The sequence below is a fragment of the Nelumbo lutea genome, chromosome 5, assembly GCF_056320005.1.
Source record: "Nelumbo lutea isolate HS-2025 chromosome 5, American lotus-T2T, whole genome shotgun sequence".
Taxonomy (NCBI): domain Eukaryota; kingdom Viridiplantae; phylum Streptophyta; class Magnoliopsida; order Proteales; family Nelumbonaceae; genus Nelumbo; species Nelumbo lutea.
Window position 1 is genome coordinate 43,241,883 of NC_142688.1, and position 72,089 is coordinate 43,313,971.

A 72,089-nucleotide genomic window follows, 5' to 3' on the forward strand; every position below is an offset into this window, starting at 1 on the left:
ATAGAAAATGGTCACAAATTGTTGAGCAGATCGACAAATCATTAACCGATTCAAAGGTTTTTGGCCAAAAATCGGATTTGAAGTAAAACGGAACTAACTGTCTAGATGATTCTCAAACCAAATGGTCTAACTGTCCGGTTCAACAACGATTCAAAAACTATAAATAAATTTAAAACTTTCTTTTATTTTTAGGTTAAAAAATGTAGAAAAAACAAGTAATGAAAACTCCAATTTTTACTTTTTATTGTACATCACTTAAACCATCTACGTTAAAACGCGGATAGAAGTTCAACTCCGTTGTAACATGTAGATGTGTAGCCCAGCCGAATTCTCTTGAGAGCGGGGTCTAGGCGTCTAAACAATGAGGCTGGCAAGGTCTTAAGGGCAAAACAGTAAAGTGACTGTATATGACAAACAATATGAACGCTGAATACATGTACGTAGGAGAGGATCGGTGGGGGCCGCAAAAGGGAATATTACCCTTTGAGGGATGATTTGGGGCATGATTGATTGTCATATCAGGTGGACCCAAATTGGGAGACATGGATTGGACCCATCACCTATCTTATGAATGGTACCGCTTCCTAATTTGGGCTGTTTTAATTTGAATATCCAACTGTTGCATGGACAACAATCAGTCAATCACCATCTAATGTCGTCGAATCATGTATCAGGAATCAGGATGGACCGGACCAGAAAAAATCATGGTTCACAGAGCATCTGGCCTGGCTCAGCAGCCCGGTTATTCTTTTCTTTCTTGAAGAAGAAAGGAGACCCATTGAGGCTTTTGAGTATGCACAGCCTAGGGCTTAATATCTCCATCAAGAATCTCGACTAGGGTGCTCTGATAAAGGTCGGAATTGGGTCACCCATGCTTAGTCTGGGTAGGACCATTAGATTTAAAATTAGGCCCAGCCTGGGCCATAATGTGAAACGTGAAGACTTCAGGAAGGCCCAACAGAGCCCAACTCCACCCTTTGTATTAATTATATAGGCCGGGTTTGGCTTGTTCAAGATCAATCAGAAACCAATAAACAAAGGTTAATCTATAATGAAAGGAGGATGAAACTTTACGTGGAAATCAGAGAAAGGGAATCTTCATGTGCATGGTTCAATGTCTCGATATGCATGCTTCTAATGTGCTATTATTTTTTTCTTTCTTTCTTTTATTATAGTGAAAATGGTGTTTCGGTGGGTTCAAAAATCAATATATATTTTACATTATGCATCGATACATTATGATATTTTGAACCTTATTTAGATGTCTTCTATGTTTTTCTTTTTTATATTTTGAATTGATTTTTAAATAATTTTGTGCAGGATATACAATATCAAAATACTTATAGTTCACCCTATTAATCAAATCATAATATTATGATCATTTTAGTTTAATTTATTCATGGAATACAATATCCAATCCGATTTGAGTCCAATCTAAATCCAATTGATATGCTTGAGTTTGAATCCAAATATTAATAGACCAAATCAACTTGGATCTAGGCATGTCCAATTCAAATCCAATATTTTTGTAGCCCTAATTTTCATCAAGTGATGATCTAACTCTTCATGTGAGAAAACATTCGATATTCCAATTTTACTTTAGATAAGGAGTCATGGGGGCTATTGTTTGAAGTTAACACTTTCCAAGGCCATACATCTCATAACAAGTTGTTTTGTTGGGTAATGAATGACACTTGTTTTGAAGAAAAAAAGAGATACATAGATTCACTAGCTCTTGTAAAAAAAGAGATTGAAGGGTCCCGTGCAATTCAGTTCAATTGGTTAGACTGAAAACATATTTGCAATTTTCTAAAAAAGAGATTCACCAGCTGATTTCAATTTCCTTTCTAATTCCTGTCTTAACCAAACAACTTATGAGAATAGACCATTCTGAATCTGATTTCGGTTCCAACTACAAACTAAATGGACCCTAAATAATGCATGTCCAACAAAGGAAAAGTTAAAAGTACTTCTGATGGGTTTGGAAGGTTTCCAAGTTTTCATGGTTCCATGGCCAATTAGTACATGGACTTATATGGAAGTGGGAGCACAAATTGATCAAGTCAATGAAAGGGCAATGTTCCATTTGATGTGTACATATGACATGGCAACATGTCACCATTCAGGGTCTAGACAGAGAAATTATTGGCCAAGTCCCACTCCATCATAGCCATGGGTCACATGAGGCATGAAATGAAACTACAAGAGTCAAGTATGGTGCAAGTTCCATGTTCTGTAGGGCCCTAGTGACAGCTACCACCTTTAAGTTTAAGGACCCATCTCCAGATTTGTGATTCTAGCATGCAGCATTCAGGATGATCCATGCACCTCATATAGTTTTGCATGCATGTGATCCATCAAATCATCAATCATTCAAACCAGCCATACCCATCTAACCAACTAATGACTGTTCCATCTTTTCTCAACCCTACTTAGCTTCAGCTACATTTAAAAGAAAAAAAAAAAATCTTGAAGTCGATCTTTTAGGCAAAGTTAGCTGTACTCTAATAGCAGTTTACCTAGGGTTGAAATGGATCCTGTCTATTTCTATCTATCAAACCTGGGCCGATTCAAAATGGGTCTGGGACTAGAATTGTTAATCTATCTAGGATAGCAACGGGGTAGGTTTAATGTCGGTTATTTTTTCTAAAACATGCAACAGGTTGAATTTTTAAAATCCATGCCCTTTTTATATATGAAAATGTAAAATCAGATTGACGGATTGGGTCTAGAATCAGCATCTAATTTTCTAATATATATAAGCAGAAAACAAGCAAAATAACATTAACAAACTTTAAAATTTTCAATTACTTGATTGAAACATGTAAAAAACACATAAATTACTAATAGTCCTTCACATAAGATTTAAAGCGTTATTAAATTCAATACATAATACATGAATTTATATGCCTTACAACAATGTTAAATATAAACACTAGGGGTATTTTAGTGCATTTCAATATACAGGTTAGGGAGGGTTTAGTTTAACCTAATACCATACCCTACTCGTATATATCTAAAATCCTAAAACCCGCTTTCAGCTCAAAACCCATTCTTAAATAATAAAAAAATACCTACCCCATCGGGGAGGGGCAGATATCCACTGATAGAGTAGAAATTGCCATCCCTAAATATAACCGGTTGGATGAGGTTAATTAGACCTATTGTGTAGATGAGCTTTCCACACAATCCGATGGCTTTTCAAAAGTGTCTTTGTTGGAGAGGTTGCCACTTTAGGAATTAGGAGTGTTTGGTTGTTTTAAAAGATACAAAATATTTAGTCCGTGGAAATGAACTCTAGAGGGAAAGTTGCAAACATCTCACTCTGCCCTTTGTTGGCTGCTTGACATTTGGAGAGATGCTGAGAAGAACCCCTTTGAATGGGTTCCATCTTTAGGGTCCACATTCTCAATTGAGTGCTGCAAGGTAAGGAAGCATCGTTACAATGTAATGCCAAAATCAGAATAGCTTTGACCACTGGAAACAATGACTTGATTTGATTTTAGGTTTAACCAATTTGCAATATTTGTATCACAGTCCTTCTATACATTAATATTATTCGAACCACAGCCTTACCCTTTGTGAGAAGGCCCTTTTAGAAGAACCACAGTCCTTCTAAGAAAGCCTCAAGGTTCAAAGCATTGGAAATGCCAAATGTATCGGAAAGGTAATTTTAAGAGACATATCAGATGCACAGTGCGTATCGGAGAAAAACTAAGATACACATAAATATGATTCGAAACACTATAAATACTTTAATAAATCATAAAAATGCATCAACAACACTAAGCATAGGACCTCAATGAGGTGTATATATATTAAATTAATATATTTTAATGGTTTGGTGAAGAAACATATTGTAGTTAATTGTAATTTCATTAAAAAATCCTATGCTTAACTATAATTTATAAATTATAATTCTTAAGTTTTAATGTTTTATGGGATGGGAAAAACACAACTCTCCTATCCAACCATAAAACATGCATTGTCACAACTCCTATGTGAAAGTATAATTAATAATTATTATTTATTATTTATTTTCAAAAATTATAAAAAAATAAATAAAAATTATATAATATATTAAAAATTAATTTTTAAAAAAGAAATTTCATATGATTTGTGGATATGATAAATCGTCCATAGAATTATAATATTTTCAATCATTGTGATCAAATGATAAATATAATTAATTAATTAATTAATTTTTAATTCTAAAATATATAAAAATAAAAAATAATTATTAAAGAAGAAATTTCAATCGGTCTATGGATATGATAGATCATCAATAGAATTATAATATAATCAATTGTTGTGATCAAATGATAAAATATAATTAATTATTATTTATTTTTTAATTCTAGAAATATAAAAAATAAAAAGTAAAGAAGAAATTTCAATTGCTCTATGGATATGATAGATAAATTCATAGATCTAAAACATATTTAATCTTTATAGGAAGATAAAAAATTATATTTTCAATTTTTTTGTTAATTTGTATTTTCCCCAAATATCTTATTGAAATTTCCATAAATCTACTGATAACACAAAAAATTATCATTTTGAATGTAAGAAATGTAGATCAACATATATTTTAACATTCAAGAAAAAAGAAACCACAAGATATTATAAAAAATTAAAAAAAAAAAGTTACTTATTTTTGCCATATTTTTTCAAAATTTGAAAAATCTTTAAAAAAAATTTACGATTCACACTTGTTTCTTGCAAACTTTTGAAAATCTAGCACTCTATGAATGAAATTTGGAGTTTTAGAGTTATTTGGGGGTGAAAGAACGCTTATTTCGGGGAAAATAAGCTTGCTTTTCCCCTTTAATTTTTTAATTTTTAAGTTTTTAGCCATATCTTTTTCGTTGAAACGCCCCGATACACCCCTGATATACCCCCAATACACATGAAAAAAGATGAAATGCTTGATTTCCATGCGTATCCCATATCTTTTTTTCAAAGGTACATATGATACACCCTATATTGTATCGGGTGTATCGTATCAAAAATTTAAACCTTGCCTAGATAAATCGCCTTAATCAAAATCAAGGATGTAAATAATCTAAAACAAAATGATATCTACCCTATTCTAGATTATTCATTTACGCTTTCAGCTTTACAGAGAAATGTGCAGAGACAAGTAACTTACAGAATTCCAGTTAGTAAAAGTAAGGTATTATGGAACCGTTTTTGGGATTAGTTCCTAGGTCGAACGGTTCAACCATCTAATTCAAACGGATGGTTTGTTCTGATTTAAAAATTAAAAAAATAAATAAAATAAAAAAGCCAAAAACTGTTATCTGAATCGATGGGTCAATGGTTCAAATGTTTGAGTCAGCAGATCAATGATTTTTTACCAAAAAGCACTTTTAGGGTGAAGCAGAACTGATTATCAAACTGTCTGATCCGCTCCTGTTTTCAAAACCAGTAAAAGGAATCATATCTCCTGCACATTTCTTTTCTTACATTTTTCTTGCACATAAAATCAACATGTGACAAATGTCCCATTAGACGTATGTAAATACCTATAGAAGAGTATACAGGACAGTCAAAACTGAGTGGAAGTGTAGGAGAAAAAACAAAAAAGTAAAAAAATCCAAACTCTTTACTATTTTCTCACTCACGTTTGTTTTAGGCGAAATAATGGGATGTGACGAGAATTTTCTTTTCAAAAAGTGGGATATCGGGTCTCACCAAATAAGTGCCACCCCACCGATAAACGAAAGCACTGCGACAATATTATGGAACAAATCTATCGAGGGAATCTCCAGCGAAGGTACGGTAGCGACAGAAGGTATGGAGAAACCTTCATCTCCTTCTAAGGCCTGTTAGGTATAGTAGCTTCTTCTTCTAAATACAATGGAGCTATTTGGTTGCCAGAAGAAGACACAGTAGCTTCCCCTTCGGAAGCTAACGGCGGTTGCGCTTTCTCATAACTAGAAGACAATACAATGGCTTCTTCTTCAGGGGCTGACAATGGCTGTTCCGCTTACTTATCGGAGGAAGACAAGGTGTCTTCTTTTCCTGGAGCCGATAACGATGGATTTGCTTGGTTATCGGAAGAAAGCATGCAGACTTCTTATCTGGAACGAACGGCGATTTACTCTTTCTATTTCCAAAAGAAACAGTCTCATCTTCAGCTTCTCCTGAATTAGGAATGGCAACGAGGCGCGGTGGGTACGGGACGGGGAGCCTCTCCCCATCCCCGTCTCTATGAAAATTCCCATCGCTGTCCCCGTCCCCGTGGGAATCCCCAATGCTTTTAAAATATTCAACTATACTTTTAAAATATTAATATATAAATGCATGTGTACATATTAGTAGAGATCTGATGGGACAGGGATGAAGGTCTCCGTGGGGTAAGGATTTTCCCATCCCTATACCTATAATGGGAAAATCGTCTCCATCCCTAACCTATTTGAGGCAGGTCCCCATGGAGATCAAAAAAATGGGGCAGTTTTTTTTTTTCCAAATTGAGAGACATGTTTCTCTAAAACCTCTCTAATCGACTACAACTTCTCATTTTAGATTTCTAGGTCTGTTTCTGAGTTCTCGTCTCATTGGATTATAGGGTTTGCTCTCGACTCTAAACCTCTAATTGACTGGTTACAAATTTAGGTTCCTCTCTTTTCAGCAACCAAACAGTAGAAAGCAGGTTTGATAGGATAATTGCTCTCAAGTCTCAACAATCAAACACTAGGAGGCAGGTTTGATAGGATAATTAGTCTCAACAACCAAACAAATGCAACAGAATTGAAAAAATAATTTTTTTTTTTCCTTCTCATCTCATATTTTCTTGGCAACCAAACAAACCATAAAGGACTGAACTGAAGTCTTGAAATTAATTGGGCTTGAACCGTGCCAACTTGTTCAATGGATGCAGAGTTTTAACAACGTCTATTCTTGAAAACCAAAATTAGTAGAATCCCTTTTACTTGTCTAAAAGAGGAGCTGAAGTAAGACTGCATTTCTCATTCCTTGTTTAAAGGTAATTCTTTTAGCAATTAAAATGCCTCTATAACAGAGTTAGAATCTGCGCCCCACTACCCAGCACCCCACAAATGCCCAACACGACAGGAGTGCGCCACATGTCCAGATGCACGATTTTGTGCTTCCCGCGTGTGGAGCTAATAGGACAGCTGTTAGCTCGTCCCATATCTCCAAAACGAGCCCAAACCCCATTTTCGCTATTCTTGCTCAAGCCACAGACTATATTGTTTAATGGGATGCCTTAAAGTGAGCTGGTGGTACCCTTCTTTTGGAAAGTAAATTTGTTTGTAAAACCCACTTGTCCAAAGAGGGATTGAAGTAAGTATGAGAAATAATTGGGCCTGACCTTTCCATGTCCCGGGCCCACCCAGTAGGACAAAGGCTCAAGTGCAATCCATCCCGGACAACCTGTACCTGTCCAGCCAGAGTTAATGGAATGTCTTAAATTGGGCCATTATGTTGGGCAACGAGTATGATATTCTACCTTGTGGTTTTGTACATTGTATTTGAAATAACTTATTTGTTAGTCTTATCTAAGAAAACTGGTTGGACAATAAGTTTTGAGGAATGAATTTCTAACGTTTGTTGAATACATACAAGCATATAGGGAGGGTTGCAGATTGGTAACCATGAACCCACATGATATCAGTTCGGAAAAAGTAGGGCTGAGTTGAAGTTCAGGTTAAGGTTAGGGGAACTTTGCGTTGGAATAGGGTTGAGGCTTGATTAGCCCGACTCAAACCCGACTTAAATTTATATTTGCATATGTAGATATTATATAAATATATTTATGCATGTAAATACTTATGGATGCTTATTCATTATTCATGCATATATTTATATGCAACTATGCATCCATAAATGTATATATCTATATTTTTTCATTGTAAGCATTATGTATGTATTTATGTATATACATGTATATATATTTATCTATGTATACATGTATGCATGCATATTGTATGTAAAAAATTTTAAGCTTAGAGGTAATTTCTTTTAACCCATGCTCTCTTACACATAATAATGCTAATATTGAATTAACATGGACCCAGGCTATGTTTGGTTTGAAGGAAAAGGTAGGGAAAGAAAATGAAAGGTAAAGAAACATTTACAAACCTTGTATAGGTTTCCCTATCTTTCCTTTTCTTTCCCTACCTTTTCCTTCAAACCAAACACAGTCTTAGAGTTTAGGAAATCAGTAGACCTAACCCAGCCTGATTTGCACCCCTATTCATAGTGTGGGTGATCATCACCCAGACTGGGCTTGGCCTAGTACCTATTATACGGGGCAAGCATGGAAGTGGGCCCAGCCCAGCCTGCATCTTGGGCATGAATGGAAGACAAGGCTTGGTTTTACACATGTTAGGTCTGGGCTTAGCACCAGTAATAAGCCTAGGCCCAGATTAGCCCACACTCCAGGCCCTAAATATAAGCATAGGCCTCTCCCTATATATAGGGTTGGGCTTAGCATAAACATAGGGATGACGTCATGGGTTGGGCCCAGACCGGCTCTGCCTACACCCAGAACCTGATATATATGTCCAGGCTTGGGCCGGCCCACATCCCGGACCTGATCATATATGTCCCGGTTTGGGGCTTGCCCTATCACACCATATTATATTTTTTGAGTTTTATTTGGTTGTGTTTCCTTAGCAGTTTCCATCTACCCCGGCTATAGAGGAGTCCGGATCTCCTGCCCACGAGAACTCTGCTCATGTTTACCGGAGCTACACATGGAGAACATCTCATCCTCTGCATAGTATTATGTAGGGGGAGTTGTTCCTAATTCACGGGGGTAGTGCATTGTGGGTAGGCGTAGGCAGGTGATCCTGACTCGCTATAGAGGCCTCCATCCTATTTTTTATGGAAGCATTGAAGTTGATTTATGTTTGATGGAGTTGGGGAGGCTTCCATCTAATCAGAATCAGGATGAATTACTATGTGGGATCTCCTGTCAACAAAACATGTTCCAACACCCTACCAACATGATCTGATACAGTGACACTGCATATCACACTGAAACTGGGGCCCACCATTAAAAGTGGGATCTGTCATGTATGAGATGTATGGTGTCAGATGATGTTGGTAGGATGTTGGAACATATTTTGTTGGCAGGTTATCTGGTCTCATGTTGTCCATATTTTCATCCATTAAGCTATATCTTGAGTCTCTAAGATCTACCGCTGCATTCTCAGTGAGACGGGCAGGGTTTAGTTTTGGTCTCCTTTTCCGGAAGACACATTGATTACATTGATTCCATATGTTCCATAGAATGCATACCACTTTTCACCAATCAAGCTTTTCATTATTCTTTCAAACCATGTAATCACATCCTCTTTGTTTTGGGCCCGAGTTGGTGTTCAACCAGGCGCAAGACCAATGCAGATTCTTCTTCATCCATGCCCACCATATAACTGGGGTCTATAATATATTGCACCCTCGAACCTATAGCCTTTCTTTGTGGGGAGCTTTTTCATGCTAAAGATTACATGAATATTTTTAGGTCTGGTTGGATTCTCAATTTTCTTATAAATTATTTTTTTGTAACCCTCACTATTCTTTCATCCTCTCTATTTGGGCTGCATTGGAGCCCAGTGACAGACACACAGAGTTGATTGTGAAGTTTGAGTTATTGCTAGGTCTCCACCATAGGAGGTCATTTTGGTTTGATTATTCTTTCATCCTCGATCTCCACCATAGGAGCCTGCCCAAGTTTCATCCCTACTTGAGTTTGGGGATTTGTAGGCTTCAATTGTTATCCCAAGATTCAAAATATTGGTATTATAGCAAAAAGGCAAAGTTTAAGAGATGTATTAGAACACACTTTTGAAATGCATGGATATGGTGAAAACATTTACATATGTAAATTGGCAATGTCTTTTCTACACAGGTTGGCCATGTCACCCCACAATACATATGAGAAGAACGTCATCGGGTACTCACTTTGTTGTTTCTATATAATTCGCATGATAGAATGCCTAGGATTCAACTAACAGCTGATCTCATTAGAGCATATAAATCCTTCTAGGAAGGTTTTGATTGAGAATGAAAACCAACATAATGGACCACCGGTGAAGGCATCTGCTATGTAACGGGATATTTCACCAGAGCCGTAGGAATAAAGAATACTTCTAACGTTCTTTGATACTTGCAATGTGGATCAGCCTTCTAAATTTTCCCAGTTAATAGAAGCAACAGGAAAACAAATAAAAATCATTTGGGCTGCTAACAATGCTTCCGCGCATAATATTTCCAGTTTCAGTTGGAGCTAAACCCAGTTCTTACTAGCCCCAATTCTTGTCTGTCACAAATGGTCGAAACTAGTCCATACTCAACAAGGAAAGACCTAGACTAGTTTGGATATGATCAGGTCAATTTTGAAAGCTGTAGTTCTCAGTTTGGATGACTTTGGTTAAGAAATGGAAATATCAATTAATTCCATTAGAATCCAATAAGCAAGAAACTCAAATAATTTCCGTACTCATTTTCCCTCTGTTTTCTTCTTTTCCTTTTAAGGAAAAATAAGCCTATAAAAAAGATACTGATTTACAGAAAATGAGATTTCCCTGTGAAAAAAATAATTTAGGGAAATACCATATATCCATGCACCCTCCCGCAGATATGCTATACATCTTCCTGTTCATACCCGCCCCAATTTCACTCATTTCTCACACGTTAACAGAAATGAGCCATAGACGAACTGCCTGGATTGTCTCAAAAAGAATGCACAATTGGTTGACCAGACCGCAATCCCAATTACAGACAGGGCAGTTGTGAAGGCTAACTGATTGCTGCATCAACCAGAACTAGAACGTGTATCTCAATTCAATGGCATTCCTGATCACCACCTCTGTCCTAGAATTTATGGGCTACAGCACCGATCAGCTCTGAGGTTCCAACAACCTGGTGACCAGATTTCCCCCAAAATATGCCAAGCTGCATGATAAGAATATCCCGAGGGTCCACGTCTCAGAGGTATCCTTACCCAATGTCGACAGTTTCAGGCAATGTACAATCATCGAGGTCTGAGATGAAACCTGGGTCATAGTGATACGGAACTGATGCAAGACCCTCCATCTCTGGAACTAGATCGTCATCAATGCCAAAATGCAGATAGCCACTGCTATCACTGTCTTCAGTGGCTTCAGTGGTGGGGACTGGCAGATTAACAAAATCAAAAGCAACTTTTCTGGGTGAAGGAAGTGGTGGTTTGCGGATCTGGTGATCTTCCTCGCCATGTTCTATTGTTCTTTGAATCTTGGATTTAGACGGCTTGGTGGAGTCCATGTTGGAGGCCTTGTGCTTGCCCAAGTACTGTGGTTTTGACATGGATCTAGATCTAACATCACATGTTGGGAAAGCTGACACAGCCCAAACATGAGCTTCACCTTCGATGCAAGCTCTTGAAGCCACCCTGAGTGATAAATTATACAAAACTCAGTAAATTTCATAAAATTCAATCAGATAAAATACCAAGACAGATAAGGCAACTTCAAAAGCCAAAATGCAAGTACGTCTGCACTCCATATTCATTTAAATAGGATTATGATTCCCTAGAATGGGGATCCAGGCATGGTCCTACCCAGTTCAATTAACTTTTACCATAAAAAAGGCCATTGCCTAATGTTGGTCCCAAGCTATTTAGGGTCTTGGGAGAGGTAGACTGGGTACAGTCCTAACCTTTGTTTGTTTGCTTGTTTTTTTATAGCAAAAGTGGCCGCAGGCTGCCCCCAGACTCATACCTGCATTCTCATGGGTGCCAGTCCAAATTAAACAAACTAACAAGATTGTTATTTCAGTAGTCATGAGCAGATGGCAGGCAAGTTAACAATGTATATATATCTAAAGGCCAAACCAGCTCAAAGTCCAGTATGAGCCCCAAGTACCAGCACACCAAAGTTGCATGAATACATTCATTCCTCCAACCTCCAAGAATGTGTCACAAACAAATATAAGAAATGGTTAAACAGATGAAACTATTTAACTAACTCCGTTAGTTTGACCAAGAGTGGGCAGTGTTTTGAAACCTAGTCCAGAGGTTTAACCATTTTTCCCTCAAACATTTCAAAATGAAATTATAAAAACCAAGTAACCCACTGAATGGTTCAGACAGGTCAATGGCAGAACTGCCTCGGTTGACAGGTCATTCCCAAAAGCCGTTGATTTTGGTCAGAAAACCGCTGACCCAGGCGGTTAACCATTCAAACCGTTCGAATAGTTTTGACCATTTTTTAATTTTTTTTTTTATTTTTTGTCAGAATGGGCCGACTGTTCGACCCGGGAACCGGACCCCTAACCGGTTAGTTCTCCGGGTCGGTTTTAAAGAACCTTGCATTGACTAGTCAATAGGCTTTTGTAAGCAGGTTAGAGGTTGATCTGAAGCAGGGATGTGACCAGCAGAAATGACAGGTTAAAAAATGGAGGTTGAGTAACCAGATCACATGATTATCCCCTCATGGTAGATAAACTGAACTTAAAATACTGGAGTTCAAGTTCAACTCAACAAAGCTTTATCAAATCTATTTGGTTTCCAGCTACACAAATTCTGCCTCATTAGTCCACCCTACCAAGGCTCGAATCTTCAATTAAATTATGAAATTATCTACAAATTTTAACGATTGAAAGAAATTGAAAGAGTTACAAACCCATACCTGAAACGGTCCTCTGCCATGTCATGGGAAGAACCTAGAAACACTTTTCCTACTGCCTGATCATCCGCTAAAGGTGGTGAATTTAAGCCACATATCGACAGATGAAGAAATGGTGGCAAAGGTATTGAGCAATCATCACCGTCACCCTGGAATTCCAATGTTACCTCTAGCTGCTCAGATGTTGCCATAGTTTCATCTCTTTGATCTGAAGGAAATACCAGGTCATCCTGTTGTTTGCTATTAGCATCATGGAGGGCAGCTGCTACTAACTTGCTATTCTGCCCTACAATTGCAAGGTTAATACTCCCTGGTGGTTCCCTGGTAAATCTCCCAGAGATATAGATAGGAGGATAGGACAAATAGCTTCCACCAGAATAAAGGCCAATCTGTGACACACTATGCCTGCGATCGCTGCGGGATCTCACCCTCCATACAGAAGAAAGCATGGCTGTGAAGTGCTTCTGAAGCAGTAATTCATTATCTGGAAGCTCACTGGCCACATCTAATAGTGTGCGAATGTTTTCCTGCCACACAAGAAACTCCCAGTATAAGTACTCTCCCCTTTCTTGAAAAGATTGCATGTTTGCAACAAAATAAAGATTGACCTCCACCCACATCTAACTAGAATTCCTATCACATGGAACTAGCATTCAAAATCTGATAGGCAGTATTATTGACATTAGGTGTCCACGTCTAACCAATGTAAAATTTAGTGCAGCGTTGCAGGACAGACACACAGGCATGGGAATCAGAATCTAGCAATTGGCTGGGAGTTTAACTCTGCAAGATGAAAAAGCAAGAACTTGTGGACATGTTTTTCTGAATAGTCCATGTTTTTCTGAATTATTGCATTATATACCTATAGAATCCATGTTATACTGATTAAGTGCAGTATCAAACACAAGGCTATCTAAGCCCAGCCAATGCGTCTGAAATGCGTATGTGCATATTGCATTCAAATCACAAAATTGAAATATATACATGTGCACCTTCTTTTTTATGAAGACATACATATACGAATATAGTTACGCTGTCAAATATACACATAGTTCAAAGTTTTGGTTTCAATGGGTATTCCGCCATGTACAACAGGGAAATCTTGTAAAACTCCACTTACAATTTGTATCTAGGTCCTCAATGTAATCAATTTGCAAAGTTTGGTTGTTGGCCCCTGCACAGTAACTTATTGAACAAGGCTTTGTATATTTTTGTTCAGTCTAATACAATACTTTACCTTTTCTTACAAAAAGGAAAAATTTAAGAAATAGGGAAATTTAAAGTATTAACAAGCAAATCTATGAGAAATGTTAAAACATGTACAACTGCACGTTAAAACCTAAGAAAATGACATCCAAATATGTAAAAAAAATCTATAATATTTTTCTTTGATGTATAACAATCAATAAAAGATAAAAATCTTAAATCGGCATCAATAGGAATTTGAGATTTATTATCAACCTCAAAACACCTGAAGCCATAGTTGTCAAGGCGATGCCTAGGCAACTAGGCACTTTTCAAAGAACGCCTCGCCCAAACGCCACAAAAAACTATGTTAGGCACATGCTTAGGGGGCTAAAGCAAATATATAATATATAAATATTTATTAAATAAAAAAATACAAAATATATAATATTTTATTGGTTGTTTTAGTTTTTATAATAGAACCTGTTGCATGTTATCATGTTGTGCCGCTTGTGCGGAAAGTAAAAACAAAATTAATCTTCAAGGGTTTCACTTTGACAAATGAATCAAACTGAGGAAGAGGAGAGAACAACAGCCCTCCATTGTTCCCACAGTCCTCCAAAGTCAAGGTGAGTTATCAGTTTTCTTCTTCTTCTTCTTCTTCTTCTTCTTCTTCTTCTTCTTCTTCTTAGTTTTGTTCTCTGTTTCCTGGTTTAAAACAGTGGTTACGCACTGTTTTTCTCCTCTTCCTTTTTGTATCTTTCAACGGACTAAAACAGGGGCTCCGCCCGCTTCTTTTGTTCTTAAACTTCTTGCATGTTTTCAGTTTTTTTTCCTCATTATTGGTGTCTGAAACAGGGCGGAACAGGGGCTCCACCCCTTCTATTATTCTTCATATTCTTCTTTTATTTTAGTATTTTTTTCACCAGCTTTTCTGGGTCTAGAACAGGGGCTCCGCCCCATTTTTTTGCTCTTAATTTCTTGCATTTTTCAGCTTTTTTTTGTTCTCATCATTGGTTTCTGAAACAGGGGCTCCGCCCCTTATTTTCTTCTTTATATTTCTTCTTTTATTTTAATATTTCTTCACCAGCTTTTCTGGGTCTAGAACAGGGGCTCCACCCCCTACTTTTCTTCTTCATTTTCTTATTTTATTTTAGTATTTGTTCCCTATGTATTGTTGATCTAAAAAAGGGGCTCCACCCCCTTCAGTTTTGTCTAATTCTAACTTCTAACTTGCAAGTTGCAACTCTAATATATTGTTTTGCCTACTTGAAGCAACACTTTAAGAAATACAAGCACAAAGTGCAGAATACATAAAACCAAAAAAAAAAAACTAGTTCAGAAGGGGTAGAAATCCATCGGCAAGCCTTATTTTTAAATTCCATTGCCTAGGCGCCTGGGCACCCCATGGTCACCTAGCCTCGCCTTGGCGCCTTGAAAACCATGCTGAAGCTTTATTTTTTTGGTTGAAATTTCTATACTAATGGTGTGTTTGGTTTGAAGGAAAAAGTAGGGAAAGGAAAGGAAAGATAAAGAAACCTTTACAAACCTTGTATAGGTTTTCCTCCCTTTCCCTTCCTTTCCCTATCTTTTCCTTCAAACCAAACATAACCTAAGACTTCCAATCAGATTCAATACACCTAAAATGCTGAGACTTGATTTTTTGGATCAGAAAAGAAAGAGTCCCATGATCTAAAGTCTTCTAATCCCATTCACCAGCAAAGATGATTCATTATTGTACTTGCACAACTCGATCTGACTTTATTTTTTTTCTCACAGAAGTTCATGTAAAAAACATCAAATTGATTCAAATCAATGAGGGTTATTTTTTCATTTTTTTGATTGGTCAGTCGAGTTTTCTCATTAAAACCCCTAAAATTTATGTACTACTGAAATCTCTTGTCCTTCAAAAGCTGCAGGCTGCCCATACAACTGCTGATGTCTGCAGGATTCTGGGCTAGCAAGATCGGCAGGAAAAAAGAACAATAACCCCTAATAGTTTTGATTGATGTTTTAAAACCTGAACCAGTGGCCAAATAAATTAGGTTGTGGGTTGACAGTTCAAACATCCAGGTCAAATTAAACCCATGATAACACTACAAGTCTACAACTATTAGATTGGAATCATAACAATCCTATGTTAATAAAGAGGGAGAGAAGGAAATAAGTTGAGAGAGTGGCTGTGGCAGAAGTAGCAACAGTTACTTTTTTTCTTTTTTTGTCTGTTAATATATCTTTAATATATATTTTGACTTTTGTCTTTAATTTTATTGAGAAAATAGTTAATATGTTAATATATTTCATGCCTTTAATTTTAGGCACACTTGTAAGGACAGCCGTATGGGGAGATAAAACCGTGTTAGCTCTCTCATTAATCCTTGTAATATGTACCTATTAATTTGCATTAGTAAATGCTCAGTTATTGATTAAATAATAATGATAATAATAATAATAATAATTTTACTAAAATCAAGCCAAGGTTTTAGTTAATTGGTTTGAATCATGATTGGTGAACAGTTCAGACGGTTTAGTGGCTCAACTGTCCAGGTTGATCTTTTTTTTTTTTTTACCAGGTCAGCTGTGTTTCCAACTTACTAACAATGAGTCCTTATTCCAATACCAACCTAGAAATTAGACGGGAGGTTTCTTGGTTTAGAAGAGAAAAGATGAATCTATCAACCTATTTAATTCAGTTATATACATGGCTGATACATGATGAAATTTTGATCCTTGGTGAAGTATAGAACTACCTGGGGACTCAAACACCTGTTTAGGGGTTGAAAGTTGTACTTAATTTTGTATTAATGAAGTTACCGTTTCCAATAAAAAATAAGAAAGGAAGAACCTAAAATTTTGTCTAATCACCACATTCTTCCACCTTTTCTTTTCTTCTTTTCCTATAACAAAAATAGGCCCTATATTTTATTGAATTTTCTTTTTTTCTTTTTTTCTTTTTCTTCTCATGAATATGTTGATTTTCTATACTTTAACATGAAGTTTATACCTTTTTTATGAAAATTATAGATACTTTAACCTAAAATTTTGTCTAATCACCGCATTCTTCCACCTTTTCTGTTTTTTCTTTTCCTATAACAAAAATAGGCCCTATATTTTTTTTTAACTTTCTTTTCTTTCTTTTTCTTCTCATGAATATCTTGATTTTCTATACTTTAACATGAAGTTTATACTTTTTTTATGAAAATTATGGATAATTATTAAGGAAATATGGTTATGGAACCTAGGGAGCTACCCTACGATATATATATTTTTTTACTTAAAAAGTCCACCTAGGCGACTAGGTGACAAGGCGTCCCCCTTTTGCCTAGCTTCACCTTAGCACCCTGAAAACTATGCCATTACTACAAGTGTCAATGGGAGAAAGGAATACAGTTAACTTTTTTCATATCTATCATGGGGTCCTCTTTAGTTTATTTGCTTGTAATAAGATTGTTAGTGGGTTAAATGATTTGAATAGCTAAACTCCCTTTTGCCTAGCTTCACCTTGGCACCTTGAAAACTATGCCATTACTACAAGTGTCAATGGGAGAAAGGAATACAGTCTAACATTTTTCATATCTATCATGGGGTCCTCTTTAGTTTATTTGCTTGTAATAAGATTGTTAGTGGGTTAAATGATTTGAATAGCTAAACTCCTATTTGAGTGTCCATATGGGTTAAATGTAGCTGATTGCCAGTTTCAGGGCCTAAAGTGAGGTTTATAAGGAAAGACCATAGAAAGGACCATCAAAATTGAATTTTGAGAAAACAATGTGAAATTTAAGGGGAAAATTGAAGACATGAATTGGTGTTGGAGGTTTCTTATTTCTTATCCTCACTATTTCTTGTTAATGTTTTACAAGTGAAGATTCAGAAAAAGTCCATACCCATAAAGACTTTATCATACCACCCCTTGCATCCAGAACACATTCCCCATCATAAAACAGACCTAAAATTGCAAGTTTTGAAATGATTAAGAGCCAGTGCCTAGTCAACAAAGATATTCCCAACATCTTCATGTACACACACCCCAAAGGCCTCTCATGGCTGTCAATTTTTTTATATTTCTTTATTGCCAAATTACATAGAAAATAGCAAAACGATCCATAGCTCATTATTTCCCAATGATCAAATCGGACAAGAAAAGATGACTTCCTCCATGGAGTTCAGTGGACCCAAGGCAGATAGAAGAGGAAGTAATAAAACTCCCAAATAAACGATTTTTTTTTTTAAGAAAAGTATTGCATTAGTATCAAAAGTATAAGGTCCTGTACAATGAGAAGCTGTACAAGTAAGACCAAAATTAGGACCCCCCCCAAAAAAAGTCCACCCTCAAAAAAGAACCAGAACAAAAAACATCTCTACAAACATCAGATAGAGACACCCAGCTTCTAAGCTCTTCAATATAAAGGAAATGCTTAGGTCAAAAAACAACGAGAAAGAGAAAACAAAAAAGAAAAAAGGTAGTTCACTAACGTTCTTTGTTAGATTTACACATAACACATCTATTGTGCAGGTGCATACCCTTTCTTTTTATAGTTCTGTACAAGCGAGTACCTTATTAAGAAATTCCTTCCCTCTTGCAATAATCCCTCTCTTGTTCTTGCTCTCTAATACATATTTGTTAAAATTAATTAGACTCAGAGAAGCACTTAAAAAGGTTATTCACCTACAGCCTGGTTTAGATTAGACCTGCTCACAGGCTGGGCCGGGCCAGGCTTTGTCTATGTATCAACAGAATACATTCAGGCCAGAGCCCAAGCCCAGCCAGAAATTTGAGAACAGATTTGTTTTCTTTTTTTATTCACTAAAAAAGTGTTTTATTTATATTAAAAGCCCTCAAAGCACAAAAATAATAAAAGATCTCACTATAAAAAAAAAAAAGAATGAGGAACAAAGAAAAAATACTGTATATATAATTTTTATTTAATAAAAATGTTTTTATTATTTAATATAATATTATCAAGCCGGGCTCGGGCTTGGGCTGGGCTTTTTCGACAAAGCCCAAGTCTGCAGGCCTAAAATCATGCCCAACCCAACTTAGAACGGGCTGGGCCTATGAACAGGTCTAGTTTAGATTTACCTAGACTGATTGCAAACATGTTATGGAGGTCATTGCTTATTGCCTAATTAACCAAATTAGGCTGCTATTATAAAATCTTAAAATCTCCGGCTTTTGTTGTCTGAAAAGTAAATGAGATTATACTAAAAGAGGGAGAGCTTCCGTCAAAACAAAAGATGGTTACAATCTGTATCACCATTATCAACATCATCTAAGCCTTGTCCCAACTATATGGGATCAGCTACATGAATCCTGCTTCACGGAGAGACAAATCGGGATCTTTGACCATGAGAGTTTGGCAAAAGTTTTAGTTCAGGCTGCCAACACAGCCCTCCTTTATCTATTCTTGGGACTGATAGTGTAAGTCAAGCCCACACTGGAAGAGTTGGAATTCAAATCCATGTGCTATCATTAAATCTCCTACTTAATAAATTTGAATTAAAAAATTACATAATTTCAGGAAATTATACAATACAATTACAATCTAAATCTTATTACAGTGAATCAATATTTTGAATACCTAAATCTTAGTACTCATATCAGATTTGGATTCTTTATACCCCATCTTCTCAAACCTAAAATAAAGTCATGTTAGAATTCTCATCACAAGAGTTCTGAAATTAAGAAGAATGCAATAATCTTATTGGTTAAGTTTATTTCTCTAAAATTAGAGTTAAAGGATTTTCTCCTTTTTTAGAGATGCAATTAATAGGTCCATCATTTTTTATTAGTAATAACATAATTAATAGGTCTATCTTCCTTCAAGATACCCTGAATTCATGAATTGAATCTTTTTATGCCAACAGAAAGTTTATTCAGTAACATATCCAATTAGTCCAAAATCACATGATTTGAACATGAAACAATTATGTTCAATTTGGACATGAAATCCAAAATCACATGATTTAAGATAGACATCTAGTTGTTTTAGGATTTAATAGGTAATTGTTTTAGAAATTGTAAGTCCTAAAAATTTGTATCAAAGTAGTAATTCATCAAGAAGTCAATCATTATAGTTTTTTAGGAATCCTGGTTAGATCTGAAGTTAGTCCAACCTTGAGATGAAAGGCAATTAGAAATCTTAAAATTTAGGAAATAAGTCTATATAAGGTTTATATTGTTGCTATAAAGGAGGACAAGAGTTGGAATAAAATATTGCCTTTTCCACAGTTTTCTTTTGTGTTGATGTCAATTTAGGTATTGATACTCTCGATGGTATCCCTAAGAGCTCCTTCCTAGGCTTCTAAGCAAGACTCAAAGTATTGATACTCTCGATACACAAATGTTGCATACCAAGAGTTTCAATCAATCAAAACTCCATACTATTTTTTTTATCTTTTGTTTGCACTTCTTGTCAATTGAAATGAAAGTTTATGAACCGTATTGGTGTCCCTGTCATTTCAAATCAACATGTTATCAAATCTTAGTATGAACCCTATCTTAGCTTAAAAGTAACAGATAAGTTTCAACGTTTCTCATCGAATATATTTAATGGCAACCAGATATAGCTAGCAAAGCTTGATCCCTATTATTTGGGGCCAGCTACATGAATCCTATTCCATCATTCAATCTAATTAAGGGCCATATCTGTTATTTATTTTGAATGATGAGAAGCAAGTACCTATATCTAGATCACCAACAAGGAATGAATGAGGAGAAATGAGAGTGTTTTGGAATCTAGAATTACCTCTGTTACTTTGAGGAGGGCCTTTCCAGAGCCAGTGTTGCTCATCTTTTCATTATTAGCATTGTCTGTTGAAGCTAAAACATATTTTTGAAAAAGTTCTCTATACCTCTCACAACAATGGGCAGGATGGCGAAACCTCCCCCTGTAAAACCCACCAGCAGTCATCCCATACAATGTGTCACTGACCAAACTCCAGTGTGTATTATACTCATGAACAATTGCACACAATATCGCATCTTCCTGTGAAGACCAAGGATCGGGTGATGGAACACAATCTCTTGACCAAATTCCTTTTTTCTTTAACTTTTCTGGTTTGATTACCAAAACCCGCTTTACTGGCATGGGAGTTATAGAGATTTTTCCTCCCATCTTGCTCCTATTTGCTGGCTTGATATCAAGATCAACAACCACATTCTCACCCGCTTTTGATTCTTTATTTTCATCAAGCTGTTTATCCAGGGTGCAGGAATCAACAGGACTAATTTCAGGAACAGATTTCTTGAGTTTCTTGGAACTTTTCTTTGTCATAGTCTCTTCTTCTACCTCAGGCGTTGCCCGGGCCTTCTTACGTTTTTTCTGAATAGGAGAATGTGGTGGTGAAATGTCTGATGTAACAACCTCAGGGCAGATATCATCATCAATGGACATGGGCTCCGCTGGTGGTTCCTCATGGAAATCCTCTGATTCAGATGCCAGGGCCCCCTTTTTCAGAGATTTGAATTTTGCTTTCTTGCTTTTCTTCTTTGACTTGCGTTTTTCAGCAGACGCTTCATTCCTGCCCATAGAAAAGGGATAAATAAATTCATTTTTGAATCACTAAACAGGAAAGTTATCATTCTATTCCTTTACTAGGGAGTCTCTTTCTGGCTATGGAGTTAAACTTCAAGTAGCAGAAGTACCTTAATCCAGTTTTTCCTTTTATACCAAACTGCACTTTCCTAAGCACAATGTATAAGCATTGCAGCAGGGTTGCTCTTGATATATCAATCAAAATTTTGAAATTGGAAAGTGCAAAGATGATCCTTAATTTGTATGAATAATGAGAAACTGAAGAAGTATGCAGATAACTTGAGAACCTAGTGAGGCACACATTGAAATCTAACATGATAACTGATCTAAGCTTTGTCACTAGTTCGATCTACAAAAAATGAATTGATCTATCAGAAAGTTCTAAGAAAAACAAAGAAAACACATGAACAACTCATGGTCTGACAACAAGGTGCATTAATATATTTTCCTAACAAAAACAGTAGAATTGGCAAACTCTAAAAGGATCTTTATGTTCATATTTCAAAGAAGATTTTTCTAAGATTTTCTTTCTTCTCTCTTTAAAACCTTCACTAAATAGTCCAATAAAATCCCTAGAAAACATATCTTTAAGGAATTCATATACAAATTTCTGGTTGGTGTCTTACTTCACAGACTCCAGGTTTTTATCTTCTGCCTCTTCTGCCTCTTTAGCTTCAGATTCCTGTTTTTCCATCAACTGTGAAGCAAATAACCACTTAGTCAAATACACAAATAGAGCTACAATTGTCGCAAAAGAGCATACCGTAATAATAAAACTACAAACCTGACGCAGAGCCAAGGCCTCAACCTGCTGCCGGTATGCCTCTGTTGCAAAATCGGCATCCCATCCTAAATAGTAGGACATCCATGAATTAAAACCTAGATCTCAAAGTACAAATCCTATAATGTTTGCTGACAGAGTTCTAAAATAAATGTAACACACATCCAATGGTACTTAAACCCAGAAGATGGGCATTCATTTCTCCTACAGTATAGGCAGAAAATTCACTAGGTCCACATACTGAGTTAAACACACACACACACACACACACACACACACACACACACACACACATTCTCACAGCTATTAGTCATAAATTCACATAAACAAATTTACAACATCTTAAATGTTACTTACTTTCATATAAGAATGGTTCATCGTCATCATCAATCTCAGCTTCCATATCATCCTTAAACTTCTCAATACGATCCAGCTCCCATTCTGCCTCCTCAAATGCTTCAGATTCTATCACAGATTTGTCTACTACAGGATCCCATAAATCAAGAAAACGCATTGCATATCGATCTATTGGCCGGAGATGATTCTCAAAGGATGAACTTGCTTGCCCTGCTGCCGCAGCTGCGGCTGCCATCTGCTTGACATCAGCTAGCATGTCAACATCTTCTTCCCTACTAGCCAAAGTGAGGGTTCTCTCTTCTTGTTGATCTATTCCATTCATGGTGGCCCCACCATCTTTATTTACAATACTAACCCAGCCACTCTGATCTCCAGCAATCCTCTCATCAACTTTCATGTCATCTTCATACACAAACTCATCATCTTCCAGTCTCCCAATAGCCTCTTCTGTGAACTCCTGGTTGTCCACAGCCTCTTCCTGCTCAACTTTCTTTAGCGCCATATAATCTGCTTCATCTTCTGCATATTTCAAAGCAGCTTCTACATCTGCGTTTGATAGAAAATCCTCCGTTTCACTGTTAGAATTTCTTTCTTTCTTGACAGGAACTATTCTATGACCTGAAAACAATTCCATTGGGTCAAGTTTCTTGAAGAATTCGGTGTTGTAGCTTCCACTCTGTATAACTAGATCATCAAGCGCACGCTTCTGATTTGCCTTCTTCAAAATGTTCTCCTCAATGGTGCTTTCACTGATTAGCCGATAGATATGTACTTCACGTGTCTGGCCAATCCTATGGCATCTATCTTGAGCTTGCTGGTCCATAGCAGGATTCCAGTCACTGTCATAGAAAATAACTGTATCTGCTCCAACTAAGTTGATGCCAACACCTCCACTACGGGTTGACAATATGAAAAGAAAGATTTTGGGATTTGTATTAAACCTCTGCATCAATGTTTGCCTCTCTTCTGGCTGAGTAGATCCATCTAAGCGCATGTAAGTGTAGCCATACAAGTTGATGAAAGCTTCCAATATGTCAAGCATCTTTGTCATTTGAGTGAATATTAATGCACGGTGGCCTTCTGATCTCAACCGCCTAAGCAAAACAGCAAGCTCCTGCAGCTTACCACAGTCAAATTGTATAAGACGCCTGTCAGGGAAATAAACTTTCCGCCGTACAATAGCAGGCCAAATTGGTGTCAGAAGTGGCGACAAGACTTCAGAGCAATTTTCCTTGTAAGATTGGTGCATGAACACAGGGGACCCAGTTTTGCTGCACCAGCTGGAAGGTGACAGGGCCCGTGCTGCTGGGATTGCAAACATGAAGCTTTCAACGAGATTTATCATCCTCTGGAGGCGTTCAACTGGCGACAAGATAATATCAGCCAACTTTGAAGAGAAGTTCAAGTAGCAAGAAGGATTATTCTTCTGATGATGGATATCAAAAACCGGATGCCTTATTGTGAGAAGATCTGTAAGGTTTGTCCCATACATGGGCCTTTTTCGGCACTGTAAGGAATTCCACCAAGCAATGGATGCCGCTCTTTCTTTTGCTTCTTTCAGTCTTTCCTCATGAAGAACCTTTTGAATCTCTTCAAATAGATTACTTCCCTGGGTCCTTTTCTTGTGATCATTAAGTCTGATTCTACACCCAATTTTCTCTGGGCAGGAACGCTCCTTGATTAAACTTGAGGGGGTAGCAAGAACTCTAACTTCCTCACTGTCCCAAGATGTCATGCTGAAATCCAAATGAGTAAATATAAAAGACAACCCCTTTAGATCTACACAAGAGAATGGATCAGATGAAAGAATCATGCAAACAGATGAACTCAATTGCATGTCAATGCCAGCCATGTCAAAGGAACTTATGATTGGACGACCCTCAAATAGGTCTGGATGATTACAGACTTTACGGAGTTGCATTATAACACTGATCATCCCGAAGAAGTTAGCACTGGCCAGGGTTGCTTGTGTTTCTGAGCTGGCAATAAAATCCTCGTACAAGTTCCGCTGCCTCTTTGATAGTCTGCAATATATGACATGCTCATGTTTCTTAGGAAGTTGCTTCTCCACATCCCTTTTCAAACGCCTGAGTATGAATGGGCGAAGCACATTATGCAAGCGATCAACAACTTCTTTGTTTACCTTCTCTTGTCCCTCTACCATTCCTGAAATTGGATTACAGAACCAATCTTTGAACTCCTGGTGAGACTGAAAGATGTGGGGCATCAAGAAATGCATTAGAGACCATAGTTCCATTAGATCATTCTGAAGTGGTGTCCCAGTCAACAAAATTCGCCTCTTTGAGTTGAAGTTCAGTAGGGTTTGCCATCTCTGGGACTTCCAGTTCTTTATTAGATGGGCTTCATCTAGAATTAAATATTTCCACTTCTTCCGCTTAAAAACTTTAGAATCCTGTATAACAAGTCTGTAGGTTGTGATGCACACATGGAAGGAGTTTGGCTTCAACCAACCTTGCCTCTTTGACTTGCGTTCTTTAGCGCTTCCAAAATATGTTAGAATTTTAAAAGCAGGGCTCCATCTAAGAAACTCCGTTTCCCAATTGAGCATGACACTAGTTGGGACCACAATGAGATGGGGACCCCATATTCCTTTTTCACATGCTAGGTGTGCCAGGAGAGCAATCGTCATAATTGTCTTCCCTAGGCCCATCTCATCAGCTAAAATCCCATTAAGTCTCTTCTCATACATTGTGACAAGCCAATCCAGGCCAATATGTTGGTACTCACGAAGAGGATGCTTAAGAAGAAAAGGAAATTTTGTACGTACTTTGGTTGTTGAGAAAGTATTTCCTGTTGGTTGTGCTGATCTTGCTGCAGCAGCCGCATCAGCAATCCTGTTCTCATTCTCCCTTTCTACTTCAGTTTTCAAGTCAGGCCCTGCTTCTGACTCTTTTGCAACAGGATCCACAACATCCTTCAATTTATCATCTTCATGCTGTGAAATAGCATCTTCACTCATAGGAGCAACCCTCCTTAGCTCAGTATCTTCATGTTCTGGAGAATCCAGTAGATCCTCATTTGCAGAGGCATACTCAGATTCATTAGAAGCATCTTCATCGGTATTGACATCCTGACAAATAGAAGGACATTAAACAAGGGAAGTCATGGTCAGGATGTAGACAGCAGAAGCTGCACTGCTAGGAAATATTCTTACCTACCTTTTTATACCTTGCAAGCAATTCTTCTATTGGCACTTCACTCTCTTTTTGCAGTAACTCTATCTGTAAAACAACAGCACTGGTAAGAGGAAATAAAATTATGCAAATATTAGAATAATCAATATGTGTCCGTATATGTGTGACAAAGATAAGTTGAATACTAGACTTGGCTTACTCTTTACCTCATTTAAGGGGTCACTTGCATCTGCTTTTGCCAGCTCCTCTTCCTCAGACAAGGTTGCCTCATCATCCTGGACCTTAGATTCAGGTTAAGAGCAGTCAGAGATTTTGGAAAAGGGATTATTGCATAGAAGTTATCGTTGTTCATTTTTTTTCTTGAAAAAAAATGCTCCATTAGAAGTATGTAGATATGACAAAAGTTAAGTGGATAAGGGAATAGTGAGAGATCAAGAACAAAATGCCCCACAAAACACAAAAGTAATTGAAAATCTACTTGCCAAATCATAGATTCCTTCCTTCTTAATCAATAACAGGTTTTTATTACAAAAACAAAATTGGAGAAATACAAGTTGACATGGTTAGGAATTTCTTAACAGATCTCAAACTAATAAAACATAACGGTAGAAAATACATTACAAAGTTTGAACATTGGGTCTGAGGATACAAGTATATTTTAGGAAGATTTATGGAGAGGAGATAGTCTCTAAGCCGAACATCATTATGGACTCTAAAGCATATCTTCTTTCAAGTCTTCCCCAAGGTTCGAAATTTTGATACAGTACGCCCCATATTGGGCGTATCGTATCGTATCTTTTGGGTCCCGATACGCCTGTTTACAGGTGTTTCGGGACCCCACTCCTTTTTAACTCCCCAAAAACCAAATTTAAAAAAAGAACTAAAAAAAATACCATTTCCATGTGTATCTGAGTACCGATACGCCTCTGCCGATACACAGAGGCGTATCGATTGAACCATGGTCTTCCCCCATTTCTAGACTGTTTTTTGGTAGGTTCCATTTCTACCATTTCTAGATCATTGATTCCTTGCTAGTTGCTACTATGAGCAACTCCTGAACATTAAGATCCTCTTAAAGATATTAAAGACATTGCAGTTGGAAAGCAATTATTACATCCTTGAGTTCCTTTAGCACTTCAACAAAACAGTCTTGATCTGATTTCTCACATCAGATCCTCAAAAGGTAATAACATTTACACTTCAAGTTTAAAGCATTATAATCTGATTCTTCGTTTTCATACACATTCTTTAAAAGTTTAAATGGGTGATCACTGCTTGTCCAAGCACTAAGATCTTCGTATGGTAGGTAGCATACAAATTCATTCATTGTACCCAATAAAGGACATTACCCATGTTGGTCCCAGCCATCAGTAGTAAACTGGATATGGACCTAACTTGAAACCATCGCCCAACCATTATTTTTGACAATCAACCATTGGGACTCATTGGCATTTCTGTGGCTTCCATGATTAGATGGTGCCATGGTGGTAAATAGTTTTGTGCTCATCAGTGACTGTATAGAAGTGAATCCCCATTGTAAAGTTGTTAACTATTGACCGGGAAAAAAATGTTGTGAAGCCCAACTTTAATAGCTGTTTTTTCTTATTTGTGATCAGAAATGAACCTTCAATTACCTGTCTCACTTTCCTGGTTGTTCAACCCAACAGCTGTCCACCTTAATCTTAGTTGTGGCCATCAATTAACAACATGCAAGGGGGTAATAAAATGTCTTACATGCCAAATAATCATTTAAAATAGGTTTTAAGAACTGGTTGATCAATACTGATAGAGAAAAGGACTAGCTGATCCATTGATAAGATCTAAAATTAGTCCTTCCTATTGAACTTAAAGTTAGATTAGGTTTTATGTTTGGAAGCACATAATACATGCAACTTTCTCTTCTTCTATCTGAGATTTGTTTCTATAATACATTCTTGTGCAATATCTTCTCTGTCTCTAAAATATTGTCCTTACTAATTATTCTAATTGCTGTCAAGAACTCTCAATTAAACCATTAATCAAAAGCAGTTTTATTTTATACAATGAAGATCTTAGACCTTCCATACAATCCATCAGCATGGGGTGGGCTACTTGAATCCTGTTTAGCCATTCTGTTTTGTCCAGTGACAAACTCATACTCTCCCCTGTCACTACCAAAAAAAGAAGCAAAAACCTTTCCCTCACAACTTAGCCCACTACTATTTCAATGTGCAAGCACAGAATCTTGATAATGAGGTCAATGACCTATAAATTTTGATTGGCAAGGAAGTTCATGACAGAAGCTATTATGATAAAGACAATATTGCTCAGGAAAATGGAAAGCGTTAGTTTCCTTTTCAACAAAATAGCAAAATAATATCAACATTCAACACAGAACACACTTTTCAACAGGTTGTTGCAAATATCAATTGAAAATGATTGTCAATTTATAAATTTAGTATTCTTTTTACAAGCAAATAAATCATACTCATAAGCTTCATCTAATAGTACCTTCTCTTCTCCATAAGCAAGAAAATAATCACCATCCTGAAAAAAATAAAAATAAGGCAACGACTTAAATTGAAAGCTACCATGAATATGTCAAGAAAAGGGTTACATTTGAATTCAAACACAAAGATAATAACCCAAAAAGAATTTTATTTCAAAGATGATTAAAATGAGAACACTAAAACAGAAATGCTTATTATTGGTTTTAGACTGGTCACTTTTGTGGTCACCCTGCATCAACCTCAGTTGTCAATAGCAACTAGAGTATTGGTTGTCATTTTTGTCCATATATGTAGTTGTCAGGAGCAACTACATGTATGCAGTCAATCAAATACAATGGATTTCCTATGGTTCAAATTTTAACTATTAAAACCAGAAATCATTTTCGTCCATGGAAAAAACTAAAAATTTACTGTGCAGATGCATATGAACCAAAATGAGAAGTAAATTAATAATACTAAGCAAGCATTATGCAAAAAAGAAATAAAGATGGATATTTCCTAGTGGAGACACAAGAAGTAATACAGAGTTATAAAATTGGATAATGCAAAGAGTGTAAAGAATTTATGACAGAAAGCAGCATCTCCTCACCAAATGTCTGTCCAGAATTTTACATGTCCCTACAAGTCGGAGGAGGGTAGCTGACTTACTGGCAACCAGGTTGAAGCTGAAGAGTGTCTTCATAGTAACCCCCTTCGATAACTGTAAAGTCATCCTAGATCCATTAAAGAATGATTTGGAAATATCAGCTATCAATGTTCAGGCTGAGTTCGGATCATTCACAGTCTTCAAATGGAATCCAACATCTAACTCCAAGGATTTTTTTGTCGAAGATGGTGTGGTGGTGCGTGTAATAGGCTTGCCATTCCATCTATGGAAACAATAGCAGGAGGAGGAAGAAGAAGCACTACATGGACTTGTGAGAGTGGTTAATTCAAATGGAAAGGGATGTTTCACTAAAAAGGGCCAACAAATTCTGGGAAGCCAAAAATTTATGGGGTAGTTGGAAGGTCAAACCTGGAGAAAGCAAGAAAAAATTATGACAAATGGCAGATCATTTGCGCAGGTGGTGTCAGGGGAAACAAACAAAAATTCACTAGTTTCGAAAGGGAGAGGGCTGAACAAGCAACCTCAGACATGGAAGGTTGCTGGTTCGACCATTAAATCAGGGGGGCGTGACCTTTTAAGTGGTCACATGGGACGAAATGAAGGGCCCAATCGAGTGGATCCACTTGATGAAGGGCCAGAGAAGGCATCTCAAATAAAGGCTGTAAAGGTGGGCTCCCATAGGCTTCAGCCCAAGGCCCATTACAAGATAGATGGGCCGAGGGGTACTTTAAGTAAGCACGTGACTGGGAGGAGGGACGAGCTGATAGACGAAATTAAGCGTCTATCTTCTTCTACCCCGAACCCCTCCTCTCGTTTGAACAGTTCAGGCACAAAAAAAATCTCCAGATTCGCAGTCGTGAGGCTCTCTACAGTGGGTCCCATCCACCCTGGCGAATCGTCTCTCACCAGATAGGCGTAACCCAAGATACCTCAAGCCTAGTGATGAGAACAGAACAGGGATTGAAGATTGGTCGAGTGAACAAAACAACAATGACGATTCTGATAGAACTCTGTCTCTGAAAAGCAACAATGATTTTTTTGAAACAGAAAGTTTGCATACAAAGTTGTTGTTTCTAGGGGAAGAGACTAGAGGCAGGTGGCGAGAAGGCTAGAAATGGTGAAGAAAATGGTTCTAAAGCTGTGAAAACTCCGCCTCCCTTCATCGAGGGAGCTGACCCTGAGTCTAATGAACTACAAGATGTTGGTGGAGAGGGACAAGAATCGGCTGTGAGGATGGATGCGGGTATTCCAATGTCGAAAACACAGAGAAAGGTCTTCCAAGTGGGTAGGTCGTCAGGAAGTGATTCTTTCACCATGTCTACTTCACAACCTTGTCCAAAAAGGGGGAAGGCTTTAAAACCAGTTGCCGCCTGTCAGTAAGTCATTTCCGGTGATTCTAGTCCTACCCCCGTTCTATCAAGTATGGGTGTCAATTCTGTTTTAGGTACCGACTTGTTTGCTCTGCCTGTAACAAATATCCCAGCTTCCCATCCTGGAGGTTCTGATGTAAGAAAGAGGGTGATAGTGGAAGGAGGAGAGAGGGTGTTGGAAGGAAGTAGTAAGGGGGAGGTGGACAGAATTTGGGAGTTGATCTATACAATAATGGAGGAACAAAATAAAAAGGAAGGACTTGGAGAAAGATGTTGTAGCCAAAATAAGTGTGAGCAAGGTAAAATTCTTCCTCAGACATTGGCTGGAAAGGATGGAGAAAAGAAAGAGGATGATTGTTGTATTAGGATGGGGGGGAAAAATGAACAAATAAGAAAAAAAGATCTGAAGTGGAAAGGCTAATTTCAGACGTTGAGGGGGATTTGGAATTCAGTGGTAGAGGGGATAGGAGGAAGGGCCTAAAATAAGGAGAATATGGCCTCTTATTGGGTTCTTTTGCTACTTTGTCTCGATGAAAATTATTAGCTAGAATGTAAGAGGGTTAGGGAGTGCAAGGAAGAGAAGGGTGATCAAAGACCTACTCCGAAGGGAAAAACCTGATATTGTGTTGTTACAAGAATCCAAATTGATGGAATTAGATGGGAGATGGGAGATGGGTGAGGAGTTTTTGGAGGTCTAGAGATTTAGGTTGGAGCTTGGCTCGTTCTTGGGGAGCCTCGGGGGGGATTGTAACACTGTGGAGGGAGGATGTGGTGGAAGTAGTGGAAGAATTGATAGGCAGATTCTCAGTTTCCATTAAGTGCAAGAATGTAGAGAATGGGTGTGTATGGGTTTTAACCAATGTTTATGGCCCTAATTCCTATAGAGAGAGGAATGAGAAGTGGAAGGAACTATATGCAATCAAGGGGCTATGGGATGGTCCTTGGTGCCTGGGCGGGGATTTTAACGTCATTAGATTCTCTGCTGAAACCAGTAATCCCCAACAGGTAATCTCAACAAGCATGAGGAAATTTAATGGTTTTATTGAGGATTGTGATCTGAAGGAAATACCTTTGTTGCAAGTCAGTTACACTTGGTCCAACCTTCAGGAAACCCCTTTGTGCTCGAAGTTGGATAGATTCCTATTTAACCTTGCCTGGAAGAATAGTTTAAAAAATTTGGTTGCTAGGGCGTTACCCAGGGTCACCTCCGATCACTGTCCTATCCAAATAGGTATTGAGTCTTTACCTATAGGACCCAAATCTTTTAGATTTGAAAATATGTGGCTTACCCATCTAGATTTTGTGAAAAAAATGAAGGAGTGGTGGGGTGAGGAGGAAAGGGGGGTAAGATGGAAGGGGATCAAGTTCCACAAGAAATTAAAAAGGTTGAGAGCCAAAATAAAAGAGTGGAATAGAGATCGATTTGGTAGAATTGAAGAGCAAAAAATGGGCCTAATCTCTCAAATAGAGAACTTGGATGTAAAGGAATCTCGCAATGGGCTGACCGAGGAGGACAGAGTGTTAAGAAGACAATTAAAAAAGGATTTGGAAGAGGTGTTATTGAGGGAAGAAATCAGTTGGAGACAAAAATCTAGACACAAGTGGATTAAGGAAGGCGATGGGAACACCGGATTCTTCCATGATTTAGCAAATGGGAGACGAAGAAAGAATTTTGTGACCAAGCGAGAGATAGGAGAGGAGGTGTTTACCAACCAGGATGACATAGCCAGAAAATTTGTGGACCACTTCAAATCGATTTATAGAAGGCCTTTGAGAGAGAGGACAGTCATGGAAATGGTGGATTGGCCAAGAATTGATGAAGGAGTGGCAAGGTGGCTGGAAAGGGATTTCGAGGAAGAAGAGATTAAGAAAGCCGTCTTTATAATGGATAGATCCAAGGCTCCAAGTCCATATGGCTTTACAATGGGTTTTTATCAAGACTGTTGGGAGGTGTTGAAAGAGGATCTAGCTGAAGTCTTTTAAGAAATTTGCAGACAATCACACTATAAGCCCTAGAATTAATGCCACCTTTTTGGCCTTGATACCTAAGAAGAATGATGCCAACCACCCAAAAGATTATAGGCCTATTAGTCTGATGACAAGCATCTATAAAATTCTGGCTAAAGTGCTCTCATTGAGAATCAAAACAGTCCTCCCTACCATCATTAGTGAAACCCAGGGGGCTTTCATTCAAGGGCGACAAATAACAGATCAGATCTTAATTGCGAATGAGTGTGTGGAGGAAATGAAAAGGTCTAGTAAGAAACGATTCATTTGTAAATTGGATCTTAAAAAGGCCTATGATTTGGTGGACTGGAAGTTTCTATTGGAGGTTATGCAAAACTGTGGACTTGGGGCCAAGTGGTGTAGTTGGATCTTTGGGTGTATCAGTACTTGTCACTACTCTATTCTGGTAAATGGTACGGTGAAAGACTTTTTTCCAGCTTGTAGGGGTGTCAGGCAAGGGGATCCACTTTCACCCTTTCTTTTTACCTTGGTAGCTGATGTGATTAGTAGGATCATTACTAAGGCTAACAGCGAAGATGCCATTAGGGGTTGGAGAATAGGGAGACACCAAGTCCCTGTCACCCACCTTCAGTTTGCAGATGACCTAATGATTTTTTGTGAAGGAGGTATTAGTGAAAAGGTAGCAAACCTAAAGGAGATAATAAAAGGATTTGAATGTGTCCCTAATTTGAGAATAAATCTGGAAAAGAGCTGCATAGCAGGTATAAATTTGGAGGTAGGGGAGGTTGAGGCTATTGCGGAGTGTCTTGAGTGTTCCACCTTTGCTTGGCCTATGTCATATTTAGGGCTTCCTTTAGGGGCAAATCCTAGGGAGAGTAGATTTTGGACCCCAATGATAGAAAAGTTTGAGAAGAGATTAACCTCATGGAAGAGGAACTATATCTCTTTAGGAGGGAGAATTACCCTAATAAGAGCTACCTTGGCTAACTTACCTACCTATTATTTGTCTATCTTTAGGATACCAGTTAGGGAAGCCAGGAAACTGGAGAAGTTGATGAGAGACTTCTTATGGGAGCCAGGACAAGAAAAAAAGGATCACTTGGTTAATTGGGCAATTGTGTGCAGAAGTAAAGAAGAGGGGGGCTTGGGAATTGGGAGGGTAATTAGAAAGAATCAAACTCTGTTAGAGAAATGGTTGTGGAGATGGCCTTTGGAAAGAGAGAGATTGTGGCATGAGGTGGTGGGAAGCATTCATGGGAGGTCAGAGAACGGATGGGATGTTGGTGTATCAAGGCAAGCTAACCTAGCAGCACCGTGGAAGGCTATTCACAACACCCTTCCTCAATTCCTCAATTTTATCAGGTATTAAGTTTGTTCTGGCAACTCTGTTCTTTTTTGGGAGGATATTTGGGTAGGAGACTCACCGTTAAAGGACTTGTTCCCTTCGCTTTTTTCTATTTCTTTGTACAAAAAAGAGGTGGTCTCAAAATTTTTTTCATCTTTGGGAACACCCTTAGATCCTACTTGGGATTTTGGGTTTCGTAGAGGACTTAGGGATGCTGAAATTGAGTCTCTTTCTATTTTGCTTGGTTGTCTTAATCAGGTTTGTTGGGATCCCTCCAAGCCAGATAAGAGAGTTTGGACTCCTAGACCCATTGGAACTTTCTCTTGTGCTTCTTTCTTCTAGTCCATCTCTCAACTTTCTTCTCACCAACCCTTTCCGTCTAAAGAAATTTGGTGCAGGCCAGTCCCCCCAAAAATTATGGCTTTTTGTTGGGAAGTATTCCATGGGAAAGTAAACACTTTAGACAACCTACAAAAGAGAAGACCTTTTCTCATTATTTCTCCTAATTGGTGTATCCTCTGTAGAGCTCATGGTGAGGATTGTTACCATCTACTAGTATCTTGTCCCTTTTCTGCAGACCTTTGGGCTTGGCTACTTTTGTTGTTTGGGGGTAGTTGGAATCTACCAGCAGAAGTTCACATGCTCTTCCACCATTCTACCTTTTATTGGCCTATGTGCTCGTGCTGCTTTGACTTGGACTCTTTGGGAAGAAAGGAATCTCATAATTTTTCAAGACAAGGAAATGAACAACCAAGATTTGAAAGACTGTGTGTTAAACAGAGCAATACATTAACTGAAGACCTTGGAAATCTTCCATCAATTCTCCTTTAATGACCTTTGGAGAAATTGGCCAGTAGTAGCAAGGTGCTCATCTTTAAAGGACAAATCAATTACAAGCTGGTCTCCTCCACCCGAAGGCTCAATAAAGTTGAACTTTGATGGAAGCAGCACTGGTAATCCAGGATTATCCGGAGTGGGGGGTGCTTTGAGAAATGAGAAGGGAGAGATTTTGTTGCTCTACTCAGGTCCCTTGGGAATTGGGAACTCCATCAAGGCAAAACTCTTAGCTGTTGTACAAGGGGTGCAATTTGCAAACCAGCTGAGGGTACAACACCTAATAATCAAGGAGGATTCCAAAGTGGTGGTGGGCTGGTTAAAAAATTCTGAAGAGGCTATGTGGCGATACAAGAATGAAATGAAGAAATTTAGTTGGTTGACAAGGAATATGTTGGTCACTGTACAGTGGGTGGGGAGATCAGCAAATACTTTGTCAAATGTGTTAGCTAAGCAAGGGGTAAATAGGGAAGAATTATTTTGGGCTCAGTTGTGATTATTGTTTTTCTTTCCTAGTTTACTTGTAAGACTCGAGAGGCTGCAGCTCGTGCCTCTAGTTGGGATGATGTATGAACTCACTCTAAAGTTGCTTCTGAATCAATAAACTTATTATTATTCATCAAAAAAAATGCAGCAGACTTGATGAGGAGGATATATGACTTATGTCAGCTTATTAAAGGGATGCTTATCATTTTTGTAATTATTTCATTCTTTTAATCATCTAACAAAAGTTGATGGTTACCAATCAAAAGGATTACTAATTATGGTTGTCCTGGCATAATGCTCACTAGTTACAGAAGTTTATATAACCTATACCTTTTCTTTTATTCCTCTTTTACATGGTTCAAACAATATAGGGTAATAACAGAAAACATTACAAGATAACATTTGTTCCTTTCCATCCATAAAACCTTCTGGTATACACATCCAATATCATAGAATAATGTTGCAGGCTTCTAAAAATTTCAACATTAGAACATTAAAGAATCCAACAAACATCACAACTCATCATGCCAAAGCATGAAGCAGCAGAATTCTACCCTCAAAAAAAGTTGTTTTTCATCTCGCACCTCTCTGTGGGATCTCTATTATGTAATTTTTGTTTGACTCATATTAATCATTCTTAATAAATCACTTTATTACTTGTAAAAAAATACCATAAAAAGTTAAAAAGAGGCTCATTTCTTACCTGTTCATCATTGGAATCAGATGGTGAATGCTCTTTGTCTGAATTTCTGGATTCTTTTGGATCGACACTGGCTCCATGTGTCTCAATATTTGAGATGTGATTATCCAATACAGAAATGCAACCGCTACTTTTTCCCTGTTGTGAAATGAGAACATTGAGGTGATTTAGGAAAGCATGCTGCAATCAGTTCAGTGACAAACTAAAATTCCAAGAACATACACAAAGATGACTAACCAGTGCAACTGAGCTGCATGTGTCAATCTCAGTAACAATAGATGGAAAACTCCTCCTTCCTGAAACAAGTTATTTCTGTCATCTTAAGCATTGAAACAAACAAGTCACTTGGTTCAAAGAATATGAAAGTTCATACTATGTAGAGCAAAGCCACTAAGTGCTTCTTACCCTCAATCTGACCTTCTTCCACCTTGGTTGGGTCAGCTACAGCTTCACCTTCTTCTGGACTTCCTTCTCTGCTAACTGGAGATATTTATACTGATCAGAGTTTAGACAAAATAAAGCTACAAAATGAGTGGCACTCAATTAAATAGCCCAGATTATGCACTTCAAATTTACCCGTGGCATAACGTTTTAGCAGCTCTTCAAGTGGTAGATCTACTTCATCCTGCAAAGCTTTCAATTCTTCTTGCCTTTCTTCCTCTGTAATGAGAGCCTCATCTTCCTCAATTGTATGTTCATCATCTTCCTGTCACAAATTAATGCATGAAAGAATCCTTATTTTCATTCTAAGCTAGCACCAAATGCAAAGAACAAGAGAATATCAATAACAAAACACCACACCAAATATGCTGATCTAGAGAAGATTAGTTCACAGGCCTTTGAGCATATGGTAGAAGTTGAAAAATTAATTTGAGGGGAACAAGTAATTTGGAAAACCCACAATGCGTAGGCAAAGCAGGTTAGAACCAATTTTAAGATACCTGGCCCAACTCAAATAGACCATTTAAACCACCTCTTCGCTCCCTCTCCCAAACTGATAGTAAAATAAAATAAAATTCCATTATTCAAAAATAGATTCCAGCCAAGTTTGTGAAGAAATTTCACCAAAACAATAATAAAAAGTGTTTCAATATGTTAGTGCTATAATATTGTAAGGGCAGTATTGTAACTTTCTATTTTATTCTCTTCACAGCCTAAAAAAACAAGTCAAATAGGGGTCTCTTCTTCTCAAACTCTTTCTACTCTTTAAAATTGTTTAGCTTCTCCCTCTTAAGCCCTAGATTGATTCCAATTTGGTATCAGAGCCTTCAACGAATCTTTGGGTTTGGCCATTTGGGATTGCATATCTCTACTTTTTGGTTGCATTTATCAAATTATAAGTTCTGATATCACTATATGGTACAGGTGATATCAGACACTGCATGGGAAGTCTCCACGAGATGGAAAATAAATCCACTTCATGGTGAAGCAACATTTATAGCTTTAGTCAGTTATTTTTTCAAGTCTTTTTTCATCACGGGGATGAATTTTTTCAAGGATTTTTTTCTGAGAAAATTAGAAAAGAATCTAGACTACATGTCTGTGACTACTGAACCTTGATGTTTCCTTCCCAATTCCTGAAAACTCCTACTAATCCAAAGGGTCATGGGTTCTCTAAGCTGTATCCATCAAAGTTCATCTTGATTCTATTCACATTGGGAGGTGACCATGATAGTTACTGTTTAAGTCTTGCTGATAGCGAGGAAGCCACTGTCATTCAATTACTGGATGTGTCATGCACTGTGAACAGCATGTTACCAATGTTGTCAAAATCTTATGATTTACTATAGGATTCACAATTTGAATTATGAATCCCAAAGTTTCAGATTTGAACTTATTTTCTATCATATGTAGAGGTTAAAGAGCCATTATGTGTGGATTATTTGATTTTCAAGTCAAATTTAAGTCAAACTTGATTACCATCTTACACTTCTATTGTACATGTGATAAATTGTATTGTTTTAGGTACATATATGGTAGATATGGATTTATCAAAATAGCGTTAAGATGATGAGGAAGCCACTGCCAGGTTTCTTAATACTGCTTTGATATTTTAAGGGATGTGGATATGTTAGGCCAACTTGATTACCATCTTACTCCATTCAAGGAAATCAGAGTCATTGGAGTCATCATAAATAGCTGCAAATAGCATGTTATACATACAAGAGCATTCTGCAATAGTAAGAGGCTGCTAATGAACCTGAGGTTTTGGTGATGGGTATCATCATCAAAAGGATGAAGAACCATTGTGCAATCAATGTCAATTGTCTAGTTGATTGGGAACTAATATAGAAATGATGTTAGGGACAGTGTTTTAAAAGTGGAAGGGGCTTTTTGCATCCTAGGCACAAGGCACAAGGTGAGGTGCACACCTTTTGGAAGCAAAGTTATTTAAAAATAAAAAAAAAAAAAAACATAAAATGCAAAAATCAAAAAGTTGCAAAAAATTTAAAAATAATGAAAACAATATTAGTTGAAAAATGCACACATAAATTTTAAAATATATGGTTTAAAAAGTCTATTAGCTCAAATTAAGATACATAAGCATAACATATAAAACATATGCAAAGCGAAAAACCTAAGCATAAAATTAAACATATAAAACACATCAGTACTTAACAATTGAAGTATGCAAAACTTTCAATCTCTTTATTTCTTGGCCTAGGTGCATGCTTAAAAAGTACAAAAAGGAGTGCTGAATTTAAAAAAAAAAAAAAAAAGGTGCACACTTGGGCACACCAAGGCACACTTTTTAAAAGGGGCTGTGCTTGGACCTAGGCAAGGTGCAAACCTTGAAATGCGCCTTGCTTGTGTGCTTAGTCGTGCACAAGGCATGCCTTTTCAATCACTGGTTAGAAAAGTTGAGCTTCTAGGCATAGAAAGCATCAATAGCATTAGTAACTGCTAGGCCATCAACAACATAGCAATGCAACGATTCGGACTAGCAATTAGGAAGAGGGTAAGTTACATACCTAAACATAATGAGACCTTGATCAATAAAAATGTTTTAAAAGGCATGGGAGGCATATGCTTGGAGTTGGAGGTGTGCCTCCAAGCAAGGTGCCCCCAAAATCCCCTAATGCCTATGCCATGGGTGCTGATGTATCTTCATTCTTCTTAATACAAGACATCTTTCAGAAAAAAAAAGAAACAAAAAAGACAAGATTGTCCCTCTTCTTCCTCCTCAACCCCCTCCACCTAAGGAGCCCTCCACCTCTTACATTCTGAACTATACCTCACACCTCTAGGCAGTGAAATGCCTCACATCATGTCTCCACGTTTTAAAACATTGATCAAGATATACTCAAGACAATCCAAATGTATTGGTTCCAGTGTAAAAAAGGTCTGCATCATGCACACTTAGGCTTATGGGCAAGGTTCTTATTGCATTGAACACCTCACTTGGCTTGTTGCTAAAATTTAATGAATGAACTTTGGTTTTGATTTTGAATACACAATTTTTATATTGTAAGTTGTATATATAATGTTTTGAAACAGTTTAGCTTGTACCTATAAGCTATAATCCAAAACAATGGCATTAGAAATCCTGAGAACAACCCATCTAATAAACTAATAGGACTGGGCATGAGAAGGACCAGGTGAATGAAGAAATTGAGTTGATATGGTGCTTGGTTTCAATTGAGAAATCTATTCAAGTGAGTGAAAATGGAGAAGATAAAACATAGACAACTTTGGTAGATTGAAGTAATGGCAGAAAAGCTAAGATGGCCTGTTGGAACAAGTTGGTACATTTGAGTCTTGCAGGTGGGTTTTTTGGCTCATTTTTAGGTATACATTCTCTTATTTTACAGTATCTATTTACAACTTGATGTTGCTAGTCAATGTATATGTCAGCATCAGACGTTGATAATGATCTGACTACATTAGGACCTTGTCTATACCAAACCTTACAGTTAAATACTGCCCTAGTGCCCCAGATGCTATGTTTTTTTTCTCTTCATAACCAGATCAGAGAAGGGACACCAAACCCACAAGCCCCTAGCAGAATCCGGTTTTGTGAGATTAGTGGTGTCTGACATATACATGGATTCATTATGTTTATGCATATACATTCAAATCCATGTTACTACCAGGATGTTGGAGAATTTATCATTAATAGTGAAGAAGCATGGAAGAGAAACACTTACTGATTCATCTTCAGATTTAATATCATAATCGCCATCAACATCCATGTTATCTGACAGGGGTTCTGCTCAAAATGTGTAAGCTTTCTGAGAAAGTCATATCAAATTGAATGAGACAAACATAAAGTTATGCTTACCATCAGTGTGCTTTGTGCTTCCAGTAAGGTCTTCATTGCCTCCTTTATCTTGATTATGGGGATGTTCTAATGCAGAACCACGCATTGATTTACACAGGAATGGCATGTCCACCAGATTTTCCGCAAGCATCGTAGAGTACCTGAAACAATTCAGCAATTGTCATATCATGGTTGTTATACAATATGCACAACCAGCTGATATTGCACAATGCAGTAAATTTTTGAAACCCATGCTCTCATAAATATGCCACATTTGTTTTTAGCTTTAAAAGAAATGGAATTAGCTTTCTACCTTTCAGTCTGTCCTAAAAGGAAATCAAGCTGCTTATCAAGTGCCTTCTTCTTTTTCTCCTCTAGTTCTAGTTGATGCTTGTAAAGAACCTGAAATCACATTTTGTAACAGTTTTCATTAAAACAGACTAGGAATGGAAATCATTGGCATTTGATTGAGTTATAAAATTATCATATCTATGAACTTGCCAGCTTTTCTATTTTCATCCAGAATTTCTTTACATCCTTCGATATATTGAGTGCAACTTTTCTCAACCGTTGCTCTTCTTCCTGAATTTCAAAAGAACAATAAAAATGAGAAAACAATAACTTGATTCAGCTTCAATCTTTAAACTTTAAGACTATATCACATAAAAATAAGATAATGTGTATAAGGGGGTCCAAGAGATCTTTCTATATCTTTGTAGGTAATTATTCTTCTTCAATTTATTAGATAAATGATTAACTTTTTAGCAGTACTTTCTGGAATTCTTTTTTAAAGGCATTTTTTGTAGATTTTTATTATTATTTATTTTTATATAATATTTTAGTTTGAGAAAGCAAACCTTCACTTTCTTTTCGCCCCTTGTAGCCTGGTCCAGCATGTTCTTGCTGGCTCTTACTGCAACCTTCTTTGCCTGAGCTAGTTTCCATTTTCTTTCTGCCTCAAAGTCCTGACAACCAGTTGCATAGTAAGCAAGATGTAGAAATAATGCCCACATGCATAATCTATCTGCATAATTAAGAATTATGATATGATACAAATTATTTCCATAGATTACATCATTCTCAAGAAGATGCAACAATAAAAACTAGATGCGTGCCTTTGACAACCAAACCATCTCCTCTAAAACATGATCCCAATGAGCTTTAGGGCGGCGAGGTTCCCTGGGAGCTTCAAGTGCCTAAAATAGCCAAATTACAATCACAACCCTATCCATCAGAAATAAATATTGCAGCAGTAAAGCCTAAATTAAAGGAAAATAAAATAAACAATGGGTATTTCCAATGTATCAGCCTAAATTATAGGGCAATAAAATAAAAAATAGTTATTTCCACATATCCGAAATAAATTAATCATCTTAAGCTAGGAAAAACCGAAGATACGATGGCTCATAGTGATCCATTAGATATCCAGAATTCCAAATTAGATAAGGAACCATTTCATCAGACTTGAATGAGATTAGGCCAGCTTTAAAAAGGTTCTTCCTACATTCCTGGCTTGCATTACTTTATATATATTTGTCCAATCAATGTTTCATCTGAAGAGAGCCAAACAATTCAGCAAATGGAAAAATACCAAGCTCATCTAAATTCTTCAACTTAGCTTAGTTATTTCCATGCAGTTCTTCACATGTTTACTTGGATGAAGTGATGAACCAGTCAGTCCAAGACAAATATATTCTTGCAGAACCTCTTCATGGCACTCTTTGGGGTTAGAAATTTTCAGCCAAGGACACCTGCTGAAAATTTTTCCTCATGGCCAAGAATCAGAGGAGGTAAGATGGCCAGAATAATCTGGAACTGTCTACCATTTGCTATTTGCTTGAATATATGGAAGGAAAGGAATAAAAGATCGATTACTTGAAGACAAGGAATGGAAGGCAGACAAGTTGATGGTGGCTGTTGGCAAATCTGTGGCAGATTAAGTTTTGATATTGCCCAAGTTTTCTCAGGTCAAGAGAGAACACTTAGGAGAAATCTTATGGGAGGTGGTGGGGTTACAAAATTGTAATATGGGTGAAAATATGTAGCTTTGTACTTGTTGCTGTTTTTAGGTGCTACATACATACATACATACATAACAAAAGCTTGCAATGTAGGATTAATAAAAAACTCGTTTTTTTAGTAAAAGGTAAAGTACATTTGTATTCCCAAAAATTGGGAGGGATAAAACTCCCGGAGATGTGACTGTACAAGCACAATAATCTGTATTATAATCAAAGCATTACAGAGAGTGTACTAATTACAAGAGAATCTGTAGTGATGTGCACAGCTTTAGCCCAAGAGAAAATCTTGGCAGCCATGTTGTGAATAATCCCATCAGTTTGCAAGGCTTTGTTTTCAAACACCCTGCTGTTCCTTTTTCCATCCAAATAGGCCATATTATAGCAGTTGGAATCATGTACCATAGGGTCTTCCCATTGCTGGACAGACCTTCCAAGCACCAGCTCTCCAAAAAGCAGAGATGGAATGGAGAAAACCCAGTTCAGGTGAAAGTTACCCAGAACGTGAACCCAAATGGATCTGCTTATAAGGCAGTGTAGAAAAAGGTGGCCGGCTGTCTCAGCATTTGAGCTGCAGAAAGCACAATCAGCTGAAGCAATGATAATGCCTCTTCTAATCAGCTTGTCTTTAGTGAGGCATTTACCTAAGGCTGCAATCCAAACCATACAGTGAACTTTGGACGGTACTTTCCAGGCACAGTCTTAAAAGGAAAGGGATCAAGGATGTCTGTCAAAAGAGAATTGTTGCATCATGGATTTGACTCAGAAAACTCCCTTCCTATCCTACTTCCATGTTCCGCAGCCTTCCAAATAATTAGCAGGATGAAATTGCTGGAGAAGGCTAAGCATCTCTAACAACCTCTCAATCTCCCAATCAAAAAGGTCCCTTCTAAATTTGGGAGCCCAAACTCCATTAGGGCCATCCAAAGAAAACATATCAGCAACTCTAGCTTCCTTTTTTGATGGCTAGGTTGTAGAGGCCAATTTTGTATAATTCAGCTAGAATACTACTTCCATACTAGGTATCTAACCAGAATCTGAATCGGGATCCATTAACAAATTTCAGGGAGATACCGTGCAAAAAAAATGAGCTTTGGATCTTCATCTTCTGGATGCCTTGCTATACTGCTCTACTGGTGGTTTGGGTAGAAAGAAGATCATTGTCAATTATCCACATGGAACATCCTGGACTTAAGTCGGTTAACTAATGGGAAAATGAGCATTTGACTTCTGGAAAGAGTGCCAACAACTTAGACCTTAGTGTTAAAGGCAGTTTGCGGCAATGAAAACACTTTATTTTAGTTTCCACTAAACAAAACTTTATCAACCAAAGGGTGATAAGAGTAAAACGATCAAATACAAAGGTAAGACAATGAAAAAGGCTCCAGTAAGAGGCCAAAAAACACCAAACATACAAAGCAAAGAAAAGCAGAACAATCATCTTTCCAAAGGGAGAAGAAAAAAAAAACGTAACTATATAAGAACTTTCACAAACTAACCTTTTGACGCCTGGCTCTTGTATCATGATCAAGCCTGGATCTAGGACCTTTTGAGGCCATGGTTAACCTTGCAAATACTTATATCATGAAGGATCTGTATATTGGCAAAAAGAAAACATAATAAAACAGCAATTAATAAAATTCAGAAAAGATCATTCCGCAACAAACAACACCACTGAAGCACTAAGGTGGAGGAAAGCAAGCAAATGTATTGATGATGAAAAGATGCCTGACACAAGATAGATGCTCAAAGATGTGCTTTCAGTAATGCATTATATGCATAATACTCAGCCAAAATGATGCAAATCACTACCTACATTTTGGATGATTAAAAGAAGAGAGTAAAAAAGAGCAAATATACAAAAAGAAAATTCCTAGTCAACTAAATTATCAAAAAAAATCCTAGTCAACTAAATTATCAAAAAAAATCCTAGTCAACTAGGATTTCATAAGAATACACTGCTTGATCATATCTTGAAATTTCACACAATAACTTTTTGGTCTAGTCTCATTAAAATCCCTTTTCTGAACATCAATCTCTCAATGTGCAATTTCATAGTGATTAATTCGGATGAAAGAGACCTGGAGAGAAGTGCAACAATTTTAGGCTGTAAAGTTAGGTCCTTGCCAGTTAAATACATAGGCATTTACGTGGGATGTGGTGGTGAAGACAATTACTAAGAAATTGGAGACCTGAAAGAAAAAACTACATCTCCTTTTTGTGGGAAAGAATAACTCATAACTTCCACCTTCTCCGACCTCCTTATATATTTTCTCTCAGTCTTCAAAGCCCCCATGAGGGTAGTAAGAAGAATTGAAAAGAAAATTGAGACTTGTCAGAGAACCAAAATATTATAAGTCTGCCTATTTAATAGGAGTCCAGTATGTAGATCCAGAAAACACTTGGATTTGAGAAGGATAAGGGACAAGAATACTACTCTGTTGGGCGACCAGTTATAGAAATTTCCCATTGAATTCAACTCCCTACAGCATTTGGTAATCAAGAACCAAGTATGGCTTAAATGCTAATGGATTGGGTTCTGCTCTAGCTATCCTTCTCCCCCTTCAATGCCCATGGGAAGCCATTGTAGCAACTCACCTGTTGTTTATGCATTGCATTTAATATGACCCATTGTGGGATCAAGGATGAAATTTTGGGAAAAAATATGGTGGGATAACCAACCCTTGAGCCTCTCTTTCTCCGGAATCAATATTGAGTTAAGTCTTGGATCTTTTAAGTTATCTCAGGGATGCCTTGTTCAGCTCTAGTGGGGAATATCTACTCGTGTGCATCCTTCTTCAAAACACAACAGTGACAACACATCAATTTCACCATCTCAAGCTTTCCCTTCTATTGCCATATGGAACAGCCCCTCACCTCCAAAAGTTAAAGCATTTTGTTGGAACACCACTTTAGAGATAATAAACACAAAGAAATGCTAGAAAGATCATGGAAAACTTGATCTCATGTGTGTGTTATTTGCCCAACAAGTGGGGAGAATATTAATCACCTTCTCCTGTGCAAGTCATACTGTCAATATGCTTCTCAGATATGGAACCACTTTCTTCTCTTCGGAGTTTCTTGGACATCTCTATCAAATATCATTAACCTGTTTTTCAGATCAGTTATTGCCCTTAGTACAAGAAAATAAATAGATCATGTGCATTATACTAGAACAACAGTTCTATAGAGTTATAAGAAGAAACAAATGCAAGAACTTTTAAGAAAAAAGGAATGAAGCGTTCAAAATGCTGATATAACTCATCATACAAAGGGCTGGCCAGTGATTTAAAAAGGTGTGCCTAGGTGCACAGGCAAGGCGCATTTTGGGATATGCACCTCGCCTAGGTCCTAGGCGCACACCTGGTGCGCCTGATGCACCTTGCGCCTCAGCCCAAGCATGCGCCTTTCTAAAATTTTGCACTTTTTGCCTTTTCTTTGAGTACCACACCCCTCGAGGTAAGCCCAAACAAGTCTATGTTAGGTTTTGAAATTCTTATTTATCACATGAAAAATAATGATTTTATAACTTTAATTGCCTTTTAAGAAGATATTTTATTGGAATGAATGAATGAACAACATTAGCAAATAGGGGGTTCTCGGAGCTTCGGTGAGCAAGCGAAGTAAGCGAATCGGAGCGGAGTTCTAGTTCTTCAGATAGGCAGAACAATGCAAGAGCCAACCATACTACTTCCGTTGCTCATACAAGTAGTTCTTATGCAGTTGCAAATCATGTATCCACCTTAGGTAAGGAGGGACCTCCCTAGATTATAAACCCAGGATCATCTGAGCACATGACCAATATATCTACCCTCTTTTGTTCTTACCAATTGTGCTCTGGTAGAGATAGAGTCTCTACAGTAGATAGTTCCCACATTCCCATTGCTAGGAAAGGGACATTTAGAGTGCCAAATGACATTACTTTATCCTTTGCCTTACATGTCCCTAAACTCCACACTAATCTTCTTTCAGTAAGCCCTCTGCTAAAAAATCTGAACTATTTAGTAACCTTTCTTCCTAGTAATTGTATTTTGCAGGATCTGGAATCAAAGAAGACGATTAAGAGTGGTCATGAGGTGAATGGAGTCGACCTTCTAGATGAGATTCCAAGACATCAGAGCCATCATGTTAATAGCAGCAATAGTAGTGGATCAGACATCAGAGTCAGTGAGTCAGATATTATTCTCTAGCATAATCGTTCGGATCATCTTTCATTCATTTCATTGAGATTCTTGTTTCCAAAGTTGTTTGGGTTTGTTCAGTTGTCTAGTTTGGAATGTGAAAGTTGTCAGTTGGGAAAGCATTGTAGACATTCTTTTAAACGAAGTAATAAAATAAGTTACTTTGCTTTTGATATTGTCCATACTTATGGGGTCCTTGCCACATTTCTTCCATGGGTGGTTAGCGTTATTTTCTCTTGTTTGTGGATGATCATACATGGCATTCTTAGATATATTTGATGAGATCATGTGATGAAATACCCATTTTGGTGCGACAGTTCTACCAGATGGTTCTCACACAATTTGGAGTGAGGACTAAAGTATTTAAATTAGAAAATGCTAGAGAATACTTTGAAAATGACTTGTTCTCATACTTTTTGGAGCATGGTATGATTCATCATAGTAGTTGTGCATACACACCGCAACAAAATGGGGTAGCAGAGAGGAAAAATAGACATATTATGGAAGTGGCAAAGAACCTTATGGTGTGTGCCTCAATTCCTATTTGTTTTTTGGGGGATGCATTTGTCACAATCGTGTATTTGATTAACCGTGCTCCTTCACGCACTTTGGGGTTTAAGGCACCTTTCAATTGCTTTTTTCCCAATGGGGAGATATTTCATATACCTTTAAGAGTTTTTGGGTGTATCTCCTTTGTTCACATTCTTGATCCTCATTGGATCCTAAGGCCAAGAAATGTGTTTTCCTTAGGTATGCTCAAAACCAAAAGGGATATTGTTGTTACAATCCAGTGTCGGGGAGCAGGTTTGTTACTATGGATGCTACCTTTTTGAGTCTTTTTTCTTTTCTTGAGCAGTTCTCCTCAGGAGGAGTGATTTGGGGAGGAGAATTCACAACTTGTCCCTCTTTCGGTGTCATTTGTCCCTTCATCTGATACACTTATTCCACCATCAGCAACTACAGTCCCACTGCCCGATCCACTACGGTCAGCCTCACAAGTCTATCAGCACCACCAAAAGAGGGTTGACTCCACACATGCTCAGATAAAAGAACCTGCACCTCTCGATTAGTCCATCTGAGAATCCAAGTTTGACTAATACAGTTCCAGGTATTTCTCTTCAACCTAAGCCTATTATTTCCCCCAATAATAATGTTTCTGTACCTAACACTGTTGTGGCAGTTGATCCCTCTGATCTTGATCTTCCCATTGCACTCCGCAAAAGGAAGAGAAAGTGTACAACCCATTGCATTTCACACCACCTCTCCTATAGTGCCTTATCACCCCCCTACCATGCTTTCTTTTCTTCCTCGGATTATGTGTCTATACCCAGGAATGTTAGTGAGGCTCTCTCCAAACCTGAGTAGAAACTAGTTATGCAAAAAGAAATGGAAGCCTTGGTTAAAAATCAGACATGGAAAATAGTTGATCTTCTTACATACAAGGAGATAGTCGGGTACAGATGGGTATCCACTGTGAAGTTCAGGGCTAATGATAGCATAAAGAAGTACAAGGAAAAGTTGGTTGCAAAAGGACATACAGAGACCTATGGTATTGATTACTTGGATATTTTTGCACCAGTTGCTAAGTTGAGCTTAGTTCGGATTCTCTTGTCCCTAGTAACTACCTATTCATAGTCTCTATTCCAGCTTGATGTTAAAAATGCTTTCCTTAATGGTGATCTGTAAGATGAGGTATATATAGACATTCCAGATGGTTTTTATGAGAATGTTGGCAAAGGAAAAGCTCGCAAGTTGAAGAAGTCACTATATGGCTTGAAACAGTCACCTAGGGCATGATTTGACAGGTTCAAATGAGCACTTACCCATTTTGAGTACACACAGACTCAATCCGACCATACTCTCTTTGCAAAAAGGAGAGATGCACTCTTGTTAGTATTGATTGTATATGTTGATGATATAGTTGTTACGAGAAATGATCTGAAAGAGAGTGATGCACTCAAGAAGCCACTACAGCAAGAGTTTGAGATCAAGGATCTAGATGAATTGAAATACATTTTGGGGATTGAGGTTGCAAGATCCAAATATGGGATTTTCATCTCTCAGAAGAAGTATGTGTTAGACTTATTGCAAGAGACTAGGAAGCTAGGAACTAAACCAGCTGATACTCCTATTGACCCAAATTATAGAATTAATGCTTTGGATGGTGAGTTGGTTAAGGATGTGGGAAGATATGAAAGGATGGTAAGTCGACTACTCTATTTATGTATGACACGTCTAGACATCTCCTATGTTGTTAGTGTTGTGAGCTTAGTATATACATGCTCCTCACGTTCAGCACTGGGAAGCCATTAAGATAATACTTGCATACCTGAAGAAACATCCTGACAGAGGAATTCTTTTCTCAAACCATGAAAATTTAAAACTGGAGCCCTACACAAATGCAGATTGGGCAGGTTGCTTAGATGACAGGAGATCTACATCAAGGGTATGCACCACCTTTGTGGGTGAAAACTTGGTCTCATGGAAAAGTAAAAAATAGTAAGTTGTGGCTAGATCAAGTGCAGAGGCTGAATATAGATCTATGGCTCATGGTGTTTCAGAACTATTTTGAATGAGATCTCTACTGAGTGAGATTGAAATAAAAGCTAAGGAGCCCATGATATTGTGATAGTCAAGCTACAATCAATATTGCCCACAATCCAATTCAGCATGACAAGATTAAACACATTGAGGTTGATAGGCACTTCATAAGAGAAGTATGCTTGCCTTATGTCTCCTTTGAATACAATTGGTTGATGTCTTTAACAAAAGGGTTGCAAAGAATAAGCTTGAATACAATCTACGCAAGTTAGGAATGTGTGACATTTACTCCCAACTTGAGGGGGAATTTTGAGGTTTTAGACAAATCATGTAGTCTATAGTGATAGTTTTTTTTATTATTTATTGTTTAGATAGGAAGTGGGGACCACAACACTCTTGTTAGGTCCTTTTTAAGCAGTTATTTTAATTGTTTTATGCTGTTTTATGTGTTAGCCACCCTATAAGGGCATATTTGTCTTTGTACTCTTTGTTATTTCAAACTATAAATAACAGTGAAGAGGGCGGCCAGCATTATTGATCTCTTTTCTCTCTCAAATCTCTTCTCTTCCTTTTCTCCTTTCTTCTCTTCTTTTTCAAGAAATATTCTTTTATTTTACAGATCTTTTATTTCAACACCTTTCTATTTTGGTAAGTAGAAACTCAATAAGCTGGAACATGGAGGCTTTCTATCTTCACTCCACAAAGTAATGTCCTCCTCAATGGTGGCATTTCAGCTTTCTTCCACAATTTGTAAATTCATAATGAAAAAGGACAAGTAAAGGTCCATGAAGAACTAATGAGATAATTTACATCGCACCAGTTGAACAGGATTGGTGTTAAGCATGTTCAGGACACAACTAGCAGCATTTTTACTTTGAAACTCCTCCAAGGAGCTATTTATGCTATAATGTTTCTCTTACAATTCCATCCCCATTAAATTTCAAAATCATATCCTCGTGTCTGGGAATACAACCAGACCTTGCGATAATTTCAGTAACATAGTGATTTTACCCAAACAAAAAAGGTACCCTAGTGGGCATTGACAATACCAAGTGGCACTGTTTTTTCCTAGAACCTTTAGGTGGTTCCCATCCAAACAAAACCTTGGTAAAGTATTTTGCCCACGCTTATTTCCTAGACCATTAGATAGAAAGCAATAACTGAAAACATATGCAGGTAAGATTGCTTCTTCGTCAATGTTGACAGGGAATTTTAAAGCAATTTAACTAGTAACCACAGAGCGGATTTAATGGTGAATTCACAGAATTTTATGGTCAAGGATTTAATGTTGCCGAGTGTAGAGGGGTAATAAACTCAACCCAACTTAACGACGACCAATCCCAACTATATGGGTTCTGATACATTGTTACATGAACCTGCAGTAAAATTTTGTAACGACTACTGAATCAAACCTGACCATTGGAAATGATTTCAGGTTCATGGTACTCGAAAGATCAGCTAAACTATCATATATCTCTCTAATCAATTGTTTTAGCTGCCACAACTTCGATGAAAAAAAAAAAAAAAAAACCCTTCTCTTTCAATATAAGAGGCTAAGAGATTCAGATTATACAGAACTAAACACACTCTAAAATGTGGTCAGAAGTGATTAACCCAGATGTAAAGATGAAGAAAGGAGAACGAAAGAGGAGGGAAGTCTAATAGAGCAGTCAGACTCCTGGTTGAAAAAATGGAGACCGTCAGAGAGCAACCCCCCCCCCCGAATTCAGATTCTACTGTGAGAGAGAGAGAGAGAAGAGCAATAAGTATTGTACCCGGTATGTATGTAAGTTCGATTCCAAGGGCAACAGTTAGATTACGCTAGAGTTTCATCATCATCCTAGGGTTTTGCTCGACTGTGAAGAGAAGAGGACAGAAAAACAGAGAGAGGACTCCACTTGTAACCTCCACTCCTGTCGTCTGTTGAGGTCGCTCCTGCACGTTTCTCCTTCCTTTCTCGCTTCTCCTTAGCAGAACACTATACCTAACACAGAGTAGAATTTCAAGATGACACGTTTGCGGAAATTCAAACAGCCGTATACGTTCTCAATCCTCCCCTTCTTCTTCTACACTGCATTTATAATCAGAAAGGCACGGAATATTTTGTAGAAACCCTGAAATGTCTGAAGTTTTCTCTTTTATCTCCTCTTTATGTTCTGGATCGAACTATCTGGCTGAGATGAAAAGAGAAATGGCTAAGAAAATGGTTTACGTCCTCCTGAAGAGAAACGCAGAGGAAGGTAACAGCGAATAAAATAAGAGATAGTTGGTCGCCATCGACGGGGAGGCGGTGGACACTTGTTGCCGGAGCCCGAAGGTGAGGCGGTCGGGTGGCAGAGAGAAACAGGAGGAGAAGGAGGAGGAAGGTAGGGTTTAGTTCACGCCTTCTAGTTTTTACCAGTCCTGTGTTTTTTCTGGAGATCGAGATATGTTAAATTGTTAATTATCTTCTCATTTATCATTAATCATGAATATAACAAAATGAGGCTTGACAAGACTTGGCATAACTCGGCTCGGCTCGAGATGGTTTGCGTAGAGCCGTAGATTATAGAGTCTAGTACCAAAAGAGTTCTATAGTTCATCTGATCTGAGGATGGATACCGTTCATCGCGGTTCGCGGATCAATCGACGTGTATCCTCGACAATCAACCGGGAGCCGGACTGGTTCAAAGCCGTCCAAGTAAAATGGTAAACTATTGTAAAAATTCAAGGTAAATGGGAAAAATGAAAAATGAAAATTTTGAAGAAAGAACAGATTTGGCATCACTTACCCGAACTCTCAAAACGTCCAATTTAATCCTTATTATTAGAAGTCTTTCAGTTATTTATACCACATGATGATGTTTACGACTTAAAACTTTTTGAAATATCAAAAATATCCTTTAAAATAAAAAATTGTTTATCATTTTTTTCCTCAAGAATCAAGATTAAACCAACGGGAATTCATTCCTCATTGAACCACGAAGACAAATATGGAGGGGAGAAAGAGATGGTTTCTGTGGTGGGGTGAAGATTCCAAGAAAAAGCTCAACTATGGAAAAAATTCCAAGATAACTGTAGACAAGAATTCTTTCATGAATCTAAGATTTACGGAGACATTAAAAACAATAGAGCAATTAACCAGCGCAAATCATCTTCTTTGGGAAACCCGAAAATTTGATGCAAGAATGTAATGGAAGACACGAAGGCATCTCGATTTTTCTACTGTTTGCTGAGTCTCGTCTCGTCTAATCAGGGGTGATAAGTGATCCTTGATTTCCCACACCCTCTTTTTCTCAAGTAAGGTTGGTTGGTTCCTGCTTGATTTGGGGCGGTTAATTTTTGGAGTTTTGGGTATATTTGGATTCGCATTCGTACTTCTACAAATGTAATTATAGGATGGCAAGTTGATGGTTGTTGTAGTTTGATTTATTAGTGAATTTAGAATTGTTTTATCGAGTGGAAGATTGGTTTGTTCTATACTTCTATGTATGTATATATTGATCTGTTTTCTCATAATGTTGTTGCAAGAAAGTTGGATTTGATAGCGTTTTTCAATGAAATTCATAGTTCATATATTTAAATTTAGAATGAGGAAGATTTTGCAATTGTGCCAAGCCACATTTCGAGTTTCGAGGTTAAGTTGGATTTATAGGACTACTCTACATTTTGGTATTTTGAAACATGATATGTGAGATTTAGCGAAATCCACGAGTTTTTTTTTTAATGTTGTTGGAATTGTACCACGGAAATAATATAATCTGTACATGCACAGAAACAAAATAAAAGCAAATAATAATAAAAAAGAAAGAAGAGAGAACACCAAATTTACATGGTTCGACCAAAATGCCTACGTCCACGGGCAGCAACTCCAAACTTCCTTCTTATTATAGACAGGAGAAAAATACAAAGATGGCCTTACCAGAACCACACCCATACCCGACACTCAATACACCCAAACACAACACTTCTGTCATTACACTTTATACAAAATGAAATGGAGTATGTATGTAATAACATAGGGGGGACCCCTATTTATACTTGAGCTGAGGGGTATAATGGGTTTTTTTTTTAATTCTTCAACGCTAAGTAAACAACAAAATGGCATGCCACCGTTCAATATGGTGGGCTCAACTCGGTGGGCCACCGATTGTAAATTCGGTGAGTCACCGATTGGCCCACCTTTTTTTTACTTTTCAACTTTCTCTCACTTGAAGACAATTTTCATAGTGGAAATTTGCTTGAGAATAGCTACCGATCATCTCTTGTTATATGGCTTCAAGTCCCTAAGAAGTTCTGCACCAGATGAACTTCTCTCTCATCACCGGCTTTGTCAATATATTAGCAACGTTATTGTTAGTGTGGATCTTCTATAATGAGATCTGCCCATCTTCAACTACCTCACGAACAAAGTGGTACTGTACATCAATGTGTTTAGTCCGTGTATGAAAAATAGGATTCTTGCTAAGTGTAATGTGCTTTGACTGGCACAGTGAATAGTTATCACTTCTTTCTTGATGTGGAATTCTTCAAGCAACCTCTTTAGCCAAATACTTTCTTTGCATGCTTGTGTAACTGACATATATTCTGCTTTTGTTGTAGATAAGGCTACTACAGATTGCAATTTTGATGCCCAGCTCACTACACAATTAGCTAAAGAAAATACATAACTAATAGTTGATTTTCTATTATTGCAATCTCCTGCATAGTATGCATCCACATAACCAATTAGTTTTAAGCTTTGGCCACTATAACAAATAGAGATTTCAGAAGTACCATTCAAATACCGAAGGACTCTCTTCACCACAATCCAATGATCTCTTCTTGGATTTGCCATAAACTTATTGACTGCTCCCAATGCTTGTGCAATGTCTGATCTGGTGCACACCATGTCAAACATAAAGTTCCCTACTACTGATGAATATGGTATGTGGGACATCTCTGTCTTCTCAGCTTCAGTGCTAGGTGATTGTTCCGAAGACAACTTGCAACCAACAGAAAATGATATACTAAATGGTTTGGAATCTTGCATGTTGAAGAGCCGCAAGTCCCTTTGAACATAATTCTTTTGAGTTATCCAGACTTTCTTGTTCTTTCTGTCCCTATATACCGTCATCCCAAGAATTTGATTAACCGCCCCCAGATCCTTCATGTCAAACTCCCTAGCTAAACGAGTTTTCAGTGTTGAGATACTTCCTTTATCAGTACCTACAACTAGCATGTCATCAACATATAACAACAAAATTATGAAGTGATCATTATCAAAGTATGTATAGGCACAATGATTTGCTTCGCATTTGCTAAAGCCCAAGCTCACAATGAAGGAATCGAATCGTTTATACCAACACCTTGGCACTTGTTTTAGACCGTAAAGTGATTTGGTCAGCTAACAAACTAGATCCTTTTTGTCGTTTTCGACAAAGCCTTCAGGTTGAGTCATATAAATCTCTTCTTCAAGATTACCATGCAAGAATGCAGTTTTAACATCTAACTGCTCTAGCTCCAAGTCAAATACTGCAACAATACTCAATAGAATACGAATAGTACGTAATCGAACAACAGGAGAAAATATTTTGTTGAAGTCGATACCTGAGCTCTGAGCATATCCTTTTACAACTAGTCGAGCTTTGTATCTTTCAATATTCCCACTAGTATCATTTTTGAGTTTGTACACTCATCTACAACCAATGGCCTTTCAATTCTTAGGTAGTTTGACCAAGTCCCAAGTTTTATTTTTCTTTAGAGTTTCCATTTCTTCCTCCATTGCCATTTGCCAATGACGAGCATTTGGACATTTGCATGCTTCCTGGTATGAACAAGCCTCGTACACTTCTGTAATGCAAGCATAAGTTGTTACATAATACTAAAGCCAGATAGGAGGTCTTGTAGCTCTCATTGGTCGACCTTGATCACTGTGAGTCTCTCCTTCAAAATTTTCAATGTGCTCTTCAAGTACATCAACAGTTATATCAATTTGTTGCTTTTGAATCTTTTGAAAAGATTCCACTTCAACTTTCTCTATTGTCTTAGAGCTTGATTCTTTCTACATCGAATCTTCATTGAAGACAACATCTCAACTAACAACTATCTTGTGGCAATAGGATCCCATAATCTGTATCCCTTTGTACATCTTGTATAGCCAAGAAAAATACACTTTTTGGACCTTGCCTCTAGCTTGGTCATTTGCTCCTTAGGAATCCAAACATAAGCATTACAATCAAATGTACGTAGAAAAGAATACTCAACAGGGTTTCTTGACCATACCTCTTTTGGAATTTTGCAATCAAGTGCCATAGTGGGAAAAGCGATGTACTAGGTAACATGTCGTATTGACTGCTTCTGCCCAAAAGTACTGCTCTAGCCCAGCTGCACTCAACATGCTTCTAGCTCGATCCATAAGTGTACAATTCATCCGTTCAGCAACTCCGTTTTGTTGTGGAGTTTGTGGAACCGTATACTATCTCAGAATGCCATGCTCATTGCAAAATCCTTCAAATTCTTTTGAGGTACATTCTTTTCCATTGTCGGTTCTTAGACACTTAATTCTTTTTCCCTTTTGATTTTCAACTAGAGCTTTGAACTTCTTGAAATAGGAAAAAGTATCACTCTTCCATTGGAGTAAATATACTCATTATTTCCTTAAGTCCTTATTTGATCATATGACCCAAATGTCTGTGCCAAATCATGACAGAATCGATCACAACATTTGCAACAATGGCATTGCCAACCGTGGTATCCCCGATCAAGTGGTATAGCTTCCCTTGTAATTTGCCTTTTGCAATTACTATAACTCCTTTACTGATCTTCAATTGGCCATTTTCTCCAGAAAACTTGTAATCGTCTTCATCAAACTTTCCCAGTGATAGGAGACTCTTTCGTAGTTCAGGAACATACCGTACACCAGAGATTGTATGAGTGATGCCATCAAACATAGTAATTCTAACATTTCCAATTCCCACTATTTTGCATGTACTATTATCACCCATGTAAATAGTCCCACCATTGTATTATTGGTATGTGTAGAACCAATCTCTGCATGGCGTCATATGGAAAGAAGCACCAGAATCTAATATCCAGTTATGCTTTAAATTTTCACAATAATCAATAGACAGTACCTCACCATCTTCTGATGAATCACTTCATTCTGCGATGTTTCCTTGGGAATTATTTGAAGTCGGATCTTTGTTAGAGTTGGGCCAATTTTGCTTTCCTTTGGGTTGCCAACAATCTTTTTGAATGTGCCCCTTCTTACCACAATTCCAACACTTGAGTTCTTTCTTGTTGCCTCTTGACTTGGATCTCGTTTAATTTTTTATAGAGTCGTTTCTCTCATTCGATCTACCTCGTACCATCATTGCATCACCTAAAGAATTCTCACCAACTTTTCTACGAGATTCTTCTGTAAGCAACATAGAAATAGTAGATTCTAATGACATATCTTTAGTATTGCTCGAATTTATTATCAAACTATCCCAAGAGTTTGGCATAGAACAAAGCAAAAGAGCAACCTTTTCTTCGTCATCAATACGTACCTCTACAGCTGCTAATTTGCTTACTAGAGTGTTGAACTCATTCAAGTGTACTTGCAAAGAGGCTCCATCCTTCATCCTTAGATTGTAGAGTTGTCGTCGGAGAAAGATTTTGTTGGACATCGATTTCCCCTCGTAGAGATTCCGCAACTTGTCCCATAAACCTTTGGCAGTGGTTTCCTCGGACATGTTGAATAGAATTGAATCTTCTAAAGCAAGAAAAATATCAGCCATGGCTATCCTGTTTTTCTTCTCAAAATCTTCGTCTTTCATATCAACAAGCTTCTTCTCTTTTCCTTTTAAGGCAATTGCACAATCTTCTTTCACCAACACAACATGCATCTTTAGCTTCCAAATTGCATAGTTGGATCCGTTGAATTTTGGTATGTCGAACCGGGTAGAGCTCAAACTCGCCATATTCAATACGTGCAATACTGGAACAACAAATACAGATTTCGGCAAAATCCCGAAATAGAACCGTGTGGCTCTGATACCAATTGTTGGAATTGCACAACGGAAATAATATAATATGTACATGCACAAAAACAAAATAAAAGCAGATAACAATAAAGAAAGAAAGAAGAGAGAACACCAAATTTACATGGTTCGGCCAAAATGCCTATGTCAACAGACAACAACTCCAAGCTTCCTTCTTACTATAAACATGAGAAAAATACAAAGATGGCCTTACCAGAATCACACCCGTACCCGACACTCAATACACCCAAACACAATACTCCTCTCAACACACTGTATACAAAATGAAACGGAGTATGTATGTAATAACATAGGGGGGTCCCCTATTTATACTTGAGTTGAGGGGTATAATGGGGGTTTTTTAAAAAAATTTCTTCAATGTTAAGTAAACAATAAAATGGTGTGCCACCGTTCAATATGGTGGGCTCAGCTCAGTGGGCCACTGATTGTAAATTCGGTGAGCCACCGACTGGCCCACCTTTTTTTTACTTTTCAACAAAGACAAAGGCTAATTTCATTAATAATGCTTAGAATTGCAAATATAATCCATGAGAGTACAATCAGTAATAGTAGACAAAAAAAAAAAAAAGATAAACCCAAACCAAATTACTGATAAAGAAACAAGTCCTGAGCACCAGGAGAAATTCTTGTAAGAACTCTACAAACATCACAAAAAGGTGGAAACGCCAATAAAGGAGAACTGACCTCTAATAGAGTCAAAACTCAGCAAGAAACTCTTGAAAACGGGGATACACATACCCCTTTCCATGGCAATCGCAACTAAAAACTTCAGACTTGATAGGTGAAATGGAGAATGCCAACCATTATCTGACCCAGGCTTGGACATAACAGACATCCTGCATATGTAAACTCCACCCCAAAGGAAAGTTTTATTAAAATAGTTAGCAAACCATCCCTAGGCATGAGGCAAGGAAAAGGCAGTCATTTCCAAAGTTTAAAATCATCCATAAGTGTCACATCCCCACTAAGTGATGGTGGCCCTAAAAAAGTGCCAAAAGGGGCTCCTTTGATAACTGAAAGGTTGGACAATGCCGAAGACTAAACAGAAACAATTGGGTTGCATTGAAAAAATTTATGCCAAAACAAAGAATGTTCCTCCTCACCAAAGAACAACTCACTGGAATACACCACACCAGAATGCATCCCATGGAAGAAGATACTCCCAAAAATAATGTCGCCAATAAAAGCATCCACATATATCTTCTTAGAACAAACATCACCGTATAGATCGATGTTAGTAACAACATCTTCAACTTTTTTGAAATCGAAGCCATTGAAGAACAATTCGTAGAGGAAGAACCACTTCTCAAAACAAAGACGGAGCCATTGTATCCAATCCATGCATGGAGAAACCAATGGAAAAATACAACAATTGATTGACAAAAAAAACACACCAAAAAAAAACTCCACCATGTCTATCAAAAATGTGTTGTAACAAAGGAAAAACTCGCATTTGCGAGAGGAAGACTCGCATCAAGTGAAGCAAGAGAGATACTCGCATAAGCTGGTCTGCATTGGGGATTACTATGGTTATGGTTTCTTCAGTTGGATCTTTATTTGGTTATGGTTTAGTAGTTTTTTAACCAATTTTGTGCAGAACAAGATTTGAAGAATTTTGAATGAGAAGAGATTCAAAGGAAGAAGGGAAGTGAAAGGGAAACCTACGAAAGGACAATGACTAAAGGGTCATTATGCTTACATACAGGGAGTTATGGATCACTATAACAACAATGCAGAACAATGTTGTGTTGCCTATTCAAACTACACTTGTCACCCTACACAAGACTTGGAATATGCTCTTGCCTAGATATAGAGAGAAGGAAAAGTTTCTTCCTCGGATCTTCAATTCATTGGTAGGAAGGGCAGGAATGTTGCTTATGGTGGTTGTTTTTGTTGTGGCTTTCATGTTAGTCTTGTTTGTCGTTAATAAAGGTTTGATTGTGTATATCTATTTTATTTTTCTTGTATTTTCTTAGCTCTTTTCCTAACTCTTTTGCATGTCATGCAATCAGTTGATGCATTATCGATTCCTTGCTTATGTTGCTATAATGAACTATGAAGGTTTCATAAACACTTAGGATTGCGAAAGACAAGTCAGCTAAAAAGAATTCTTTATTAAGCATTACTTCATGTCTTTCATGTTTGGATGGTTGATAAAGAAAATTAGATTACACCCGAATGGCATTTGCATCCTTTTATATGCCACTTAATGATGATTAACAGTTTTGAACTAAACTATGACATTTTGGAAGTTTAATTACTAGATTGTCACGTTTTGAAATTTGGGTACTCATGTAAGACTAGTTCCAAAGTACAAGGTATTAATATGCAATTTACCTTATATTAAAAGACATCAGAACCCAAAAATAATAAAAGATTTCACTATTACTTAAAAAAAGAGAAGATGAATAGGTCCCTACCGTGATGACACGTGCCACTTAAAACTTTTAAAAATGTCAAAACTACCCTTCAAAAGAAGACACTGTTCAATCGTCTTCTACATTAACAACTGTTCATTGTCTTCTACCAATTCCACAATCGACCTAATATGCTTTTGAGATGATGAAATGCACAGTAGAAAATGCGGTTTTGGTAAACGCTTTCCTTTTGAATCAAAATATGAATACACAATGCAAAGCATTCCATTTGAATAGGAATATGGACAAATCAAATTTAGATGTAGATGTTTTCCTTTTTCCAACACCAATCCACCCTTTCAAGTAGTTTCTAGTATGGTAAGGTTCGGTAATCCACTCCGATGAGTGTTGGTTTTCCTGTAAGATTTAATTTTTTTTTTCATTTTTTCGATATGAAGATGATTGATTCTTTGACCTTTCAAAATGTGACTTAGTAGCCATTTGGTGGTGGCTTGTGATCCAAGTTGTACATGTGTAAGGATAATAAGATCATTTAACTTTGTAACTAGATAGTGAGGCTAGCAAATGCTATAGATTAGTGGTGGAGCTGCAAAAACAATTTGTTGGATTATAATCTCATTAGAGATTAAATTCAATGGGGTTTGATTGATCAATTACATGAAAAACACATCTGCACACATGTCTTGAAAAATAGTTTTTTCTCTTACTAAAACTAGTTTTTAACTTGTCCCACATTGGAAAGTTACAAGACTTGTTTTGAGTTTTTAAATAGTAGCTTATTTACACTGCTTAAAAATAAAGAGGAGAATATCTTGCTTCCTTACAATGTGTGGCACAATGAGACACTTTAGAGGCGCACTTTGCTTGCCTATTCGATCAAGTGTGATTAAGAGGCACTATTCAAAGTTAACAGTCATTAACTATTAACTACCGTTTTAACAGACACAATTTTTGAAATTGTAACTGTTCAATGAACTTTTTTCTGAACCAGCACCTTTCTCTGCTCCATGATTATTCAAAAATTTTTTAAGGAGCGTGAATCAAGCAATTGCACACACAGGTTTTTGAAATCACTCATGTCTTTCTCAGTTCGGTTTTCTATTGTCTCACAAAAGGTTTCCTTAGAGACTCTATTGCTATTTGCAAATTCTCACCCAAGACTATGTTGTATCCTAGGGATGGATTTGCTTGTAACCCAATAGCAAATTTAGTGGAACTGAGTGGAGGCAAATAATGTTCTAAAGACAATGTCTTCAGGTGCGCCTCAAAGCTTCTTCTTCAAGTTCCAATAACCCCAATTCCCCAACACAATTTGATCCAAATGTTTAGGTAACACGATGTCATTGTTAGATTTGACACTGGTTCAATTCAAAATTAGATAGAAAACCAAGTTGAGCTAGCCATGGTTTTTAAGTTTTAACCTTCAAATGGAGGCTGAGCTAGAAGCCCAAATTATTTCAAATGGGTAAGAGAGTTGTTGATGACTAACAATGAGAACAATTGAAGGACATTATAATTTGGTAGAGACCCATTATGACTACATACACATAAAGAGATTATTTCAAGCATTCTATATGAGTAGTTCTTTATTGTGGTTGTGCATGGTGAGCGTGAAACATTTAGAACTACTGAAACTGGTTATCAAAAAAGCGTTGAGAAATTGATTGAGGAAAAGAATGTTTCATTGCTAAATAATTTAATGTAGAAAGGTTATGATTTCATGGTATCATTTTAGGAAAGAAAAGCACATTGTGGACTTGAAAAGAGAGAAGAATAGAGATGGTTCAGACTTCTCACGAGAAGGGCATTTGTATGGTTGATAAAATAAAGGGAAAATTCTCAATTAGTACCCTGTACTTTGGCTCGAGTGACAATTTGGTCCCCGTACTTTAAAATGCGACAATCTAGTACCCAAACTTTCGAAATGCGACAATCTAGTACTTGCTGTTAATGGACCATTAGTTACGTATATCACGTAACCTCATGTGTGATTTAATACTTTTGAAAATATCAAAATTACCCTTGAAAATAAAACACACTGCTCATAATCTTCTTCCTCAAGAAAATGAAACTGAGCCCAAGCTCTTTTTCACAAACATGATCTTTTCTAACAACCTAAGCTTGCATTTAGCAACATCACAAAGACCTACAAATGTTTATTACAATACTTTTCGCAACACCGACACAATGGGGGTCCTTCTCACATTGCAAGCCTGCTAAATGCTATGCAAATGAACCTACGAAGTGTAGAGATACTTCTATTTGTTTTGGCATCGCAATGTTCCGAATGATTTAGAAGACAAGGAACCTACAAAACAAGTAGATTTCCACCATGAAACTATTGGTTGCCAGGGGCCCAACCACCGATCCAATGGTTCCCAATTGCACTAACCTTTTAAAATCAAGCAATTCATGTATCATAATACTTTCCCCCCACTTTTTAGAAAGCATGCAACAACAATGTGAGTACCATGTCATCATGTCAATGGGGTCATTTTCGTAGGGACGAAGAACAGGGGAAATTACTCATTAGTAACAACATAGGTGGTTATCTGTGTCGATGGTTGCTAGGTCGTACGGCTACATCGCACCAGATGAATTGATCTTACCTAAAGTTGATTGTTTCATTTCACCAGACTATTTAACTGATTTGGGTTATTTTAATAGAGCCTATTAATTTATATATATAGAAGTAACCATTGCTCGGGTCACTGATGAGAATATTGGTTGTGGTGTGACTATAATAAATTAATCAAGGAAATTCACACTACAACCAACTTGTTCATAAGTTGGTTCCAATAGCGCTAAAGGAGGTACAACCCGGGAGGATGATGGTAGCAAAGGTAGAGACTGCGGTGGTGGGTTCAATGTCCATGGCAGGTGGGGAAGGGAGATGCGAGAGGATAGAATCGTTGATGTTCTTGCCAGAAAATAGACACGTTTATAACGACTCATCATTTGATGGGTTCCTAATGGATCCCCCCTCTCTTTCTTAACAGATTATTCTTTTTTAGTTTGCTATTTGATTGATTATCTCTTAGAGGGGAAAAATAAAAGGGATGAAAAATTTGATGGTTAGTTTTGATTTTAGCATATGATTGATAAAGAAAATTAGATAACACTTGAAGGGCATTTGTGTCTTTTCACATGCCACTTAACGGTTCGTAAACGACTGGTAATAGATTGTCGCGTTTCGAAAGTTTGGGTACTAGATTGTCACGTTTTAAAGTTTGTGGACTAAATTGTCACTCGAACAAAAGTACAGGGTACTGGTCGGGAATTTTCCCTAAAATAAATTAGATGACACTTGATAGGTATTTATGTCATTTCACTTATCTGTTAACGTTTGTTAATAGATAGAGACCTATTAGATGCATTCTAAAAGTTCAATTACTACATATACATGTTTTGAAGTTTGGGGACTGATTTGAGACAATCCCTAAGGTTCTAGGTACTGATCAGGAATTTTCCCTATAATATATTATAAAGTTGGGATTATGCGGGCTTTTTTTATAAAGCCTGAGCCTGACCCCCCAAAAAGGTCAAGCTTAGTGTTTTGGGTCTGAGATCGAACCCGTAGGCCAAAAGTCATGTCCAAGCTTGGCTTAGAATGGGTCGGGTCGGCCCGTCGGTCTACCGAACCCATGAACAAGTCTACTCACTGCTAGTTACAACCAAAAAGGAACACTAAAAATTAAAGGGTGCAAAATTGAACCAAATTTGCACCTTCAAGTTTGAATCAATTTGCATTCATTTGTCATGGGGCACCAAGCAAACCAAATTTGCATCATCAAGTTTAAACAAAATTGCATTCATTTGTCATCAGCCACCAAGGTTTATAGGTGGAAAATGGGCGGGGTTGGGTTGGGTGTGGGTTGAATACCAATCCATCCATATTGACTAGTGTGTCTGGAAGCATGTCGTTAACCACTTCGGAACACCAATTTTAATATTTATAAATTTCTTTGTTTCTCATACCAATTACAAACGTAGTAAATAGTGAGAACGGGTCGTATCCACAAGGAAGCGAGGGAAAAATTTTTATGAACTTTAATCTGGATAAAAGAACACAAAGGGAAGTTGCAGAATCACAAAACTTTAATTAATTAAATTGGAATTCATTAAAAATAAGATTCAAACACTGCTGAAAGTGAACAGTTTATAAAAATAAATAAATAAAAGAAATTAAATAAAAAAAGTTTGTAATCCAACCAGAGGTAGCAATCTCTGGATCTCTCCTTTGACCTTCGAACTTCTCGATCTAAGCCTTTCGTCTTACCTGGCTGAATTCCAGATCTACAGAAAAGAAATAAAGCAAAAATAAAACCGAATAAAAGTAAATTTGTAGGAAGCAAAAAATCAGACTAGAAATTAAAATGGTTGGGATCCGATTCTAGAGGTGGCAGTAGTGGCTTTGGCAAACTGCAAGCAGGAACCGCTCCTCTTGCCTGAGTGTTCTTCTCTTCCTCTACCCTTGAACTTCTCAAGATCAGCCTTCTGTCTTACCTGGGGGCAGAATCCAACCCCTTCTCAGGAGCCCTTGGGTCCTTTTTATAGAAAATGGTGGATAAAACTGGGATTAGAGAAAAAGAGAAGGGCGACAGTTTGGTTTTAGCAAAAATATGGGCGCCCTAGGGTTTAGAATGCAGGGTTAGGGTGGTTCTAAGATGATCCTAAGGCTGAGAAGAGAAGGGGAGGGCACCCAATATTATGTAGGGTTGAGATTTAGGTGCCCAAAATTGGATGGTGGAGATTTGGGCACCTAGGGCTGAAAGGTGGAGATTAAAATGAATGGGTGGCGCCCTAGAGTGAATGGCTGAGATAGGGAGTGGAATAAAGGGCTGAGATCTAGTGACTAAACATTGAATGGTGAGGATTAGAAGTTAGGTGGCATCCTAGGGTTAGAATGCTAAAAAGAGAGTGCCTTAATAATGAATGATAGAGATTATAAGGGATGAAAGGTGAGGATTTAGTAGTTAGGGGCGGCTATGCGGCATCCTCTCTGCGTCCATCACACCTGCAGAAAAGAGTTTGACGTTAGAAAAAACGAAGGAACGAAGCAAACAAGAAACCTCTAAGCTAGAAACCTACCCGAACTCTGGCCGGCCGCAATAAGCTTGGCCTCCGTTAAGTACTGATGGCACTTTAAACCTTGCCATGCCCATTGCCGGAGGCCCTTCACTGTCTCTTTGTCGAGAGTGACACCAGAATCAGGAGCGGCCTCACCCCACCTGATCTGAAAGGGCCATCCTTGTGCACTTCGCACACCGAAGTAGTCCCGCTTCCACGCCGACACCTTATTGGGAAGTTTGTGCAGGAGCTTAAAGGCAGGGCGTGGAGACAGGTAATACGCCCGTCTTCCCCCAGGAAGAGAACCCGCTTGTTTCTTAAGCATTAAGATGGAGGAGAATATCTCCAAGTCTAAAGGGAAATTCTACTCGCAAAAAAAGGGAGATTGTCCCCACTAGGTTCCGAATGAAGCTGGCCAATGGTAACACTGAAGTGGTTTATGACTTCGACGAGAAGGGGGTGGAAAGGCAGTCGCAACCCCGTAGCGAGCTGCTCTCAAAAAATCACGATCTCATCAGGACCGTGTTCCCAAGGAAAGCTACCCGAAGGAATGAAATATGTGTACCCCCCAGGCAGATTGTAAGACATAAGTATAGATTGGAGCCCCTCGGGCATCATGGTCGAGGGACCAAACCTGTCTAGCATCCGACCTCGGCGAGAGGTAGACGCCAAACTACCCAAAACGGCTTGGCCTACGGGTTCATAGTCATCCTAAAGTTCCACCTCAGGATCACTAAGGCAGTCGGGGGATACGGCTCGGTTTGTGAAACCTACATCAGTCCTATTTGAAGAGTCGGGAAAAGAGGTGGATTCAGGAAGGTACTCACCGGAAGAAAGTTTTGAAGGCTTCGGAGACAGGAACAAGCCAAAAACCTTGAAGGCTAAGTAACCAGCCTAGACGTGAACTGAAAAACCTGGACTGAGCTGAAAAGTTGGACACGAGCTCAAGAGGCAAACTGCGGAAGTGACAAATCAACTGGGGTCTCCTACTATTTATAGATATAGTAACCAAGAACCGACAGTGCAGATCAAAGACAATCCGATGGCCCACATTCGCGCTGACCGCACGTCCCCTGAGATCGAGACGTGATTGGCGCACGTCTTTCCGAAAAGAGTGAAACGTCAGTGCACGTCATTTTGAAACCGACGTCGCACTGACGCACGTCTTTCTAAAATTGACAACGCGTTGCCGCACGACTCTCTGCAATTGACAACCGCCAGCGCATGTCCCTTCAAAACGGTAGTGGCATGCTTTTTTAAAAATTGAAAGACCCGCTGTCACGTCCCAGTGGCACGAATTTTTGAAATTTAAAATAAACACGCGCTGCCACGTCTGTCAACATTTATGAGCAGTAGGCACGTCTCCCGCCTTCCCGGATGCTCCACTAGAAGAACCCTAGCAAAAGCACCTCGCACAGTCAAGATTCGAAGAACGGGACAAATCCACCTACCACCTCGCAAAACTCCCCACACCAGGGCAAGACCCTTGGCGCGAGGAGTGGGGGGCAATTGATGAAGGAAGATTTGGCCCGACCTCATAGTTATGCGACACGTGGCAAAGGCAACAGCTCGGCACAAGAGCAAGCCTAAGTCGCGAGCACCAAGGGGAGAAACCAGCGGTCCAAACTCCCTACTAGGGGCCCAAACTCACCCTCGCCCCAAACTAGACGGTAATCCGAGCTCACCCTTGCCCCAAACCAGACAATAATCCGAACTGGCCTGCATGCAACAGTTCGAGACATACTTCGCCGAACTGGCCTTCTTTGTAATAGTTCGGGATATACTTCGCCGAACTGGCCTGCCTTGTAATAGTTTGGGATACACCTCACCGAACTGGCCCGCTTTATAATAGTTCGGGTACATCTCGCCGAATTGACCTGCCCTATAGCAATACTGGACATACCTCTGAACTCAAGACTTCACCTCGCTCACCACTCCACCACATCGCCCTCAGGGCACCAAAACCAAATAAACCGTACTATGCCTGACACCAAGGAAGTCCATACCCAAGGGCGGCGCACCTAACTGACCTAGGATTTGACGCTTGACGGCCGCACTCCAAACGGCCACCTGTCGCCGCCTCCTGACACCGCCATCTCCAGTTAGAGAGACGGTTCCGACAAAAGGCAGTGACGGTTCTGTCCCAGCAGAAAGGACGACACCCGAACTGACAGATGCAAGGGTAATCATACCTGACCTGACAAGGGCTTCGGAGCAAGTGCGCGAAGTGATTATAAAAGGCCTCCTACCCCCAACAACAAGGTATGTGAACTTTGCGCCATCTGATCTATACTTTGCCTTTGAGAGATTACTAACTTGAGCTTTGAAGTTATCTCACTGGGTTCCCTCCGGAGTTCCCTCATCTTTCCCGTTTTAGGCTCCCCGTCGCTCCAGCTCAGATGTGAAATCGTTGACAGCTAAGACCGGCCGGATTGCGCTCTATCACTAGCCGTTAACCAGGGCCGCCCCGCAAGGGGATGAAGGTGTATGATCAAGAGCTGTGTTTCTCCCTTAACCTCCACAGTAACCTGCAAAAGCAAAGAAGCACCTAGATGAGAGTATTTTCAATATCTCTAGGCATTTAAGGATGGAAAAAACCACATTCTCTTAAATTTAGGAAATGACAAGGAAAAACTTTAATGGGGAATGTAAACACAAAATCATAAAACTATCCATTAAGATAAGGAGAACTAAGAAATCATGGTTGTTGTTATACCATTGCTGTAAAAAGTTGGACTGTTGGATTGAAGTTGTCTTCTCAGTAGTTGTATAAATGTAGCCCATAGCCTAGATGCTATAGAAAAAAGAATGAAAAAAAAAATACATGGACTCATGACCCCTCCACTATTGGAACAAGCAGTTGTGTTGAACCCAGACCTGTGTACAAGAGTAACTAGCCAAAGCTGAGGACTTATTAAAGAAGAGGTCCACGTCAGATCAACTAAGAAACAAGTGGCATAACTAATTATAACAATAACTGGGATGTAACCACCAAGAACACAACAAAATGTAACAACCTTGTCCATAAATGCAAACAGAACAAATAGAGGAGGCAAAAATTCTCGAGCATCTCTCTCTCCCCCTCTCCAATTTCTCTTCTCAATTTAGAAGGTGGTTCCTCTTTAGAACCCTACGTTAGGCAGTGCCTAATAGTTTGGTATCAAAGCCTTGATGCCAAACACATGAGCAACATCAATGGAGGCCAGAGTCGATCAGGTCGAAGTGGAGCTCCATTGTGTCTCCGACAACATATGAGAAATAAAGGATACTTGTCTGCTCTAATGAGGAAACTTGAACAGATTAGGGACAATGGGAACGAAGGGGTCGAACAAGTCGACGGAGGAAGCCAAGGAAGAAATTGCTGAAGTAGTTTAGGGTTGGAAAGAAGTTTGAAAATCATCTTCCCTACTTTCTCTGATAGTAACCAAATCCCCTGGATTTACAAGGCAGAGAAGTTCTTCGAGTTCGATGAGACTCTAGGCCAGGATCGAGTCCCTCTAGCCGCAATTCTCTAGGAGATGCGATTCTCTAGTATCAATGGTTTAGGCGAAGGTGCCCAGATTGTTGTAGATGGACTTTATAGAGGCATTGCTTACCGATTTGGGAATTCTGGTTATGAAGACTTCAACGAAAGCTTAGCCAAGAAAATTAGAAGGGAGGTGTCCGTGATTACTAAACCGAGTTTGAGTAGCTAGCTATTCGAGCACATGAATGGCTAGAACATGCATTGATCAAAGCCTTCACCGAAGGATTTAAGGACGACATCAGATTAAAAGTGAGAGTGCTACAACAATCATGGAGGTTGTTATCATGGTCAAGATTCAAGAAGAAAGACTGAGTTGAGTGAAGAAACTCAGTTGAACCTAGATCCAACCTCCAATATCAACAAGCTTTTCAAACTGCGACGACCCAAGAAATGAGGGAGTTGGTCCAGGGAAAGAAGATGGAATTTTGGGTAAGCCCAAGAGTGTAATTCCTAGTCCAATGATCCCATTCAAGAAACTATCATTGGCTGAAATTCAAGTCCGTAGAGAAAAAGGGTCTCTACTACAATTGTGAAGAAAGATTCAGGGCAGGTCACCAATGCAAAACCCTCCAAATTTTCACTCTTCAAAATGACAATGAAGAAGGACCCAAGAGCTGTATACATCAGAATGGTCCAACCAGCATTGGGCCAAAGAATACGAAGCACCTAAGACATCCCTCTAGGCCCTCATCGGGCTCAACTCGATCTCCTCAAACCATGAGGGTTTCAAGAACAATAAAAAGGACGCTACATGTCAAATCTTGATAGACAACAGCAACACCTTGAATTTTATTTGATAACAGGAGTACTGACCAAACAACTGGGCTTACCAGTTCAGCCCACAACAACTTTGAAAGTCCACTTATCAAATTGGACATCCCTTCATTGTGATGGCATCTGTACTGGGATCGAGTTAAGGATCCAAGGACAATAATTTGCCATTGATTTGTACCCCTAAAGCAGTTGAGTCATGAGTGGAGCTGACACTGTTCTTGGCACACAATGGTTGAGGCTGCTAGACTGGTATTATGTGATTGGGCTTGATTATCAATGGAATCCACAATGAACGAAGCCAAGAGCCACCTACAGGGTCTACCAACAAAAGGCCCACACCCAATCAATCTAGCTTCTCTCCTGAAAGAAGCTCAGGATGCAACCCAACCCATTCTTTGGGGACTTAATCACTAAAGCCCATTGTTAGCCATGGCCCGTGATGAAACCGCACAAGAAGAATGGCAAAAGCGACTAAGAACACTCCTTCAACAATATGCCCATGTATTCCAAGAACCTATGGAATTACCTCCATCTGGGGAACACGATCACCACATCCCACTACTACCGAAAGCTGGCCCCATGAATGTAAGACCCTATTGTTACTCTCATTTTTTTTTTTCGAAAAAAAAGGAAATTCAGAAGTAAGTTAAAGAACTATTACATAAGCAATTCATCCAACCAAGCCATAGCCCATTTTCTTCCCCGGTCCTCCTGGTTAAGAAGAAAGATGGGACATGGAATTTTTACATTTGATTATAGGAATTTCAGAAGCAAGAATCTTTTCTACGATGGACTTAAGGGTAGGATATCATCAGAATAGATGACATGCAGATGATATTCCCAAAATGGCATTCCGCACTCATGATGGCCACTGAGTTTCATTTAGGGTCATGCCATTTGAGCTTATAAATGCACTGACAACTTTTTTCAAGACCTCATGAATGATCTATCTATTCCAACTTGCGCTGGTTCATACTTGTTTTCTTTAACGATATCTTAGTCTACAGCCCCACATGGTCCCAACACGTGGTGGACTTAAACATTACTTTGAAGATTCTCTTGCACAACTAGCTATATGCTAAAGAATCTAAATGTGCATTTTTAGCCAATCTCAAGTACACTACCTAGACCAAGTAGTAAAAGGGGGCCAGCATAACAATGGCCTACGCCTACCAATGTAAAAGAACTTCAAGCCTTCATGGGTTTGCTGTGATACTATTGTTGCTTCATTAAAGTCTATGTTCTCATTGCCACACATTGACTACTTTACTAAGAAAGGATGCCTTCAAATGGACCTCAAAAGCCCAACAAGCCTTTGAAAGTCTTAAAGTAGTTTTATCTTCACCACCAACATTTACACTACCTGAATTCAGCAAACCATTTATTGTGGAATGCAATTCATTTGGACTAGGGATTAAAGCCATGTTGATGCAGGAAGGGAAACCCTTGCCTTCTTTAGCAAAGCACTTTCGATACAATAAGGGTCTAACTTCGTTTACATAAGGGAATTGGTAACAATAGTAACGATAGTCTTACATTGGCGTTCCTACCTACTTGGGCGCAAATTCGAACTGACAACCAAAGCCTTAAGTTTTTACGAGGATACTGGATTCTCTTACTAGATCAACAATGTTGGGATTCAAAACTCATGGGTTATGATTATTCAATTGAATACTAGCTAGGAGTTACTAATAAAGTGCGGTTGATGCACTTTCAAGACACCCAGAGTTGCACCAACTACAAGTTTCCTTCTAGCCCATGACCACACTATGGGCCCAAATTAGAGAAGAGACTATCATAACACCAGAGCTACAATAGGCAAAAGATTGATTGAGAAGGCAACCAGATTTTGGATCTATGGCTACCTGACCCAGAGGGAGGACAGAATGATATATGGAGTATGGAGTTGTCACCTAAATTTTTGAGAATTCGGAATTTAGGAAATCCAAGAATTTTCAAGAAAAACATTTTGATTTTCATGGTGACTTGTTGCCCAATGGAATTAGACATTCTTAGGGTCTGGGGACCAAGGTATGGTATGGGAAGGTGTTAGACACCCCACACACACCCGGTTAAACTGGCCTTTACTTTACCAATGTTCCAAGAAAGATTTAACTTTTTTTGGGCTTAAGAGAGAACTAATGAAAACACACAAAAAATAAGAGCAATAATATGGCCAATTAATGAACAACTAGCAAGCAAATAACTACATAAGTAGCTGATAAGATTCTATCAAAATGTATTTGATGATTTTAGCTTTGACCTATGTATTTGATAATTTCAGCTTAGTTACACCTGGATGCAATGTGGATGAATAATCTTTTTTCATGATGCAATATGAACGAGAAATCTCTTTTATATGAAAGGATGACAAAAAGGAAAAGAAAAAAATTAATAAAATCCATTATGCAATGCCAAATACAATGCCAAATGCTGTTATTAATTAACTCATCATGACTTTTTAAAGTATTTTGGTAAATACTGTTATATTCATGTTAATTAACAACATTTTATAGAAATTGAAAACTCTTTAACTAATTTCTATAAAATTGAGAATTATATTTAATAATTGTCAAAAAGTACAAAATTTTAGTTATTGCTATTATTATAGCTAATAACCAAATGTAGATGAGGAATAAAATATTATAATGTTGGAAATTTAAATTATTAATTAATTTATATTATAAAATAAAAGATAAATTAGTGTAATTTTGTTAGTAAACTACTTAACAAAAATAATTACACAAATGTAATAAAATTTTCATAAACTATATTTTCATAAAATAACATTTTGGAAATTAAAAGATATAATATTGTACTTTTGGAAAAATTTTGAAAGTTTATTTAAATTTTATTAAATAATTATTGAAATTATTAGAATGTTTTGGAAAATTTAGGAAAATTTATTACATTTTATATATTTCGGAAAACTATTGAAAAATTATATAATTTATTGAAAATTATTAAAGATATATGAGTATGGGAAAGGGGAAAATGTACTTTGAACCAATAATTACACAAATGATTAAGATAACTTAGTACAATATTGGAAAAGGAAATTATCAATTAGTTTGTCTTAGAAAAATATAAGATAAAGTAGTCTTTAAGTAAACCATTTAAAGAAAATAAATTATTTAATAAAAATTTAAAAATAAATTTGAATAAATTTTTAAAATTATACAAATGTAATAAATTTTACAAAATTTTCATAAAATTACATTTTTGAAAATCAAAGACAACTTAGTGTAGTTTTAGAAATTTACTATGTGGCTGATATCCTTTTGGTCATTTTTGTCATTAAATTGAATTTTGGATTGCCGGGGAGTGGGTGCCTTGCCTTGAACCCACCCAACATTGGGGACGGGGCAGGAAAAATTCGAGGATTCTCCATCCTTGATGAGGAGTGGGTGCCTTGCCTGAACTCGCCCCGACACTGAGGATGAGATGAGGAAATTTAAGGATTCTTCGTCCCTAATAGGGAGTGGGTGCCTTGCCTTGAACCCACCTGACACTGGGGATGGGGCAAGGACAGGGATGGGGTGCCCTGCTTTGAACCCGTCCGTTGTCATTCCTATATAATTGTTAATTATTAGTGAAATTAATAAAAATGTTAGCTTTTGTAATTATTTTAATTTATTTAAAGTCAACCAAATTTTCATTCAAAAATAATGAAAATAATAACAATTATTAAAATTACTACAAATGATTAATTGAATTCAACTTTTTTTTGTATTTTTTCATAATTTTATTTATTTTTATCTTTTTTAATCTTATTACGTAATTATGACATCAAGGGTTGAAACAAAAGGTTGAATGTCCTGCCACCAAACAAAACATCAATTTCATTTTTTGGGTTGATTTTAAATTTTGTATTTCATTTC

The 72,089-nt window shown here is 37.8% G+C and overlaps 1 protein-coding gene across 3 annotated transcripts; it reads right to left on the minus strand.

The window, feature by feature from the left end:
• Positions 1–10,400: 10,400 nt before the first annotated feature.
• On the minus strand, positions 10,401–50,899 carry PIE1 (SNF2 domain-containing protein / helicase domain-containing protein). Of its 3 annotated transcripts, none has more exons than XM_088946405.1 (22): positions 50,230–50,899; positions 44,743–44,841; positions 43,232–43,325; positions 40,830–40,910; positions 40,572–40,679; positions 40,216–40,296; positions 40,028–40,116; positions 39,736–39,875; positions 39,602–39,663; positions 36,030–36,159; positions 35,859–35,933; positions 35,691–35,749; positions 35,457–35,591; positions 28,145–28,180; positions 25,861–25,929; positions 25,679–25,741; positions 22,500–25,590; positions 22,146–22,210; positions 21,988–22,058; positions 20,573–21,347; positions 12,645–13,168; positions 10,401–11,407 (listed from the first exon to the last, which is right to left on the minus strand). In XM_088946405.1, the coding sequence occupies exons 3-22, from the start codon at positions 43,289–43,291 to the stop codon at positions 10,975–10,977; spliced, it is 6,147 nt and encodes a 2,048-aa protein (XP_088802531.1). In that variant the 5' UTR covers positions 43,292–43,325; positions 44,743–44,841; positions 50,230–50,899; the 3' UTR covers positions 10,401–10,974. The 3 variants fall into 3 exon arrangements, with proteins under 3 accessions (XP_088802531.1, XP_088802529.1, XP_088802530.1); XM_088946403.1 differs by having other exon boundaries at positions 25,861–25,935; XM_088946404.1 differs by lacking the exon at positions 44,743–44,841 and having other exon boundaries at positions 25,861–25,935; positions 50,230–50,799.
• Positions 50,900–72,089: the final 21,190 nt, after the last annotated feature.

Bases quoted from the DNA above. Each gene is read 5' to 3' on its own strand.
- PIE1 (XM_088946403.1), bottom strand. From the start codon at position 43,291: ATGGCCTCAAAAGGTCCTAGATCCAGGCTTGATCATGATACAAGAGCC. The intron at 40,911-43,231 runs GTTAGTTTGTGA...TGGCTATTTTAG, and splicing joins CAAGAGCCAGGCGTCAAAAG to GCACTTGAAGCTCCCAGGGA. The intron at 25,591-25,678 runs GTAGGTAAGAAT...TCTATTTGTCAG, and splicing joins TGCTTGCAAGGTATAAAAAG to GATGTCAATACCGATGAAGA.